Source organism: Lithobates pipiens, unplaced genomic scaffold (genome assembly GCF_037356315.1).
Source record: "Lithobates pipiens isolate NorthernLeopardFrog02 unplaced genomic scaffold, aLitPip1_a1.2 Scaffold_51, whole genome shotgun sequence".
Lineage (NCBI taxonomy): Eukaryota > Metazoa > Chordata > Amphibia > Anura > Ranidae > Lithobates > Lithobates pipiens.
Window position 1 is genome coordinate 3,244,724 of NW_027507874.1, and position 72,089 is coordinate 3,316,812.

The window sequence follows — 72,089 nt, forward strand, 5'->3', positions numbered from 1 at the left end:
GGGGTATAAATACTTTTTTCAAGGCATTGTAAATAAATATAGTATATTGATATCTGTGATGTTGTTTGGATATTTAATTTAGAAAGCCTAAAGGTTTAGCGCTGAGCAGTGCGGAGGGTGTACCAACATGGTTCATTGAGGGAACCATGAATGCCAACATGTACTGTGACATACTGAAGCAGAGCACGATCCCTTCCCTTCAGAGACTGGGCCGCAGGGCAGTATTCCAACATAACGACCCCAAACACACCTCGAAGAGCACCACTGCCTTGCTATAGAAGCTGAGGGTAAAGGTGATGGACTGGCCAAGAATGTTTCCAGACCTAAACCCTATTGAGCATCTGTGAGGCATCCTCAAATGGAAGGTGGAGGAGCACAAGGTCTCTAACATCCACCGGCTCGGTGATGTCGTCATGGAGGAGTGGAAGAGGACTCCAGTGGCAACCTGTGAAGCTCTGGTGAACTCCATGCCCAAGAGTGCCCTTCACTGGAACTAAGGGGCCAAGCCCAACCCCTGAAAAATAACCCCTCACCAAAATCTCCCTCAACCAAATGATTTGGACCAGTGCAGAAAGCAAGGTCCATAAAGACATGGATGAGCAAGTTTGGGGTGGAGGAACTTGACTGGCCTGCACAGAGTCCTGACCTTAACCCGATAGAACACCTTTGGGATGAATTAGAGTAGTGAATGCGACCAGTACGTCAATTTGGGCAGCTGAGCCACAGCCCATCTGCGGTGGGTGGTCGGCAAGTGGTTAAGTGTGTTTTCATGCGCTGGTACAAAGCAGCCGAGACATACAGCTGCCCCCCATAAATATGATAAGGCCACTTAAAATCCCTGGTCATCAAATTGCTGATATATCTTGTCAAATTATGTTTTTGGTATACATATCAACAATTTAATGGTCTAGGACAGTGATGGCGAACCTTGGCACCCCAGATGTTTTGGAACTACATTTCCCATGATGCTCAGCTACACTGCAGAGTGCATGAGCATCATGGGAAATGTAGTTCCAAAACATCTGGGGTGCCAAGGTTCGCCATCACTGGTCTAGGATATTAAAGGGCTTTACTATATTTGTCGGGGGAGGAGATGTACAGTATGTCTCTGCTGCTCTGCACATGTGCAGGACATATATTTTAATGTTGAACTATCATGTATGTAAATACATGCATTTTTTGTATCAATATATCATTATTTATTTTTATATCAATTGTAAAATTTGTGTGACACCTTTTAAAGTCCATCTTCAAAAGAACATTGCTAGCTATACGGAATGTGGTGCCATGCAGTGCCAGTGTCCCCGGCCTCCCGGCGTTAAACACAGATCATGTTCTGCTGCCATAGCGACAGGAAACGCTCCTGGCGAGACAGGAAAGAGCTCAGCGCCATTTTGGAGAAGGGCAATTTGGCCAAATGAAGAGATAAATATAGAAATAGATATAGTGCGTGTGTTGACTTTTAGGAAGTGAGCTTTTTATCTTTGACATAATGTTAATAGTAACAACAAAAATTATTATAATATTGTATTCTTTTTTTTTGGGTAAAATTTTTAATAAAAACATTGAAACACAAAAATTATTATAATATTTATCAACATAACAGCAATATAAAATCAAAAATAACAATAATACAAATAATACCATAATAATTATATTAATAATTAGTAATAGTAGTATATTTATTATTTTTATTATTGTAATTATTATTATTATTATTATTAATAATAATAATAATAATAATAATAGTAGTACATTATTTTGTTTAATATTATAATATGTTTAGTCTTTTATTATTATTAGTAGTAATAGTATATTTTTATTTATGTTATTTTCATTAGTAGTGGTATATGTATTACTATTATTATTTTTATTAATATTATTATCATCATTTTTATTATTGTTTAATTATTAGTTGTAGTAGTTAGAAGTAGTAGTACATTTGCTATTTTTTATTATTATTAGTAGTAGTAATAGGTAGAAGTAGTACATTTATTAGTAGTAGTAGTAGTAAGAGTATATTTGTTATTTTTATTATTAGTATTGTTATTTTTAGTATTATCATTAGTAGTATATTTATTATTTTTATTAATATTATTATTATCATTATTTGTATTATTTTATTAGTAGTAATAGTAGTAGTAGTATGTGTATTACTATTGTTATTTTTATTAATATTATTTTCATCTTTTTTTTATTATTATTATTAGTAGTAGTAGATAGAAGTAGTAGTACATTTATTATTTTTATTATTAGCTTTTTTTTATTATTTAATTATTCTTAGTATATTTATTATTTTTATTGTTATTTTTATTAGTAGTAGTATATTTAATATTTTTTGTATTATCGTTATTTTTATTATTAGTAGTATCTTTATTAGGATTATTTTTTATTAATATCATCATGTTTTTATTTTATTAGTACTAGTATATCTATTTTTATTAATTTTATTTTTTTTACAAATAACAAACATGTCACACTTACCTCCACTGTGCAGTTCGTTTTGCACAGAGTGACCCCAATCTACCTCTTCTGGTGTCCCTCAATGGCGCTGGTGGCTCCTCCCCTGCACTCTCCTTGGTGGACACCCGTGCAGGCACGCTCCAGAGTCCTTCATCCGTGTATCACACATAATGCAGGACTAGGCCCCGCCCCCCGATGCCGCATCATTGGATTGGATTGACAGCAGCGGGAGCCAATGGCTGCGCTGCTATCAATCTATCCAATCAGGACACAAGACACCAGCTACAGATGGTGTGCTCGTTCCCGGACGGAAGATGACAGCTTTCAGGTAAGTAATATGGGGGCTGCGGCACTACAGGTTTTTCACCTTAATGTATAGGATGCATGAGGGTTTACAGCCCCTTTAAGCATGAGGTATCTTGTGTGTAGCTTCATCTGTTGGATATGCCAACCTCCGTGACAGATGGATCAGAAGCCCAAAGCTCCACATCCAATTTTCCAGACTCGCTATACACCTCACACTCGATCCATTTTATGGATTAAAGGAAAAGGAAGGCTCATTGCTTAATTTGTAAAGTTTAGGCTCAGTATTGCTTCTCCAACAAAGTGAAACAATCAAGCAGTAGAGAGAGGATAATCTGATCGTGGTATCAACAGCAAACCCGGACAATAATCACGTCAAAGCTCCTTTCTCCTCCTCCTGACGCGTTTCCCCATAAAAGGCTACGTCTGGGATTGGAGGATGGATCTGGGATGTTTAGCTCTGATCTTTTAAAGCGGTCGAGACACCCGAAGTTTATTGTATAACCATGTTGACCGGAGTCACAGCAACACAAGGAAAAGTGATAGCAACTCCTTAGATGTTTTTATGGGACATTTAAATTCCAATACATGGGGTATTAATTTCACCTATGAGTGTCATTATACAGCCATCGATTTCCTAGATCTTTCAATATTCAGAGAAGGAAATCTACTTCTTCCTAAAACACATTTAAGAAATACTGATAGGAATGGCTTTATACCCCAGGACAGTTGCCATCATCCTACGTGATTGAAAGCCGTTCCTAAAGGGCAATTTTGTAGACTTTGGCGGAACTGTTCAAAACAAGAAGACTATGTGGTCCAAGCTAGTATGGTAAAAAAAAAAACAGGTTTCTCGTGAGGGTTTAGAATCGAAACCCTCACGAGAAACCTGTTTTTTTTTTTTACCATACTAGCTTGGACCACATAGTCTTCTTGTTTTGAACAGTTCCACCGAAGCCTACAAAATTGCCCTTTAGAAATGGCTTTCAATTTAGATCATGAGATGGAGATAGTGTCCGACTTGGACCAGCATACTCTTCTCTCAACTTGGGCTAGGCCAGATAGATCCAACAATTCCTATGAATGGGCTTTTTTAACCACTTTCTCTAGTCAATACCATTGGGTAAATAGACTTTTGAAAAAAAACACTGGAAAGTTTTGAAAGGGGAATAGAATATTAGGGTCTGTCCTTCCAGATCCACCTAAAGTGAATCTTTCATAAATTGCAGATTCTTAGGAATGTTCTGGCTCCCAATTTAGTTGACCTGCCTCCTAAACCTAAATTGTTTGTGAAACGTACCCGTTTTTTGTTTTGTTTTTCCATGTAGGAGGTGTAAGGTATGCAGGAGTTCTAAAACTCTGTGCACCACTTTGATGGCAACTGTCCTGGGGTATAAAGCCATTCCTATCAGTATTTTTTAATTGTGTTTTAGTAAGAAGTAGATTTAGTACAATGGATAGATCAACCAGAGATAGGTGGAACAAAGCACCACATCCCAAATAATAAGAAATGGAATTAAAAGTCCCCTCTCTCGCAATTCCATTTCCAAGAAGTAGATTTTCTTCTCTGAATATTGCAAGATCTAGGAAATTGATGGCTGTATAACGACACTGAAATTAATGCCCCATATATTGGAATTTAAACGGGCCATAAAAACATCTAAGGAGTTAATATCACCTTTCCTTGCGTTGCTATGACTCCGGTCAACGTGGTTATACAATAAACTTCCGATGTCTCGCAGATCCATCCTCCATCCCCAGACATAGCCTTTTACGGGGAAACCGCCTCATAATGCCGCGTACACACGGGCGGACTGTATGGCCTACTTAGTCCGCCGAAACACATTTCAGCAGACAGTCCGCTCGTGTGTGGGCTTCAGCGGACTTTTTCAGCGTGCAGTCCGGCGTACTAAGTATTTCGGATTTTTCGAAATACTGTCCGTCGTACTCGCATTTCGGCGTACAATCCGCCCGTGTGTATGCCAGTCCGCCGTACTTTTGAAATGAGCGGACTTTTCCCGCCCGGAGAAAAGTCCGCTAATTTCGAGCAGGTATCCAGGTAGGCGAGGCCCGCGAAGGAGACGTCGCTGGCCCCGCCGCCTGGTATGGACTTAAAGGGAAACCCCAATGCCGAAAAAAATCGGCGTGGGGGTCCCCCCCAAGTCCACAACAGACCCTTGTCCGAGCACGCTACCCAGCCGGCCAGGAAAGGGGGGCGAGCGAGCGCCCCCCCTCCTGAGCCGTACCAGGCCGCGTGCCCTCAACATGGGGGGGTGCCTTAAAAGAGCTATAAGAAGGCGCGGTGGCCCGGCAGAAGAACCGAAGAGGGGGACAAGACCCCCGAAGTCGGGAGAAGAGGCCGGCGGCGAGGAAGAAAGCCAGACTCCTCTGCTAGCAAAAGAGCTACAAGAAGATAGCGGAGGAGTCCGGCGAGAAGACCCCCGAAGACGGAAGACCCTCGGAGCTGTGCAATAAAGTATTTTATCTCGTGTGTTGTGTTTTTTTTTGTACTTTTATTTGACAGGTGAATGGGTAGGGGTACATTGTACCCCATACTCATTCACATAGGGTGGGGGGGCCGGTATCCGGGGGCCCCCTTATTAAAGGGGGCTCCCGGATTCCGATAAGCCCCCCGCCCGCAGACCCCGACAACCAACTGCCAGGGTTGTCGGGAAGAGGCCCTTGTCCTCATCAACATGGGGACAAGGTGCTTTGGGGTGGGGGGGCCGTGCACCCCCCCATGTTGAGGGCACGCCGCCTGGTACGGTTTAGGGGGGGGCGCTCGCTCGCCCCCCTTTCCTGGCCGGCCGGGTAGAGTGCTCGGACAAGGCTCTGTTGTGGACTTGGGGGGGACCCCCACGCCGATTTTTTTCGGCGTTGGGGTTCCCCTTTAAGTCCATACCAGGCGGCGGGGTCAGCGACGTCTCCTTCGCGGGCCCCGCCTACCTGGAGACGCGCTCGAAATGAGCGGACTTTCCTCCGCGTGTGTGGGCGAGTCCGTTCATTTCAAAAGTAGGGCGGATAGTATGGCGGACTTAGTACGCCGTATTATTCCGCTCAAAAAGTGGTGTTTGTGGTCAAGTCTGTTCATTCGAAAGTATGACGGACTGTCCGTCGGATTGTATGACGGACTAAGTAGGCCATACAGTCCGCCCGTGTGTACGCGGCTTAAGGAGAAAGGAGCTGTGACGTAATTATTGTCCGGGTTTGCTGTTGATTCCACGGTAAGATTGTCCTCTCTCTACTGCTTGATTGTTTTTACTTTGTTGGAGATGCAATACTGAGCTCCATAAATCCCAAAATTTTACACATTACGTGATGAGCCTTTTTTTTGCTTTAATCCATAAAGTATGAGGTGTATAGCGGGCCTGGAAAATTGGATGTGGAGCTAGGACGCCAGTCTTTGGGCTTCTGATCCATCTGTCACGCAGGTTGGCATATCCCAAGGACAGAGCTACACACAAGATACCTCAGGCTTACCTTTTTTTTAGCTCAGGCTTAACATGATCTCCTATAACGTAGAGATCATGTGGATCTGATAAGAGGCACATTTAATTATAACACTGGTAGAACACGGATTTATTCTCATCTATAATTGTCACTGGGAGCGGTGCACTATTATTTCCTGTTGGAATACGGCATAAATATGGACACCTTATTACTAAAAAAATATACTACTAAGCCGCGCTTAACTTATGCAGACAACTGATTGTGCACAAAAAAATTATAAATTGAAAACACAGTATAATAACCATATATAAATTAGTGAACATGTGTGCATAATGTAAAGCACATATAGAGAACTTTGAACATAAAAATTGACCCTTACACCATAAATTTCCGTTATGTGGGCCTCTATCGGCATAAAAGAAAAAACAAAAACATCCAGTATTTAAACAGTGAGTCCATATACATAAACCACAAAAACGATTATTATAAAGTGTGAAGATGAAGTCCTTCCAAAACGAAACCACCATATTCATGGAAAAACAGCCACTTAGTCCAATGAGAGGGTAAGTGTTCAATCCGCCACCAACATGTGATAAAAATTTGCCGATTACCAGAAAAACATGACCCCCCACTACAGAGGGTCACACGAGACTTGTAAGAATGACTTCCGGCCAAAGGGGGATCCTCACTTTCCTCCTGGTTCCACTACTCCAGTGGGGATTGGGAAGAAGGCCTGTTCCCAAGCGTATTCCTCAAAGACCCAAAGAAGGACTCAAAAGAAGGGACATCGGGACCATAAAGGGAAGATAAAGCTCCAAATAGTGTAAAACCCTTTATTTCTCAAAATAAAAAGTAAAAATGCACTTACAAATATATAGAAGAAAATAAGCCTTAAGTCCGTTGCGCCGGCCGGACGCACACAGACAGACCAGTTCTCCTGGAAACCGTCACAAACACGAGGTGAGGTATACGTCTGTGTGCGTCCGGCCGGCGCAACGGACTTAAGGCTTATTTTCTTCTATATATTTGTAAGTGCATTTTTACTTTTTTATTTTGAGAAATAAAGGGTTTTATACTATTTGGAGCTTTATCTTCCCTTTATGGTCCCGATGTCCCTTCTTTTGAGTCCTTCTTTGGGTCTTTGAGGAATACGCTTGGGAACAGGTCTTCTTCCCAATCCCCACTGGAGTAGTGGAACCAGGAGGAAAGTGAGGATCCCCCTTTGGCCGGAAGTCATTCTTACAAGTCTCGTGTGACCCTCTGTAGTGGGGGGTCATGTTTTTCTGGTAAGCGGCAAATTTTTATCACATGTTGGTGGCGGATTGAACACTTACCCTCTCATTGGACTAAGTGGCTGTTTTTCCATGAATATGGTGGTTTAGTTTTGGAAGGACTTCATCTTCACACTTTATAATAATCGTTTTTGTGGTTTATGTATATGGATTCACTGTTTAAATACTGGATGTTTTTGTTTTTTCTTTTATGCCGATAGAGGACCACATAACGGAAATTTATGGTGTAAGGGTCAATTTTTATGTTCAAAGTTCTCTATATGTGCTTTACATTATGCACACATGTTCACTAATTTATATATGGTTATTATACTGTGTTTTCAATTTATAATTTTTTTGTGCACAATCAGTTGTCTGCATAAGTTAAGCGCGGCTTAGTAGTTTATTTTTTAATTTTTTCTGTATTTATGTGACACAGCAAAGCCGCAGCTAAACGTTCATTCCCACAGGTATGACTTTAGAGTACATATAATTTACACTTTTTCTTTTACCTTAGCGCAGTTTTTCACATTCTTTCTTTACCTTAATACTAAAGATGTTTTATTTGTTGGAATTATATTAGGGCTGTTACTGATTAAAATTTTCGTGTTTGATTAATCGATTTTTTTTTTTTATCGATTAATCGCCTAATTTTTATTTATTATAAGACACATACAGAGCCAACTACTTTTAGCTGATCTCCTTGCATTGCAACTCTGCATTAATCAGTGGTAAATGTGGTATACACTATATACAATCACCCGACACTAGTTAGTTTCCACAATCCATGACTTAACTTCACAGCTCACACAAATACGTTTTAAATTCAAACTGTAGCACTGACGTAAGTAATTTTTTTCCCACAGTTGCGTGACAATCCCTTCACCTCCGGTCTAACTAATTGCTCACCTTATGGCATGGACCCCTGTGCAAACTGGTGGTCATGCAAGCGGGTATCAAAAGGGTTAACACGGACCATAAACTTCTCTCACGTCTCCTTAGATCTCAGCAAGGACGCCAGGTCATGGGTAGAAAGAAAAGATCTAAGTGCTCACCACTTAAGTATAAAATTTAATTTTTGTGTTCAAACACAAACTACTCACATAAAGATGATAAAAACACAGCATGTAAAGCCGACAATCGTGTTAGTTCCGTAGGGCAGCAGCGGGTGATGTCATGCGTAGCTCCTCCCTATACGCGTTATGTTCAATCAGAACTTCAACGTCACCGGACTCCTCCCCCCTTCCCTTCATTAGCAAACGGAGGCACTTGGGGAAGTGGGGAGGAGTCCAGGCACGTCGATGTCCGTGACGTCTCCCTGAAGACCCGGAAGCTGGCGGAGAGGTGAGTACCAATCAAAAAGATTTTGATCGATCAAAAAATGAAGAAATTAATCTTTAATTTCCACAGTCCTAAATTATATAGTGTTTGGTCACAATATATGTTGATTTATTTTGTGATTTAACACTTATCACACAGAGCACAATTTTTTATATTTTTGGCACATTTTTATTATTATTATTTTGATAGTTTTATTAGTATAATTAGTATTGTTATTCTATTTTTTTTATATTATTATTTAGTACTATTATTATTTTCTGTACTGTAAATAATATTAAAAGATCAGCTTCTAAAAATATATTACTGTTCAAAGGGAACCCATACGTTCTCAACCTTTAGTGCTTGTTCACACCAGGTGCAGTGTGGGAATGTGCGCAAATTTGTACGTTTTCCCACACCACACAAAATCTTTACTTCTTAATGGCACCCCCATGCATCTAGCAAACGCGCCTGCGTTTGTGCGCACCAAAACACACGGTACTTCAGTACCGTGTGTTTTGGTGCCCTGCAATTTGAAAAACTACACCTGGGTCTTTTTTTTTTTTGCGCATTTAACAGGCAAGGGGCAAACCAGTTGAAATTTATGGGCTGGATCAGCTGTGTCCAACCACAGCTCATTACTATGTAAACAGAGTTGACAGTTATCGACTCTCCTTTCCCTTACACGCAGTCATAGTGTGAGGAAAGGAGAGCCAGTAACCGGCAATCCTGACAGAGGACATGCATACAGGTAATCAGGGCACTGATCATCAGTGCAGCCCCATCAGTGCTGCATATCAGTGCTCATTAGTGCGGCTGCATATCAGTGGCCATCAGTGCCGCCTAATCAGTGCAGCAAGATAGGTCTGACGTTTTAAGATTAGATAATTTAATTTATTGAGTTTTCCATTTGTTTTTTTTATTTTAATTGTAATAAACTATTAAAGATCCAACTTAGACACATCAATAATAACAGTATCCATTTGTCTATTCTAGCAGCCTTTCCTAAAATCTCTGTTGGACTGTTCACAGAAATCCACCAAAGTAGAGCAATTTCTCACCATTTTTATAAAATTGCCATTGGGAGTATTTTGTTACCCTTTCAGATACAGGCTTAAATTTGTTGGAATATTTTATTCATAATCCAAGAAGTCTAATGGAAAAAGGAAAAGTCCTGGAAGTCGCACCTCTCCGCAAAACCCCGTAGGAATTTTTTTATTTTTTTTTGGAGGGGGGGCGGTTCTTTCAGCCAATCTGGGGATGGGTATCAAACCCGCTTCCCGATTGACCAGGAGGGGGATCAGTGTTGAAACACACCTGGGTAGGCTCCAGACACAATGCTCTGCGCTCTGAGCCCACCCTATTTTGAAGCCTATTAGTGCCTCTGTCTCTAATCAGGTGCTTCAAAAAACACACCCCCGCCCACCCAGCCATTGGAATTCATGTGCCTGAAAGGGTCCTAGCGCACGTATAGGGGGTGGTGGTGGCAGGGATAGAGGAGGCAGCGCCCATAATGTACGTGTCCCTGTGTCTAGAGCTGGGATGAGCTCAGACCTTGTCTACACTCCAAGCGGTTGCTACAGAAGAGGACCTGGTGGAGCCTTGAGCGGCACCTGCCAACTTAGTTTGGGTCACATAATCCTAGAAGAGTTTGATGTGAATATTCATTAGGCGGCTGTAGCTGTTCAAGACAGCAAAGATTTAAGGAACCGTCAGTGGCACAGGTGAGTATTTTTGGAATGCCAAACAAGGGGAGTATCATTTCTTGTGTGGTGCCACTCATTCTGAATGTATCTTCCCACCTCTCTTTCTTTGCAGTGTACATCTGCATGCATGATTTTGGTCCACTGTGGTGCAATAAAATTGTTGTAAACCTTTGAAATTAAAAGGAAATAAAACATATTCTCATAAAGTATGTACTTGCTTCAATCAATAGTCCCTAGTGTGTATCCTGGCTGCTCTCTCCTTTCTCTGCAATCTGCAGGTGCCAATTCTGACAGTTTGTTCCAACACTGGTTAAACCATGGTGATGGCCTCAGATGTGCAGGTTTCCCAGTGAGACTGTGTAGAGGGGGTGTGTCCATTACCTCCACTCAGGGCTCAGATTACACTCAGCGCTGTGATGGGTGTGACGTCAGATCCCCACCTCCTGAAAGCTGAGAAATACAATGTGATTTGTGAACTTTGGAGGACTCTGGGGGAGAGAGGACTGCAGATAAAGAGGTACAGCTTATGTAGGAGGATTTGTTTTATCATTGTTTTTCACCTACATCATTTTATGTGGCCTCATGTAAAGGGTTATTACCAATGGTTTGCCTTAATACAACACAAGTTAAAGCACCCACAATACCTATCTCCGCTTCAACGGTCTGGTGCCCATGAGGTCCATTGTCTGCATTTTCGCCCAGGTTCCTTCTTGGTGCTGACCTCAGACTTTCCGATTAGCTGGTGTGTGATGATGTAATTCCTGCACAGGAGTGCAGTCATCCCAGCACACAGGCAATGTGTAGGAACGCTGACTGAACTGCTCATGCGCAGGTCAGTATACATTCTACAGAAGACAGCGAGCAGGTATGTAGGGTTATTTTATTGCAGACTAGACATTACGTGTCTCTTCTACAATAAAGAGCCTGGCTGCTTACAGTGTTTTCTTCTTATTTTAGACTTAAAGGAGTTCCGCCCCCCACCAAAAAATTAAAAGTCAGCAGCTACAAATACTGTAACTGCTGACTTTTAATATATGGACACTTACCTGTCCAGGGATCCCATGATGTCGGCACCCCAGTCGATTTTCCGAACGGCTCTTGGGTGCTGCTGCCGCCATTCGTGGTAAGGGAAACTGGCAGTGAAGCCTTTCGGCCAGTGAAGCTGCGCTTTCTTTTTTTTAATATATATTCTTTATTTTTATTTTTCCTCTTTATACATACAAATTTATAAAAACATTTAGTACAATTTATTAAGAGGTCTTCTTTCACTTCCTCTTCTTACACCTTACATTCCTCTTAAGCACCCCTCCCATTATCCCCCCCCCCTCCCCTGGGGCAAAAAAAAGGGGGGGTATGCCCCTCTCTCTCCCCTCTCTCATCCCTCTCTGTCCCCCTTCTCCAAGAATGTCAGCCACTGTTGCCATATCCCTTGATATTTCCCTTTTGTGTCTTGTGTTTTATATATCGACTTTTCTATTAGCCTAATTTGTTCCACCCTCTTCACCCACTCCAGTATTGTTGGCACCTGTGTAGTCCTCCAGTGGCATGGGATCAACACTTTGGCTGCATTCAACAAGTGCGGGACTATCGTGCCCTTATATTGCAATACTCCTTTCTCTGTATCATGGAACAAACATACCCATGGGCATTTTCTAATCCTATTTCCTGTCACCAAAAATATAATTTCTATTATTTTATCCCAATAAGGGGCTATTTTAATACAATCCCACCATAGATGTTTGAGGGATCCCTGCTCTGAGCATTCCCTCCAGCAAGTTGATTGCTCTTCCCCTCTGAGCCTCCTCATTCTATGGGGCGTCATATACCACCTCGCTATTAATTTGTATGACATTTCAAGCGTTCGTGAATCTCGTGGGAGCGAGTGAGTCATTTTAAGTATTTTCACCCTGTGCTCTTCATTTCTTAGTGACCCTAATTCCCCTTCCCATTTTCCCAGATATGCCGGTAGTTCCAGATCTGCCTCCCGCCTTAATATTTTATATATTTTCGATACCCTTTTCACGAAACATTGTGAATCCTTGAGCAATTTCTCCAGTGGTCTTAAGAGTGTCTTTCCCCCGTAAGGGCTGTGGGAGCCCTTGTGTGAAGTGCAATAATTGAGTATGTCTCCATCTGTCCAGTGGTTTGTGTCCCCACTCTTGTGTAATTTCACTATATGTGTATAACCTGTTCCTTTTAATCACCTCCCCTAATGTTATTTCCTCTCTCTTTGCCCATCTGCTAAAATATAGGCGTTCCTCCTTCCCTGGAAAAAAAATAATTTGTGTCCAACAGTGACATTAATGGAGAATTGTGATTCCAGTTATGTGCCTTATTAATTTTATCCCAAATTTTTAGTGTATGTCTTGTTATAGAACTAGTGCTTACTCCTAAATTCCGCCAGTGAGGTGGTATCCATATCATTTTTGCTATTTCCGTCCCACACAGTCTAGTTTATAACTCCACCCAGCTCTTCTCTTTCTGATTATGTAACCAGTCTGCTACTCTGGATATTACTATCGCCTCATAATATTTTTTAAAATCTGGAAGTGCCACTCCTCCTCGGTCTTTTTCCTTTACAAGAACATTATGCGCAATACGCGGCCTTTTGGGGGCCCATATAAATGACACGACCAAGGACTTTAACTTCCTAAAAAAACTCCTCAGTAGCGGAACCGGTATCATTTGAAATGTGTAAATTACAATTGGCAATATGAACATTTTAATTGCATTTATTTTACCCATCCATGATAATGCTTTGTACTTCATACTATTCATATGCACCTTAATTTTATTTAACCACTTCAGCTCCGGACCAATAAACACCTTAAGGACCAGAGGTCTTTTTGCAATTTCGCACTGCGCTGCTTTAACTGGTAATTGCGCGGTCATGCAATATTGCACCCAAACGAAATTTGCGTCCTTTTCTTCCCACAAATAGAGCTTTCTTTTGATGGTATTTGATTGCCTCTGCGATTTTTTTTTTTTGCGATATAAATGGAAAAAGAGCGAAAATTTTGAAAAAAAAAGATATTTTCTTCTTTTTGTTATAAGAAAAATCGAATAAACTAAATTTTAGTCATACATTGAGGGCAAAATTTATTCAGCCACATGTCTTTAGTAAAAAAAATGTCAATAAGCGTATATTTTTTGGTTTGCGCAAAAGTTATAGCGTCTACAAACTAGAGTACATTTTCTGGAATTTACACAGCATTTAATTTATGACTGCCGATCTCATTTCTTGAGGTGCTAAAATGGCAGGGCAGTACAAACCCCCCCCCCCCCAAATGACCCCATTTTGGAAAGTAGACACCCCAAGGAAATTGCTGATGGGTATGTTGAGCCCATTGAATATTTATTTTTTTTGTCCTAAAGGATTGAATAATGACAAAAAAAAAAAATGTTTTACAAAAAGTTGTCACTAAATGATATATTGCTCACACATGCCATGGTTATATGTGGAATTGCACCCCAAAATATATTCCGCTACTTCTCCCGAGTATGGGGATACCACATGTGTGGGACTTTTTGGGAGTCTAGTCGCGCACGGCACCCCGAAACCAATCACCACCTTCAGGATTTCTAAGGGTGCAAATTTTTGATTTAACTCCTCACTACCTATCACAGTTTCGAAGGCCATAAAATGCCAAAATAGCACAAAACCCCCCAAAATGACCCCATTTTGGAAAGTAGACACCCCAAGCTATTTACTGAGAGGCATGTTGAGTCCATGGAATATTTTATATTTTGCCAAAAGTTGCGGGAATATTACAAACTTTTTTTTTTTTTTGCACAAAGTTGTCACTAAATGATATATTGCTCACACATGCTATGGGCATATGTGAAATGACACCCCAAAATACATTCTGCTGCTTCTCCTGAGTACGGGGATACCACATGTGTGGGACTTTTTGGGAGTCTAGTCGCGCACGGCACCCCGAAAACCAATCACCACCTTCAGGATTTCTAAGGGTGCAAATTTTTGATTTAACTCCTCACTACCTATCACAGTTTCGAAGGCCATAAAATGCCAAAATAGCACAAAACCCCCCCAAATGACCCCATTTTGGAAAGTAGACACCCCAAGCTATTTACTGAGAGGCATGTTGAGTCCATGGAATATTTTATATTTTGCCAAAAGTTGCGGGAATATTACAAACTTTTTTTTTTTTTGCACAAAGTTGTCACTAAATGATATATTGCTCACACATGCTATGGGCAGAAGTCAAATTACACCCCAAAATAAATTCTGCTGCTTCTCCCGAGTACGGGGATACCACATGTGGGGGACTTTTTGGGAGCCTAGCCACGTACGGAACCCCGAAAACCAAGCACTGCCTTCCGGATTTAAATATAAAATGCTACCAAAAAACCTGTTAGCGATGGCAGGGATCAGGCCTGACTCTGCGATCGCTGCAGTTATGTGTTTAGTGTTTTGTAAGTGACAGTGATCGATCGATACTGCACTTGGGTGGGCTGGGCAGAGGGGCAAAACGCAGGTGCTAGCAGGTATCTGGGCTGATCCCGCTAACAATGCGTTTTTTTGGAACCCTAAACTGCTGGGGACGCTAGTATAGATCTGATCAGATCAGATATTGATCTGTTCAGATTCTATAGCACTACGGGAGGTGTATGCTTTGCGTGTGGGTGTTAGCGGTACTGGCACTAACCTAGCGCTGCCTGGGGCGACGCAGACCCTGACCCTAAAACCTAATTGATATCACCCGCCGGGTGATCAGGGGGTTAAACCTTTATTGGGTAATAAATGGTGGGTGCCCTGATGCTATAAAAAACAAACTAACCAGAGTCACCTGTAACACTTACAGTGATCAGTGGTGAAAGGGTTAACTAGGGGCAATCGGGGTTCAAATTTTTATTAGGTAGTATATGGGGGTCCCTGGCGCTATATAAAAACCTGACGGGGAACCTAAATAACTAACTGGCTAACCAGCGTCACCAGTGACACTTATACTGTGATCGCTGGTGAAAGGGGGTGAAAGGGTTAACTAGCAGCAATCAGGGGGTTAAAACCATTATTGGGTAGTATATCGGGGTACCTAGCGCTATAAAAACCTGGCGGTGAACCTAAAAAAATAACTAGCTACCTAGCGACACATGCAGCGATCAGAAAAATGATCGCTTAGTGACACTGGCAAAAGGGGGTGAAAGGGTTAACTAGCGGCAATCAGGGGGTTAAAACCATTATTGGGTAGTATATCGGGGTACCTAGCGCTATAAAAACCTGGCGGTGAACCTAAAAAAATAACTAGCTACCTAGCGACACATGCAGCGATCAGAAAAATGATCGCTTAGTGACACTGGAAAAAGGGGGTGAAAGGGTTAACTAGCGGCAATCAGGGGGTTAAAACCATTATTGGGTAGTATATCGGGGTACCTAGCGCTATAAAAACCTGGCGGTGAACCTAAAAAAATAACTAGCTACCTAGCGACTGTAGCGACACTAATGCAGCGATCAGAAAAACGATCGCTTAGTGACACTGGCAAAAGGGGGTGAAAGGGTTAACTAGCGGCAATCAGGGGGTTAAAACCATTATTGGGTAGTATATCGGGGTACCTAGCGATATAAAAACCTGGCGGTGAACCTAAAAAAATAACTAGCTACCTAGCGACACATGCAGCGATCAGAAAAATGATCGCTTAGTGACACTGGCAAAAGGGGGTGAAAGGGTTAACTCTAGGGGCAATCAGGGGGTTAAATCTTTATTGGGGGGTGATAGGGGGCTACCCTGGACCTAACACTAACTGTCCTGACAGTTTTTACTGTCACAACTGACACTGAATGCATTGATCAGTAAAGAAATGATCAATGCAATCAGTGACACTGTGACTGGGGGGGGGGGGGGCGGGGGGGGGGTTTGTGTGCCTGTGTGTACCTACATGTCAGTGTAGTGTTGGTGCACACTTACTATTAGTCTTCTCCTCGTAGTCCGGTCAAAAAGACCGCCCCGAGGAGAATGACATCACTTCCTCCTTCCTGTGTAAACAATACACAGTGGGAGGAAGCTTCTCATTGGCCAGGAGCGATCCAGAGGGGGTGGCCGAAAACCAACGGCCATCCCCTCATCACGGAGCGCTCCTGGACCGAATCGGACCCCCCACCCGCTGGAAGGCAGGCACGTACATCTACGTGATTGTGCCTGCCTGTGCCATTGTGTTGACGTACATTGGCAATACGGCGGTCCTGAAGTGGTTAAGAGGGGAATATAATTAGCTTCATATAGATTAGACCCTTGTGCCGTTAATTTTATGCCCAAGTAACTTAACTCTCCTCTACACCATTTAAAGGGAAGGCTTGCGGAGAGAGCTTTCTGCTCTATGTCTGGTAAGTTCAAGTTTAGGATTTCAGACTTCGTCAGATTTATTTTGAAATTTGAAAGTCGACCATATTGTTCTAGTTCTTTCAGGACCGACGGGATCGATGTCCTAGGGTTTGCTATGTATAACAGTACATCATCTGCAAATGCAGATACCTTATATTCTCTCCCTCCCACCCAGATTCCCCTAAGATCCTGATTCCTTCGGATAGCTACTAAGAGGGGCTCCAGAATAACCACGAACAGAGTCGGCGATAGAGGGCATCCCTGTCTCGTCCCGTTGAACAATTCAAGGGGACGAGACAGGGACCCATTCACTCTGATCCTGGCAGTTGGCTGACTATATAACGCTTTAATCCAACTCCTCATTCTCACCCCCAGCCCCATGTATTTTAGGGTCTCCTCTATAAACTCCCAATCTACTCTATCAAAGGCCTTTTCGGCGTCTACAGATAAAAGCACTGTGGGAGTCTTCCTTCTAATTGCCTCCTGGGTCAGAATGATAGACTTCAAGGAGTTATCCCTCCCCTCCCGTCCCTGCACGAATCCCACCTGGTCAGTATGCACCCAACCCGGAAGGAATGTTTTCAATCTATCTGCCATTATTTTTGCGTAAATCTTTACGTCCGTATTTAATAATGATATCGGCCGATAGCTTTCCATGGCCGCAGGGTCTTTACCCTCCTTCAAGATCAAAGCTATATGGGCAAGGAGGGCCTCTTGGCGAAAAGGTTCCCCCTCGCCAACCGCATTAAAGTATTCACAGAGTTTTGGTGCTAAAAAATTCTGGAATTTTTTATAATATAGGATGGAGTATCCATCGGGACCAGGACTCCCTCCTGGGGCTATATCTTTGATTACTCTCTCTACTTCTCTTACTGAGATAGGGGCCTCTAGTGCCTCCATCTCCTCCCTCTCTCCTTTTGGGAAGTCCAAGTTCTTAAGGTATTCCCTTATAGCTCCTTTCCTTTTCCCCCCATCTCCCCCTCTTGCTCCTATATTATACAGAGCGCTATAATAAGTATGAAAATTCTCTGCAATATCTGGAGTGGCGAACTTCATCTCTCCTCTTTTATCCCTTATCTTAGGTATATAAGTCCTGTTTTTCTGTTCTTTTACTCTTCTTGCCAGCCACTTACCTGACCTATTCCCCCACTGGTATCTCTCCTTGTTTATTTTATAAAACGCTGTTCTCCTCTCTTGCTCCAGGAGCTCTTCCAACTCCCTTTTTTTTTTGTAGCTCCTGACTTTCCTGAAGCCCCCTGGGTCTATTTTTTTGCTCTAGTTCCTCAATCTCTCTATATAATTGAACTTTCTTTTTCTCCCTTTCCTTCTTTATCCCTGCCCCAATCCCAATCAAAATCCCTCTAATAACTACCTTGTGTGTCTCCCAGACAGTAGCTTCCGAGATTTCTGCCGTATCATTGAGCTCAAAAAAGTACCTCAGTTCCTGCGCTTTCTAACTGGCCTGGGGGTGGAGGAAGGAGAGGGGCCGAACTGCCTGCAGGAAGGTCTCCCAGAAGTGGGGACGGGTACCTGTCAAAAACAGGTACCCACTGGTTACCGGGGTGGGGGGGGGGAGTGAGTATCTTCAGCCTCTCCCCCATATTTTTTCAACATCCCTGCTTACCAGGTGGTGTTGCAGCCACAGTGCAGACACTCACCCAGCCACCAGATCTAGAACTGCCCTGCTGACATCCTTCTCTCAACAGACACCACATGGTCCTGTGCTGCCATCTTACTTGTAATGTCAAGAGGCCTGCTGGCTCTTATGGGTTCAGCCAGCAGGGACTCACGATAAAGCACTGCAAGACTTGTCCCTCTCCTACTTACTGAATGAGAGCCAAAAGGCCTCCTGGGATATGTGATGTGCATATCCCTGGAGGCCCAAGCGAGCACTTTACATGCCATTCTCTAACGTCAGCCTTTCTCAACCTTTTCAACACAGAGGAACACAGAGGAACCCTTGAAATAGTTCTCCAGTCTCAGGGAACCCCTGCTAAAAATGTGAAATCTACAACTCATGATACATTAGTGTGATGGTCAGTGGGAAGAATGGTCCTCACACTTGTGGCCATTGGGAAGAATTACCTCCTTACAGATAGTTAAAAAGATCAATGGTGTGAGTGGGAACTTATCTGAGAGGCAGAAATTGCCCGATGCCGAAGGAACCCCTAGCAACCTCTGGAGGAACCCTGGTTGAGAATCACTGTCCTACGTGAATGATGTGCACAGAGTGGCGGGCTGTGATTTAGTTTGAAGAAAAAAAAAAAGACGAAAAACAGCCCTATTCATGTAGAAGAGGGGAGGAAGGGTTGAGAGGGAGGAACTTCACATAAAAGGTGAAGATCTGCTTTAAAGTGGTGGTAAACCCAGGATTTTGATTTGTACCTACAGGTAAGTTTATAATAACGTTTATCCATGGGTTAAATGAATATCTCCTAAATGTGCAAGTTTAGGGGATAATCGCCTAGTTGGCAGCTGGTGATGTCACCAGCGCATGCACTCTGAAGGAATGGCATACCCGTACCATTCCTTCAGAGCTCTGTGCCAAGGCCATGACTCCCGCGTGCATGTGCAGGAGTGAAATTATCACGACTTGGCCATTTAGTTACCGCTTATGCACACCACAGGCTGCTGTAAATCCACCCATATGCCTCAAAAATACACTAGTTAGCAAAGTAAATCACGTGACTGCCCACTCCAGCATGAGGTCCCCAATTCATCCCAGAAGGTGAACTGTCCAATAGGTCAGAGCTGCTTAGGGTACAAATAACACATCACAGCATCTGTCTGACTTTTTTCTATTTATTAACTACAAATGAACTCTAAATAACAAAAAGTAAGGAAGCGAGTTTCAGAAACAAGAAACAAAACAGGGCTAAGCCATATATAGGAGTCATTCCACCTCCAGGAAGGGATTTCTCAATGACTCAAGTGCTCAAGATATTAGGCCATGTGTATATGGGCAATGACGTGACCCAAAGTGCAATTCAAGTGAACTCTTTTTTATTTTTTTTACGCACAGTTAAACATTTTGTACTGATCTATAAATTAGAACCCCCCCCCCCCGCCACACACACAAAATACAAAAATGTTTGCGGACTGCTCCCTTTTGGCACTCATGTACAATTCACACTGACATTCTTCCTCTCCAAATACTACGTCAGGACTGCTGCATTAAAGGCAAATTAACAAATGCTCTGATTATCACAAAAATATAAGTCCTGTGTACAAACGACAAAATGAGGGAGCGGGTTTCAGTCTTCTACCCGGTCTTTATTGCCATTTAGGACTCGGGGAAGTAAATATCCCCACCCCCAACATGTCACTGACAATTTACGGTTGGCTTTTCAAGGCTTTCAGGGAATTCTTCATATTTCCTTATGAATTCCTACTGAAGGCGCAGGACAAAAACATTCTGTATCATTTGCCCTGTAGGGCTGAATATATGAGGAAATCCTTGGGCCAGTAGTAACAGTAGCTCAACTTTTCCAAAGGTGGGATGTTTCCTTGCAACAGCTTTCTAAGTAGCATGGAGCGCTTGAAGGAGATCAAAGCTGTGCCCCGAAAACCATTATGGGTGGTATTGCCGTTTACTTAGCATGATGTACTTGGTACCTTAACCACTTGCTGCCCACACACAGTATATTTACTGTGTCTGGTTCTGGCTCGCCTCCTGGGGCTCGATCCTGTGGACACAGCGGATCACGGTGCACGGTACCTGGCCCCTGTGAGCAGTTGGGGTATCATTTAAATGCTGTGACCCTGGGGCTCGATCCTGTGGACACAGTGCAAGGCCCCTGGACCCTATGAGCAGTTGGGGTATAATTTGATTGCTATGACCCTGGAGCTCGATTCTGTGACCCCTGTGGACACAGCGGATCACAGTGCATGGTGCCTGGACCCTATGAGTGGTTGGGGTATCATTTGATCATTATGACCCTGGGGCTCGATCCTGTGACCCCTGTGGATAAAGCGGATCACGGTGCACAGTACCTGGCCCCTATGAGCGATTGGGGTATCATTTGATCGCTATGACCCATCATAGCGATTACATATAAGCAAAACTGTCATGAATAGCTTCCATTCATGACAGCTTGCCTACTATTGTGATGTTGAGATCGACCCACAGCTATCACATGGTACCTGGCCCAATCACAGCACCCTGTACCATGTGATTAGCAGTAGCCAATCACTATAGTAAGCACGCTGTCATGAATGAAAGCCAAACTGATCATCTCTGTTATAATCAAAACCAGTGTAACCCCCCCCCCCCCCCCCCCCGAGTAGTACAGTGTTACTATGGTGACACTGAACTACTCTGATGACAGGATGTAAATAAAAATTCTAATAAAAGAAAAAAATGTTGCAAAAGAAAGAAAAACAAATGTTTAAATAAAATGAATGAATTTTATGATTTTTTATTTTTTTTTACATACTGTCGCCAGTCAGTGTACCCGATCTTCGCCACACCAGTCAGATGATGATGCTATACTGTGCTGGTGACCGTATGTAAAAAATCATAGTGTGCAGAGATTTCCTCTTCCTGTCCCATAGCCAAAACAGCAAGTGAGAGGAAATCCCAGCTAATTACAGGTCACCAAATCTAGTGTCCCCATTGGAAGATTTTCCCTTTATTACTTTTACGGCAGCCCAAAATGTATGGTTTTCTCTTACTTTCACTTTCAATGATAATGATAAACAGGACAAATTGAAAGGATGAATATCCCTAACGGGGACACAGACAGCAATAAAAACTGACAGGAGTTCTGATCCATCTCCACACTGAAAAAAAGAGTTTTGCCTTTAGTTATATTTTAGGATTTTTTTCATAACTCAAAGCGGACCTCCAGACTCCCTCAGAAAAAAGTCAAAGTCAGCAGCTGCAAATACTGTAGCTGCTGACTTTTAACATTAGGACACTTATCTGTTCTGGAATCCAGCGATGTCCTCATCCGAGCCGATTTTTCAATTGGCTCTCGGGTGCTGCCGCCATCATTTCTTGAGGCTTCACAGCAGACTCCATACTGCACATGTGCAAAGCTCACTGCGCTGACGGCGGGGGAAGGAGGAGGGGGCCAAACTTCCAGGGTACTTCACCGCAGAAAAATCACCCAGAAGTGGGAGCAGGTACCTGTCAAAACCCCGAAAGGTGCTAATTGCGGCAGTGGATGGGGGGGAGGAAGCAAACAACCGGAATTTCAACTTTTTGGTGAAACTCAGCTTTAAGCTGCCTAATCTACTATTTATTCTGACAAATTGATTTTACTGAACATGATCTCTGTTTATATATATTTTTATCCAATTTTAAGGTAGTATGCACCGAATAAAACAGGGGGCTATTGTTGCTAACTCACTTGCCTTCTATTTATGGGGGGAGAGACTACAGGAGTAGCTTGTGATGTTGCAAATTACTACACGTTGGTAGTGACATCATTCACAAAAACACAAGCCCACAACAACACATGCCAGCTACAACTCCAGCCATTCTTCCCATAATAGAAGGTAGGTGTTCTGGGCTCAGTTGCCTGAGAGAGACTAGAGTACTAGCTGGCACCTGTTTGCTGTGGGCCTGTGTTGGTGTGAATGATGTCACTACCACCATGTAGTCATTTACAACAACACAGGCAGCAAGCTACTACTCTAGTCTCTCTCCCCATGATAGCAGGCAGGTGGGTCTTGGCTCTGTTGTCTGTTCTGTCCTTCAGAACAACACAAGCAACCAACTACTACTCTAGTCTCTCTCCAACTCACCAAGAAAGTAACCTGAGGGTCTATGCAGAACAACAGCGGACAAATTAATATTCCTCACCTCTGCTTCGGGATCCTGTCATTACAGCCCCATTGCTTCACTCTACTTACTGTACAAAAGGTCAGTATCCCCTCCAGACAGCTTTCAGAGGAGGAGTAAGACGTGGGTCTAGCTCAACAACTATTGCATAGATCTTAACAGGATTAAGTGCTACGTGGGGGATTCAACAAGAAATTTCAACTGTTTAAATACTTCTTTACATATATCTTTAATTGTCTAGATCAGTGGCCTCCAAACTGCGGACCCTTTGCTTGCTTTTACCGGCCTTTGAGACAATATTTCATCCACTGATACAAACAATGGGGCATAATTCCCTCCACTGACACCAATGATGAGACACCATTTCTCCCAATGACACCAAAGATGACACACAATTCCTCCCAATGATGGGGCATGATTTCTCCCAATGACACCAACGATGGGGCACTATTCCTCCCAATGGCACCAACGATGGGGCACTTTTTCTCCTAATGATACCAACAATGGGGCACAATTTCTCCCAATGACACCAATGATGGGGCACAATTTCTCCCACTGACACTAATGATGGGGCACAATTTCTCCCAATGACAGCAATGACGAGGCACAATTTCTCCCAGTGACACCAACAACAGGGCCAAATTACACCAATGATGGGACACAATTCCTCCCACTGACATCAAAGATGGGGCCTTGTTTTTTCCCCACTATTAGGACCTTTTCTACTCCCAATGACCACAGTCCAGCCCCCCTAAAGTCTAAAGGACAGTAAACTGGCCCTTTGTTTAGAAAGTATGGAGACCCCTGCTCTAGAACCAAAAACCTCCTTCTCACAAAAGTGCAATCAAAATATATGCTAATATAGCTCAGCCCACAAACTAAGGCTCGCTATTAAACATTTCTTCAGTCTTCTTCCTTCACTTTGATCACCAGGTCAGGATACACCAAGTTGGTGTAGTTGGCCTTGTGCAGTTTCTGATGCTCGACAAGCTGGCTTTCATGAAGGAAGGCGTTGCCACATTCAGTGCATACAAACAGTTGCATCTGCCCGTGGTCTACCATGTGCTTATCACAGTCCTCCTTGCAGCTAAAATATCGCCCGCACTGGGAGCAGACGTTATGACTGCCATGGATTCTCTCGTGGAGCCGAAGGCCAGATTTGTGTGCAAACTCCTTTCCGCAGACCAGACACACATTGTGGTTATTCATTTGGTGAAGCTTCTCGTGTTTGATGAGGCTTTGTTTCAGACTGAATTGCTTCCCGCATTCCAAACACTCATACTGCTTCTTCTTTGAATTTAACCCATAATGGTTGTTGAGACAAACCTGGGATGTGAAAGTCTTCCCGCAACCCATACAGATGAAGGGTCGCTCTCCCGTGTGCCTCATGAAATGGAGAAGGAGAGCTTTCATATTTGAGAATTTTTTGCCGCATTCAGAACAAGTGAGGTCATTCTCACTTTGGTGCACCCTTTGATAGTGACTGCTGAGATTGCCAAACCGCTTGAATGTTCGCTCACATTTGAAGCAACGGAAGGGCCTCTCGTTAATCACCGGTTTTTCCTTCAGGAAAGGCTTGAAAGGACACTGATCACCGGGGTCTCTAATCCTGTCCTCACCCTGGGCAGCCTGAGATGGCTCACAAGACGACGGGTCAGACATTATTCTGGTCACAGTCAGGCCGGCCATGGCAAGCCTGGTGGGAGTGGTGATCATTTTCAAGCGTTCATAGAAGCGTTGAATATTATAGCATTCACTGAAGATATTCTGGCTTGATGGATCATCTATCAGAAATGAGATTAAAGGTTACCAATAATGCAACGGTACATGACCAAAGACCAGAAACTAAACACTTTAGAGTTACTCATGGGAAGAGATGGTTTAGTAATACACAGACTGCAGCTCATTAACCTATAATAATAATATAATATGCATAAATGTGTTAGGGTGGAGAAGGAGCTTCAATCTGTGCTGCCACATACTGTATGCATCTGTTTTGTACTGAGAGCATGCTTTAAGCGGAACTAAATCTATAGACTTAATAGTTTCTAAAAACAGTTACATTACCGGCATGGTAGGATTGCGAACTATCACATTTGCTTGTGCTCTCAACCAAACTATCAAACCATCAAATGGCTGGTGTCATAACCGATCACATGTGCAGCACCATGGCAGTTGAAGATCAAACAAATGCCAAGATGGCAGCTTCCCTGGCTGAAAAGGATAGGAGGGTTTAGTTCTACTTTAAGCACTGTGACTGCGATGTCCCCGACAGCTCCCAATCATACAGTGACAGCTTGATGAGCTTGTGATCACTGCAACAGCCAATTACAACAGCCACACGATCAAGGAAGCTGAAGGCATTACAATTTTTTAAAGGGCCAGTTGAAAAAGGTTAATCTACCATGAAGAGATGGTTAGAGCAAAGGGATACTTGAGGTCCAAACCCGATTCACATCTGAGTAGTACCAAGCCTGGATTTGAGAAAAATGCTGCAACGGAATCTGCAGTTGCCCCCTGTCTAACAAATACTGTATCCTATCACTGCTGTGCGCTTCTATTTAAAAGAGAATTATGGGGTTTTGTTTTTTAAAATCATACTTACCTAGGTGGATGCAGCATCGTTCTGCATCTGTCCCCTGCTGGTTCTAAGACTGAGAACTGGCCGATCAAAGACAGCTGATCACTCGGTTCTCAGAGCTCCCTGAGCAAAAAGCTGGTGTTTGTCAGTCACTGGCTTTCTGCTCTGCCTCCTCACACTCACTGGAGCGCTGAGCTGTTGAGGCCGCCCCGGGTGTCAATCCAGGCATGTGGGCAGATCCCGACTCCATTGTTGCAATCTTTCCCCAGCCTAAACCAGCTCTGTGATGTCAGCTAACAGTGGGCTTCAGCCAACTGCCTGCTGAAAACGGGTCACAGGAGTGCATAACAAACTGAACTCTTGTGATCCACAGAAATACAGCCAAACGAGCTTTGGCTGTAGGTGAACATGAAAATTGGCCTGGGCAGGAAAGGGGTGAGTGTACCCAGTAGGCAAGTGGTTAAACCAAACAACAAAAATGTCCTATAGTGCATCTTACCAATCCTTAGATGTGGTGGCTTAGCCTATTATAGTTCAGGTTTTTTTGCCTTTATGTTCACCTGTTGATCCTGCCAGTAACATACTTCCTGTCCTAGGGTAACAATCCTCATTCATCATAAGGTATCTATAGAGGAGCAGCACTGTTACCCTAAGACAGCTCCTCCTTTCCTCACCTCCCAGACATATGTGAGAGATGTTCAGTAGTCTACAAAAAGAAATGAGAACAATGCTGACAAAAGTCAGCACAGGAAGTATTTAGCTGACAGGATTTCTGGCATGACCAACACGTACCTTTTGCACTTATCAGAGAGATAAGGTATTAAAAAGAATGTAGCACCTTTTTAAAGTGATATAGGCTAACAAACATATTTACCTACCTTTACGTCTTCCCCGCACTGTAAGGGTAAACGCTCATTTAGTCTAAGGCAGGGGTCTCCAAACTTTCTAAACAAAGGGCCAGTTTACTGTCTCTCAGACCTTAGGGGGACCTGATGTTGGTGCGAGTGGGAGAAATAGTGCCCCATCATTGTTGTCAGTGGGAAGAATGGTGCCCCATCATTGGTGTCAGTGGGGGGGGGGGGTATCCCTTCATTGGCGTCAGTAGGTAGAATAGTGCCCCATGGTTAGTGTCAATGGAAGCAATGATGTCCCATCATTGGTGTCAGTGTGAGGAATGATGCTCAGTCCTTGGTGTCAGTGGGAGGAATGATGCCCGATCCTTGGTGTCAGTGGGAGGAATGAGGCCCGATCCTTGGTGTCAGTGGGAGGAATGAGGCCCGATCCTTGGTGTCAGTGGGAGGAATGAGGCCCGATCCTTGGTGTCAGTGGGAGGAATGAGGCCCGATCCTTGGTGTCAGTGGGAGGAATGAGGCCCGATCCTTGGTGTCAGTGGGAGGAATGAGGCCCAATCCTTGGTGTCAGTGGGAGGAATGAGGCCCAATCCTTGGTGTCAGTGGGAGGAATGAGGCCCAATCCTTGGTGTCAGTGGGAGGAATGAGGCCCAATCCTTGGTGTCAGTGGGAGGAATGAGGCCCAATCCTTGGTGTCAGTGGGAGGAATGAGGCCCAATCCTTGGTGTCAGTGGGAGGAATGAGGCCCAATCCTTGGTGTCAGTGGGAGGAATGAGGCCCAATCCTTGGTGTCAGTGGGAGGAATGAGGCCCAATCCTTGGTGTCAGTGGGAGGAATGAGGCCCAATCCTTGGTGTCAGTGGGAGGAATGAGGCCCAATCCTTGGTGTCAGTGGGAGGAATGAGGCCCAATCCTTGGTGTCAGTGGGAGGAATGAGGCCCAATCCTTGGTGTCAGTGGGAGGAATGAGGCCCAATCCTTGGTGTCAGTGGGAGGAATGAGGCCCAATCCTTGGTGTCAGTGGGAGGAATGAGGCCCAATCCTTGGTGTCAGTGGGAGGAATGAGGCCCAATCCTTGGTGTCAGTGGGAGGAATGAGGCCCAATCCTTGGTGTCAGTGGGAGGAATGAGGCCCAATCCTTGGTGTCAGTGGGAGGAATGAGGCCCAATCCTTGGTGTCAGTGGGAGGAATGAGGCCCAATCCTTGGTGTCAGTGGGAGGAATGAGGCCCAATCCTTGGTGTCAGTGGGAGGAATGAGGCCCAATCCTTGGTGTCAGTGGGAGGAATGAGGCCCAATCCTTGGTGTCAGTGGGAGGAATGAGGCCCAATCCTTGGTGTCAGTGGGAAGAATGATGCCCAGTCCTTGGTGTCAGTGGGAGGAATGAGGCCCAATCCTTGGTGTCAGTGGGAGGAATAGTGCCAAATTGTTGTTGTCAGTGGGAGGAACAGGGCCCCAAGGGTGGAATAAAGGCAAGCAAAGGGCTGCATTCAGCCCCCGGGCCTCAGTTTGGGGATCATTGGTCTAGGGCAGGGGAAGGGAACATCGACTCTCCAGCTGTTTTGAAACTACAAGTCCCATGAGACATTGCAAGACCCTAACAATCACAGGCATGACTCCTAGAGGCAGAGGCATGATGGGACTTGTAGTTTCAAAACAGCTGGAGAGCTGAGGTTCCCTACCCCTGGTCTAGGGGATGGTAAGAGCACTTTACTTGATCCTCACCCCCCCTCCTCCGTGGCCTGCACCTCAGCCTCCTCATTTCCAATGCAGGGTAATGGGCCTGGAAGTCAGGGGAATCCGACCTCCACAGTACAGGAAAGAAGGAGCTGCAAAGTCTGGACTACCAGCACAGTGGAGCTAAATATCAGGTAGATAAAACGGCTTTACCTGGCCCCCCTACACATAAAGGAGTCAACCATTGCAATACAGGCACAACCCCACTGCAGGTCAGGACTGTTCGTTTTCCTGAAGTTCAGCTTTAGCCTCTTATAAGTAGCGGAGAATTCAAAATGATCCTTTATTTTGTTTGCATTGAATAGGGAAGGGTTAACATCTGCCGGTTTTCTTTTGCAGTCTCTGTTTGAGAACAAGTCCTGAAGACACAACAGAAAGTGAGGGGACGTCATAGCAAAATGAGAGGAACTCCCTGTTTACACATCGTTGTCACTGGGACACGTTCCGGGAGGAAGATCTCACTTCACTTCCTGTTCTGGTGACAAATGCATGTGGATTTCCCATCACTTTCTATCCTGATGACCAATAGCATGATACTGCCCAGGGTCAGCTGACAACTTTTTCTTCAAGTCCATTTGTTTAATAGAATGTGCAAGTTTTCATGGATCCAGTGATGGAGAAAAGGCTCCAAGGCACATTAGTGCAGCTAAAGGAGCCCACTTATAGTAACTGTTGCAGCTGCACCGTGTACAAGTAAAATATAACGTTAAAGAGTAACGCCTTTGTTGAGAAAAAAAAAAAAAACACATTCCTCCCTGGGTGATCTATGTACATTGCAGGGATTTTAACAAACTTTGTTGCAGATTCCTACCTTTTGTGAAAAAATAGCTGTTTGTCTGAGTCCATGTACAAAGTGAATGGGAGTGATTTTATAATTATCAATCAGCTGCTGCGCTTGCACGGCACTAAAGATGAAAGTGTCTGGGACTGCATCGCTTTAAATATCATTTCCCTTTGGGAGAAGCTCACCAAAAATAAAATTTTGTTGCAGGAGATGCCCAAAATTTGACTCGAGTGCAGACTTCTGGGAAAATTGGTGAGCCAATCAAACAAACCGGAAATTACATTTCTGTGTACTTAACTCCTCCAGGTGGCCATATTACATAGCATTTTAAAGAAAATGACAGCGCTGCAGATTAAAAATGAAAAGTAGTTTTTAATAACATTCAGTTATGATATGACTTGTGTAACAATCGTATATGCTATATATTTTTTATTTTTCATTTTCTATTTTTCCCATGAAAGTGGAGTTACCCTTTAAAACATTAGAGATTTGAATACCAGACAATGCCCAGAGCCCACTACTGACCTCTGCTGTCCGAGTGTGGAAACTGCTTGTGATCAGCCTGCCATAGGCTCCTTATGCAGATCTCTTCTCCTCTCTCAATCTTTGATATCAACGGGGGTGTTACACTTACCTTCCCTGTATATAAAACACAACAACATTCAATAAGCAACCATTCTCTCTTAGAGCAGGTAACGTAGACTGAAGGGGAACAACATGTGAAGTCTCACCCAAAGCCCAGCTGTTTAGGCCCAGAGGAAGGAAAGATAAACCCCCTATGACAATTGTAGCCTCAATCCCTTGGAGCCCCCTGGGCACACAGGGATTACACTTATGTCCACCTCAAGATTACCCTTCAGGTCTCCAAAGGCATAAAACTGTCAGCTTCCTGCCACAGAAGTTCCATTATACTCACCTCTGGGGGTCTGGTGCCAGGGATACAATTAACCAACACTCTAAGAAGTGTCAAATGCCAAGAGGCCTACAGAATGTGCAGCACTGGAATGGAGGGAAGGTAGGAGACATGGGCCACCAGAGAGGCAAGTACACGCTGTCTTCTACTGCAGGGACCAGACAGTTTTACATTTTGAGAGATCCGAAAGTTCACTCTATCCTATCCTAGTCCTGCTCCTGTCATTCAACTGCCAAATGCCGGGACTTCAGTAGGTAAAAGAAGCTCTGCCATTTGACAGATGAACAGAGAAGTAGCTCAGTACCAGGGGGAATAAGTCTTTATGGTTTTTAAACATCTATGTTTCTTTATTTGTTTTACCATTTGTATAACGTCTAATTAATCCATTTATAATTTAGTGTAAACCAAATACCAGCAAAAAAGTGTTACAGGTTTTCTAAGGATGGCAATGCAGAATCTGTTTGCCTTTAGACTCTCTCCCTCTATCTGGAAATCCAGTAGTGATGAACTTTCTTGATATGGGGGGCTCAAATGCGGCCCTCAACATATCCAAGAGATTATTAGAGATGGACATGACAGGAGATGGCGAGACTGTGGACATGACACAAGAGATGGTCAGAGACTGTGGAAAAGATACAAGAGATGGTCAGCGGCTGTGGACAAGAGATTGGCAGAGACTGTGGACAAGATATAAGAGATGGTCAGAGACTTTGAAAAACATGATACAAGAGATGGACAGAGACTGTGGACATGATACAGGAGACGGACAGAGACTGTGGACATGATACAGGAGACGGACAGAGACTGTGGACATGATACAGGAGACGGACAGAGACTGTGGACATGATACAGGAGATGGACAGAGACTGCGGACATGATACAGGAGATGGACAGAGACTGCGGACATGATACAGGAGATGGACAGAGACTGCGGACATGATACAGGAGATGGACAGAGACTGCGGACATGATACAGGAGATGGACAGAGACTGCGGACATGATACAGGAGATGGACAGAGACTGCGGACATGATACAGGAGATGGACAGAGACTGTGGACATGATACAGGAGATGGACAGAGACTGTGGACATGATACAGGAGATGGACAGAGACTGTAGACATGATACAGGAGATGGACAGAGACTGTGGACATGATAAAAGAGATGGTCAGAGACTTTGAACAAGAAATGGTCAGAGAGTGTGGACATAAAACAGGAGGTGATCAGAGATTTCTGACATGATACAAAAGATGGTCAGAGACTGTGAACATGCTATAGGAGTTGCTGGAGACTGGAGACATGCTTGGGGAGACAGTCACAGACTGGAAACACATTACATGAGATTGCTAGAAATAACTGCTATAACAGGGCAATAGAGAAACACAAATTAGTGTCTACAGGGACCCAGAGGGCCACACAAAGTGTTCCAAAGGGCTGAAGTTTGGGAACCAGGGGTCCAAACAGAGTGGGAGGAGTCACTGTTCTGAATTTCCCCCCTGTGTGTGTACATTTTATCCGTGCAACATTTCTCAACACAGCTGTAAAGAATACACAGGTCAACATTTTAGCCCCCAAAACATAAAATATATAAAAGAGAGAGTAGCATTGTCACTTTGTAAATGCAGTAAGTGACAAGCGGAGAGCCAGTTTTGGCAGTGAAAGGGTGCTTGGGCAATCAGAACGCACAGCTCAAGAATGGATTCCAGTTACAGGCAGAGGAGGTTTTTGCTTACAAATGGGAAAAGCCTGCAGTCATTTAGAGACCTGTAGAGACCGCTGCTGCTGGTGTGCGAGTCCAGGCCTGTCTGGTCCTACTGGTACCCTAACCAGGATGACATGTGACCAAAATGCCATTAGGACCCCATCTAGGAAATGAGGCCGGGCTTGAACAGGCAGAAAGCCAGCCTAGACCAGCCTACAGCCAGGTGCCAGTGACCTTACTTTTCTCTTATCCAGTTAAAGGATAAGTTCACCTTTGTAAAAATAAATAATAAGTACCCATCTTTTTGCAGGTATGAAAATTAAGCATTTATTTAATTTTTTTTACTAGGAGCCTGCAAAGCATTGTATGTGCCATGCAGGGCTCTTGCAGACAGTCAGTGTAGCTGTCTGCCAGTACCTTGTACAGACTGGCAGATTTGTGGTACAATGTCGTCTGGAGTTCAGCTTTGGTAAACATCGAATAGATTGTGAAGATTTGGATGGACTTCATCACCTAAAACATGAACACAACTACGTTACCTACAGCCACGAGGTTCCAGTAATTGTCCATCATCACCTTCTTATACAGCTTTCTCTCTTTATCGCTTAAACACGCCCACTCCTCTTCTGTGAAATAAACTGCTATGTCATCAAAGTGTGGGTGTTCCTAAGGAGAGACCAGATTACGGGGAGACTCGTCACCGTATTCCTAAAATTGGCCAAAAAGGAAAAAAAAAAAAAATCTATTTCACGTTTATGAACTAGGTCTTATTTATTCTAAAGGGCATGACTTAATTTTCCCGAGCCAATAAATATTACTATGTGTAGTCACTGCTTCGCCCGTTTGCCACCTATAAGACCCCCTCAGTTACCAAGACCATGGCTTGGTGGTCTATGAATTTTGCAGGGAGGATGGAGAAAACTAAGCCTCACTCAGAGAGTTACACCACCACCAAGTGCAAAGCAACCTTCTTCGTTTCCCATATGTGACGTCATGGCGGAACGCATCAGTGTGAGATCATTGCGCCACCAGGAGGCACCTGTGGAATTACACAAGTGGTTATGCCATTTCCATGGATTTAAAGGGGTCATGTTCCTTATTACTATTTGAAAATCTTTTAGGCCCCCCTTTCACACGGCCAGTTTGTTGAAGATTTTTGCTGCAGGAATGGGGTTAGACAATTAGCATCGGCGACTCAGCCCATTTAAACTAATGGCAAGCTAACAGCTGCTGTTGCTTATTGCACATAGCCACACACAGAGCGATTAGCTGTGGTTCTGGGACAGATGTCAGAGCCTGGATGCAGCTATAGTTAGTAGGGTTGCACCGATAAGACCGAGTACAAGTACTGATATGTTTTTCACGGATACCGATTACCGATACTTTTTTAATGTAGTGACAGTTTTCAAACCACAATTTTGTAAATAAGTAATTTTTCTCCTTCACTGATGTGCGTGAGGAGGAGGCACTAATATGCAGCACTGATAGGTGGCACTGACTGGGAACGCACTGATGGGCAATTGCTGGCATAATAAATGATGAGATGAAAGTGAGACAATAACAATTCAAACAACTTGGAAAGGAAGGAATTTGCAATGCTAGTAGTAGTAGTACTCTGCCTCAGTAAGCCTACAGTCAGAAGGCAGCCACGGACATCTTGTTACACCCAGCCCATATAGTTAGTGAACTATATGGACTGGGTGTAACAAGATGTCTGCTGCAGGCTTACTGCGGCCGAGTGCAGGATGGACCAAGATGGGCGTTGCTGCATTTAGTCTCTGATGGAGACACGGGCCACCACTTCCGTTAGCGAATGCAACGGCAATTCTGACGGAACACGCGGCTGCGCCCCGCACCCCTGCCCTGGCCAGCTTACTGTCTGCTGTCAGTCTGATGAGGACTCGCTCTCCGCCTACCGACTTCCGGGAGCGCCTCTTCACTCCCAGGTATCGAATCAAGCATCGGGAGCATTTGCACGAATACAAGTACTTGTGCAAATGCTCAGTATCGGCACCGATCTTAGTATCGGCAACCCTAATAGTTAGCTTTTTTTGTTTCTGAATGGACTGGTTTCTGGATTTGCCTTTGTCCAAGTACATTTCATTGCTCCTACAATAAGTCACAGTGGGACACAGAGGAGTCCACCCTTCAAGGAAGCCCACTGTGACCCCTTAAAGGGGAAGCGCAATATTCCCCTTGCACATGTACAAGAAAGCTGGCTGTTCAGTAGTGCTAGGTGCTGTAATGACCTTAGGCTGGAAACCATGGATGATCAAATGAGGAAATGTCATCAGCACACCAAGGACTTCTCGAAACGGTCCACAGCTTTATTACCGTGGTCACATGATAAACATACAGCAACAATTCGTAGCCACGCAGGGCCCCTTCATCAGGCAAGTGATGAAAATGTTGCTGTATATTTATCATGTGACCATGATAATAATGCTTTGGACCCTTTCGAGGAATCCTTGGTGTGCTTAAAGCGGAAAGTGCATAAGGACCTATAAATTCTAAATGGTGAAAGTATTAAGGCGAGAGTGTTTGGTGGAGGATCTCACTGGATATTTTTTCACTTTATTAGACGTGCAATGGCACGTGTGTCAAACACAAGGCCATGCCATTTCTTGTGGCCCTCACATCAAGGGGGAGAGGTCAAAGGGAGATGTGGACAGCCTGTAAAAGAGAGCAGAATCCTGCATAATGTGCATAGCCAACTCCTAAGTTCTGCACTCTCGATGTAGCACACCCCTGAACTCTACGCTCTGTACGTAGTGCACCCCTGAACTCTACGCTCTGTACGTAGCGCACCCCTGAACTCTACGCTCTGTACGTAGCGCACCCCTGAACTCTACGCTCTGTACGTAGCGCACCCCTGAACTCTACGCTCTGTACGTAGCGCACCCCTGAACTCTACGCTCTGTACGTAGCGCACCCCTGAACTCTACGCTCTGTACGTAGCGCACCCCTGAACTCTACGCTCTGTACGTAGCGCACCCCTGAACTCTACGCTCTGTACGTAGCGCACCCCTGAACTCTACGCTCTGTACGTAGCGCACCCCTGAACTCTACGCTCTGTACGTAGCGCACCCCTGAACTCTACGCTCTGTACGTAGCGCACCCCTGAACTCTACGATCTGTACGTAGCGCACCCCTGAACTCTACGCTCTGTACGTAGCGCACCCCTGAACTCTACGCTCTGTACGTAGCGCACCCCTGAACTCTACGCTCTGTACGTAGCGCACCCCTGAACTCTACGCTCTGTACGTAGCGCACCCCTGAACTCTACGCTCTGTACGTAGCGCACCCCTGAACTCTACGCTCTGTACGTAGCGCACCCCTGAACTCTACGCTCTGTACGTAGCGCACCCCTGAACTCTACGCTCTGTACGTAGCGCACCCCTGAACTCTACGCTCTGTACGTAGCGCACCCCTGAACTCTACGCTCTGTACGTAGCGCACCCCTGAACTCTACGCTCTGTACGTAGCGCACCCCTGAACTCTACGCTCTGTACGTAGCGCACCCCTGAACTCTACGCTCTGTACGTAGCGCACCCCTGAACTCTACGCTCTGTACGTAGCGCACCCCTGAACTCTACGCTCTGTACGTAGCGCACCCCTGAACTCTACGATCTGTACGTAGCGCACCCCTGAACTCTACGCTCTGTACGTAGCGCACCCCTGAACTCTACGCTCTGTACGTAGCGCACCCCTGAACTCTACGCTCTGTACGTAGCTGCTGATATTGTATGTTTGCCCACTGACAAAGAAATGATCAGTCTATAATTTTAATGGTAGGTTTATTTTTACAGTGAGGGACAGAACAACAACAAAAATATTCAGAAAAATAAATTTCAAAAAAGTTATAAATTGATTTGCATTTTAATGAGTGAAATAAGTATTTGATCCCGTATCAGCAAGATTTCTGGCTCCCTGGCGTCTGCTTTACAGGTAACGAGCTGAGATTAGGAGCACTCTCTTAGGCTCGATTCACACTAGCGTGTTTTTTGATGCATTTTTCAGAAATGCAAGGAAATTTTTTAACATGGGTTCCAATGGAACATGTTCACATCAATGCATTTTTGTGCCTCTGCGTTTTTGGAAAGGGTCGGGGACTTTTTTTCATGAAAAATGCAGCGTTTTGCTTGTAAAAGAAGTCAATGGACCTGCATCAAAAACGCAAGTACCCCTTTTGTACCGCGTTTTGTGTTTTTTTTTTCACTGTATATATCTGGTTGCTAAGCAACCACAGTGTAAAAAAAACAAAAACGCAAAATCGCGGTAAAAACGCGTGACCAAAAACGCGACAAGCACCGCAAAAAGGCTCAAAAGCAACATGCATAGATGTGAATTGAGCGTTAAAGGAGTTGTAAACCCTCACGGTTTTTCACCTTAATGCATATGCATTAAGGTGAAAAACCTTTTTGTTGCAGCAACCCCTCAGAACCCCACCGTTCCAGCGACGGGGACAAGCACAGCAGCTCCAGCGGCTTTCTCAGGGGCTCATTGGATATTGATGGCTCCCGCTGCTGTCAATAAAATCCAGTGACACGGGACCCGGGGTCAAGTACTGCTGTCTGTGTCAATGGACGCAGCAGCAGGACTCGGGAGCGCACCTGCATGAGTGTCCCCATGGAAAGCGGCTCTACGTAGCGGCACTTGAGAAGAGGATGAGCCAGGAGCACCACAGGGGGACCCCAGAAAAGGAGGATCAGGGCCGCTCTGTGCAAAACTCTTGCACAGAGCAGGTAAGTATGACAGGTTTGTTATTTAACCACCTCAATACAGGGCACTTACGCCCCCTTCCTGCCAAAGCCAATTTTCAGCTTTCAGATCTATCACTTATTAAATGACAATTGCGCGGTCATGCTACATTGTACCCAAACTAAATTTTTATCATTTTGTTCCCACAAATAGAGCTTTCTTTTGGTGTTATTTGATCACCTCTGCGTTTATTTTTTGCTAAACGAATAAAAAAAAAGACAGAAAATTTTGAAGAAAAAGATTTTCCTTGTTATAAAATTTTGTAAATAAGTAAGTTCCCTCCTTCACTTATGGGCATTGATAAGGCGGCACCAATGAGATGGCACTGGTGGGTGACACTGATATGCAGCACTGATGGGCACTCAGACTGCACTGATAGGCATCGCTGGTGGCACTGGCAGGCATTTTAATTGCCACTGATTGGCATATCCCTGGTGGTTTAGTGTGGTGGCCATCCCTGGTGGTCCTGGTAGCATCCTGGTGGTCCTGGGTGGGCATCCCAAGTGGGGGCTGCGCTGATAAACAATCATCTCAGACCCCCCTGTCAGGAGAGCAGCCGATCGGCTCTCCTCTACTCGCATCTGCCAGACGTGAGTGAGGAAAAGCCAATCAACGGCTCTTCAGGTTTACATCATGATCAGCCATGATTGGACACGGCTGATCATGTGGTAAAGAGATTGGTGTAGCGGTGTGCCAGGCTGACACACCACACCCCCGATCACCACGATGCGCGCCCCGGCTGCTGTTATCCTGCTGGACGTCATATGACACCCAGTCAGGATAACTAAACCACTGCCCGGCTCTTGGTTGAGAACCTCCTTCTCGCAGCCATGGCATTGAAAATGGGTTGTAGATGGGTATTTCAGCGGCACAATGACCCAAAACACACTGCCAAGGCAACAAAAGAGTGGCTCAAAAAGAAGCACATTAAGGTCCAGGAGTGGCCTAGCCAGTCTCCAGACCTTAATCCCATAGAAATCATGTGGAGGGAGCTGAAGGTTCGCGTTACCAAACGTCAGCCGCAAAACCTTAATGACTGGGAGAGGATCTGCAAAGAGGAGTGGGACAAAATCCCTCCTGAGATGTGTGCAAACGTCTGACCTCTGCGATTGCCAACAAGGGTTTTGCCACCAAGTCATGTTTTACAAAGGGGTCAAATACTTATTTTACTCATTAAAATGCAAATCAATTTAGAACTTTTTTGAAATGCGGTTTTCTGGATATTTTTGTTATTATTCTGTCTCTCACTGTTAATTATAGACTGATCATTTCTTTGCAAGTGGGCAAACGTACACAATCAGCAGGGGATCCAATACTTTTTTCCCCTCACTGTAGGGCACCTCTGAACTCTGCCTGTAGCACATCCCTGAACTTTGCACATAACACATTCTTGGTATTTATTGCCCCTTTAAGATCCTCCCACTGTTAGTGCAATTTGGCCACATCCACCATTCAATGCAGTTCATCGGGCCATGTATAAATTGATATAGTCTAATGGTAAAGGCCGGCCCTTTGAAGACACCCATAATGTTGAAACTTAGTTTGACAACCCTGACATAGGGGAAGTGAAGAAGGTTGCTATAAACTTTATTTACACATCACAGCAACTTATTAGAGATGTTCCCATTTGCCTGCAATTCTTACTTTAGTTTTTGGAAGCCATACTTACAGCCTCATAAGATTTGTGTATCAACTTCTCTGCTCCTTCCATGTTCCACGCTTCATCACTGTCCCTGAGAGAAGCCCCAGAATAAAATATGCTGACGTTCCCCGGTTCTGGATCTCGTACGATTTCAACTTTGCAGGGGTCTGGCCTGGAACCAACTTCTCCAGGCCAGAAGAATTCCTCAGACTGTGTAGAACATTCCTGGTAGGTCGGCACTTTAGGTTCCCCCAAACTGTTCTCAGGAAACTGAATGGCTTGACTTTTACTCTTTAATGCAATTTTCGCTTGCGTCCCAATGCTTTTGTTCATCTTGGTTGTGTTAGTGCAAGCGTGCTTCATTTTTATCAGATTGTAGGCTGAACACGCAGCGTCAATGTATTTTGGGGTGTCTTGCTGACATTTGGATACTTTCTTTGTTAAGGAATGTTTGTTCTTTTTGGTTAAAGCAGAAATATTAGCATTTTCTTGAGGATCCAAAGTGTGGAGTCTACCAGCATGCCCCAACGATGGTTGGAATACGCTTGACTGAATTGTTGGGGTACTAAAATGAATGACATTGGCAGTTTCTGCATAATGCCCGCTAGCTTGGATTGTTAGCATCTTATTTGGCTCTTCAAGTCCAGGTTCTGTCTTAAATGTGGCAAGGGCCTGGGAAAATTCAGTCTGTATTGGAACGGCACTTGTAACTTGGGCCGAGGAAGACTGAAGCCCAACAAACTGGGCAATCCTGGGCTGAAATCTTCCAGTCTGACTTGAGGGTGGCATTGTTCCACTGTTCTGAACTAGAGCAGGATGAAATGTTTTTTCTGTCATAGTCTGAATCTTGATTTTGCTGGTTTTAGCAAAAGGAGGAGTGGTAGAACCCACCTGGACTGAAGAAGACACATGGCCACCGGTCTGGGTTATAACTGACTGAACTCTGTCCTCAACTAAAGACTTACTCGTAAATTTGGGAGCAGGAATTTGCAAAGTTGCCAATCGAGGTGGAACTGTATGTCCACTTTGAACCAATGAAGACCGCAGCCCACCAACCTGAACTCTAGTGTCAAGTGGACTGATGGACTGAGATGGTTTAAACCTTAGCTCATTGGCTTGGATGGTTTGTGGCTGAACACCAGGGCCAAGCTGTATAGTAGCAGGCTGAGGACCACGCATCTGAACAAGGTTGGGCTGAACGCTTCCAGTTTGGTTAAAGAGAGGTTTGCTTCCACCAATCTGACTGATAGCTGGTTGAACACACCTTACTTGAAGCTGTTCCTGGAGGCCACTGGTCTGTAATAAGGATGCATCAGGTCCACCAACTGGTACCAAATTAAGTCCAAGACCCTGCAGTGGAGACGATGGTTGCCCTGAGGTCAATATCAGAAAAGACTGACCACCGACTTGCAAGATGGAAGCTTGCTGCCCTAAATCTAGAGGCAACGATGGATTGTTTATGGTTGATGAATGGTTAGTGCTCTGTGACTGAGATGCATTATTTCCACTATGCCGATCCATCGTTCAGTTAATCTGTTGGCAATAAAATGTCACACTATTTAGTATTTGCTAACCAGACCTTTTCAATGAATGCCTAGTACACACGATCAGAAAACTGGACCGAAAATACCGCTTCCGAAGCAATCTTGCGATAATCTGCTCATTAGTACACAGCTTTCGAGGGCCGATCATGACAGTTTATCCGAAATAATGCGAAGGGACAAACATTTAAATTTTGCTCGTACAATACCAGAATGTATGATTTTCGTTTATTCGGTACAGTGTTCGTCCAAAAAAATTAAAATAAAATCAGAAGACCAAGACCATACATGCTCGGAAACTAAAGAATACATTACAATACAACACATTACATCACTTTCGAAGTTGTATTATGTCATACAAGAATTTTCGTTACTTTAGTTACCTCTTCAGTTTCGATATGAGACTAGCATGCAAAAAAAAAAAAAAAAACATAAAAATGGACAATCATTCGCCCACTCTCCTCATTGTGTGTACGAGGCTTAACTCACAGCAGGTCCAGACTTAATATCCCCCACGCATGCGTTCCTTAAAATGGCTGTAGTAATGCTGGGTGCTGTAATGACCATCGGCTGGAAACTGTAGGCAATCCAAAGGGTAGAAATGTCATGAGCATACCAAGAATTCCTAAGACCGATCCAAAGCTTTATTCACACGGTACACATACGGCATAGTTTCAGAGCCACACAGAGCCCCTTCATCCGACAAGTGACACCACTTCCCGGACAAAGGAACCCTATGTGGCTCCGAAATGTTGCCGTATGTGTACCGTATGACCATGTAACTAAAGCTTTGGATCCTTCTGAGGAATTCTTGGTGTGCTGATGACATTTCTACCCTTTTAACTCACAGCAGATCTCATTTACAAAACGCAAAGCAACTAGATCAAAGAGCATTTGCCCACAGAAAGGGACAGCAGCCCTGACTCCGGAAGGATCACTTCATGACCAGGGTATTTTTTTTTGCTATTCAGCACTGTGCTACTTTAACCACTTGCTTACTGGGCACTTAAACCCCCCTCAGTCCCAGACCAATTTTCAGCTTACAGCGCTGATGCACTTTGAATGACAATTGCGCGGGCATACAACACTGTACCCAAATGAAATTTTTATAATTTTTTTCCCACAAATAGAGCTTTCTTTTGGTGGTATTTAGTTACAGCTGGGAGTTTTATTTTTTGCTAAACAAACAAAAAAAGATGCAAAAAAAAAAAAAAATAAATCATGTTTTAATAGTTTGTTATAAAATTTTGCAAACGGGTCATTTTTCTCCTTCATTGAAGTGCGCTGATTAGGCGGCACTGATAGGCTGCATTGGTGGGCACTGATGGGCTGCATTGGTGGGCACTGATGGGCTGCATTGGTGGGCACTGATGGGCTGCATTGGTGGGCACTGATGGGCTGCACTGGTGGGCACTGATAGGCATAGTTAAGGCGGCACTAATAGGCACAGATAAAGCGGCACCAATGGGCACAGATAAGGCGGCACTGATGGGCACAGATAAGATGGCACGGATGGGTGGCACGGATAAGTGGCACGGATGGGTGGCACGGATGGGCACTGATGGGTGGCACGGATGGGCACTGATGGGTACCACTGATAGATGGGACTGATGGGCACTGATAGGTGGCTCTGATAGGTGGCACTGATGGGCGGCACTGCTGGGCACTGATGGGCGGCACTGGGGTGCAGCACCTTTGAGGCAGATTGTGGGCACTGTGGGCACTATGGGCACTGCTGGGTGGCACTTACTTTTATTCAGGATGGCACTGCAGGGGGCAGGTGGGCACTGGCAGGGGGCAGGTGGTCGCTTGTATTGCTGGCCGTGATCGGGACTGATGTCCCGATCACGGCCGCCGGTGATCGGCTTTTTTTTTTTCTCCTCGCGCTGTCAGCGCGAGGAGGAATAATAGCCGATTACCGGTTCCGTTCCATCACATGATCAGCTGTCATTGGCTGACAGCTGATCACGTGATAAGGGGTCGGGATCGACCCCTTTCACGGATCGGTGATCAGGCGAGTCTCATGGACTCGCCGATCACAGAGCGCGCCCCTCAGGGGGCGCGCAGGCCGCTCGTGCACGGGGCGACGTCAATAGACGTAGTCCCGGAGAAGTAGGTCCGCGCTAATGCCGTCATTTGGCAATAGCGCGGATCCCAAGTGGTTAACTAACAATTGCGCGGTCATGCAAAACACTGTAAACAAATTAAATTTTATATTTATTTTTCACACAAATAGAGCTTTCTTTTGGTGGTATTTGATCACCACTGGGGTTTTCTATTTTTTATTACATAAAAAAGAAAATACAGACAATTTTGAAAAAAAAAAAACAATACTTTCTACTTTGTTATAAAACATATCCAATAAAATTCATAAATTTAGGCCAAAGTGTATTCTGCTACATGTTTTTGGTTAAAAAAACTCCAATCAGTGTATATTGATTCTGTGTGAACGTTATAGAGTCCACAAACTATGGTATACAGTATCTCACAAAAGTGAGTACACCCCTCACATTTTTGTAAATATTTTATTCTATCTTTTCATGTGACAACACTGAAGAAATGACACTTTGCTACAATGTAAAGTAGTGAGTGTACAGCTTGTATAACAGTGTAAGACCCCTTTCACACGGACGATCCATTCAAGTCTGCCTGTCAGGTTTTCAGGCGGACCTGAACGGACGCTCCATAGACCTCTATGGAGCGACAGATGTCAGCGTTGACATGTCCGCTGACATCCGACCCGATCTGATCCGAAAAAGTGTGGCGGAGGACAAAAAAGATTTTTCCATCCATCATCGGGTGACAAAGGAGTCTACGGTCCGTCTTCTTCCAATCCCCCATAAGGGAGAGCGGCGCACTGACAGGTCTGTCCCTGCACAGTGTGCAGAGACAGTCCTGTCATCTGCCTGCTCAGCGGGGATCGACGGAGCGATCCCCCCACTGAGCAGAGCGGGCTCCCTACACAGAGATGTCTGTGTGAAGGAGCCCTAAACATGCTTCCCCTTCAAAACAACACACAGCCATTAATGTCTAAACTACTGGCAACAAAAGTGAGTACACCCCTAAGTGAAAATGTCCAAATTGGGCCCAATTAGCCATTTTCCCTCTCCCGGTGTCAGGTAACTCATTATGTTTTCATGTAACAACACAGAAGAAATGACACTTTGCTGCAATGTAAAGTAGTGAGTGTAGAGCTTGTATAACAGTGTAAATTTGCTGTCCCTTCAAAAAAACTTAATACACAACCAATAATGTCTGAACTGCTGGCAACAAAAGTGAGTACACCACTAAGTGAAAATGTCCAAATTGGGCACAATTAGCCATTTTCCCTCCCCGGTATCATGTGACTTGTTAGCCCTTGTACACACGGTCGGAGAATCTGTCGAAATGAGTCTTATCGGACCGTGTCGTCAGATAATCCGACTGTGTGTGGTATGCATCGGACTGATTCCGTCCGGACCTCCGTCTGACCCGATTTTCCAACATGTTGGAAATATTTCCCGACCAACTGGGCCGGACGGACCTAATCCGATCATAAGTAGAGCATTTTCATCGGACCAAGTGCCACGCATGCTTAGATCAAATTCCTACATCAAAGCTATTGGCTACTAGCCTGAATGTAGTCCCATCGTAACGAAATTACGTCATCACGTTCTGAAAGATCGGATTTTTCGCCAACTTGGCCCGACCGTATGTATGCAACAGTTTCAGACACAATCCGTCAGACTAAATCCGACGGGCAAGATCCGACGGATTTGGTTGGCAAAATCCCCGACCGTGTGTAGGTGGGCTTAGTGTTACAAGGTCTCAGGTGTGAATGGGGAGCAGATGTGTTAAGTTTGGTGTTATCGCTCTCACTCTCTCATACTGATCACTGGAACATGGCACCTCATGGGAAAGAACTCTCTGAGGATCTGAAAAAAAGAATTGTTGCTCTACATAAAGATGGCCTAGGCTATAAGAAGATTGCTAAGACCCTGAAACTGAGCTGCAACACTGTGGCCAAGACCATACAGCAGTTTAACAGGACAGGTTCCACTCAGAACAGGCCTTGCCATGGTCGACCAAAGAGTTGAGTGCACGTGCTCAGCGTCATATCCAGAGGATGTTTTTGGGAAATAGACATATGAGTGCTGCCAGCATTGCTATAGAGGTTGAAGGGGGTGGGGGGTCAGCCTGTCAGTGTTCAGACCATATGCTGCACACCGCATCAAATTGGTCTGCATGGCTGTCATCCCAGAAGGAAACCTCTTCTAAAGATGATGCACAAGAAAGCCCGCAAACAGTTTGCTGAAGACAAGCAGACTAAGGTCATGGATTGTGCAAAAATCCTACCAAGCAGTGTAGAATGAGCGGCGCTAAATACTCTGTGTATATATGCGAATAATACACAATCTCAACTCAAATGTATGCAATAAAGTATACACATAACATAAATAATATTGATTGTTACCACTTTAAACTATAATAGCAACACCCTTTGAAGTGAATAGTTGCAATAGATGCTATGATTAAGTAAATAAAGTGTCCAGTTTTAAAACACAAAGAGTCCAACGTTCATTAGATAGTGACCAGCGAATCAATTATAATTCATAAAGACTTCCAGAAAAACTCCTCCACCACACTGCCGTGACTTCATTCCCCCTATGTGCACACACTCACCGGCTGCCGTGTTTGGCTATAGACGCTTAAACCCTCTTTTCACAGGGATGAAGAGTGACAGATCTTCAGGTGTCAGTCAGAGGCAAATGCACAGCTCCCAATTAATCCTCTTTACACACCCCACATGTAAATGAAAAAGACACAGCCTCCGATAGTGTAAAACCTTCACACACTTTAATCTCATAAAATTTCACTGCATTGCACTCGCATGTGGAATATCAAAGGCACACCATAAACAAATTGCACAGCACTCCAAAACCAAAGTAGCTGGATAATGGATGGCCACAGCAGACCCAGGGCTTGCAAGATAGCAATTGTAAGGCTCACCACTCCTCGTCCCAGCCCCCGTCAGTAGCCACGCTCCTGACATGTTTCGTCATAGAATTGACTAGATTAGCCATGATTAGACATTAATGGTTGTGTGTTGAGTTATTTTGAGGGGACAGCAAATTTACACTGTTATACAAGCTGTACACTCACTACTTTACATTGTAGCAAAGTGTCATTTCTTCAGTGTTGTCACATGAAAAGATAGAAGAAAATATTTACAAAAATGTGAGGGGTGTACTCACTTTTGTCAGATACTGTATATTTGAAAACTGATCAATTCTGATGTACTGATCTCATTTCTTAAGGGCCTTAAAATGCCAGGATAGTACAAATATCCCCCAAATGACCCCTTTTTGGAAAGTAGACAGTCTGAGGTATTTGGTAAGAGCCATGGCGAGTTTAACGTTGTAATTTTTCTATTAATAGAAACCAAGGTATGTAGCAATATATTGTTTAAGCCCTGGTTCACGCTAGGGCATCGATGGCGAACCTTGGCACCCCAGATGTTTTGGAACTACAATTCCCATGATGCTCCTGCAGTGTAGTTGAGTATCATGGGAAACGTAGTTCCAAAACATCTGGGGTGCCAAGGTTCACCATCACTGCACTAGGGCGACTTTGAGGCCGACATCCCGGGACGAATTCATTGTGGCTTGTATACGACTTCTTTAACAGAAGTCAAGTTGAAGTCGCCCCAAAGTAGTGCAGGAACCTTTTTTTAATTTGGAGCGACTTGAGTGTCACTGATTAGAATGGTTTCCTTGCCGTGAATGGGGCGCAACGTGTAATGCGACTTTGAACTCTCAAGTTGCGGCAGTGTGAGCCAGGGCTTAGAAGGACCTACACCGATCAGCCATAACATTTTGGCCATCCAACACAACCCATAGAAGCATGGACTCCACTAGACCTGTGAAGGTCCGCTGTGGTATCTGGCACCAAGATGTCAGTAGCAGATCATTTAACCACTTCCCGACTGGTGCACGCCAATGTACGTCGGCAGAATTGCATGGACAGGCAAACGGGCATACCTGTACGTCCCTTTAAATTTGCCGCCATGCCATCGTGTGAGCGCCGGCCGGGACCCCCGTGAGTCGGGTCACGGGTCCCACGGACTCGATCGCCACGGGGATACCTGTGATCGCCTCACGGAGAGGAAGAATGGGGAGATGCTAATATAAGCAAGCATCTCCCCTTCCTGCCTAGTGACAGTGTCACTGATCTGCTCCCTGTCTTCGGAAGCAGAGATCAGTGGCGTGTCACACACAGCCCCCCCCCACAGTTATAAACACTCCCCAGGTTCAACTCCATGAAATGGAGGCATTTGTGAAGATGCCTTGAGGGGTATGGTTTTAAAGATAGGTTCATTAAATGGGTCAGGCTCCCTTTATCAAGACCCCTCAGCAAGAGTAGTGGTCAACGTTTGGCCTTCGGAGAGGTTTGGCCTCTCTTGAGGCACGCGTCAAGGATGTCCGCTATCCCCCTTACTTTACGTGCTCGCTGCGGAACCGCTAGCTATCTCCATATGCGGCAACAATGAGATCGGAGACCTAAATAGGGGAACATTAGAGGAGAAAATTAGCATGTATGCCGACGATACCCTATTGTACCTGGCGGATTCGGGCCCTTCCCTTAAACTTGCACTAGATACGATTAAACTATTTGGATCATTCTCGGGCCTTAAGATAAATTAGGGCAAGTCCCAAGTCCTTCCAAATGACTACTTCCCACCCTCTAAGGAACAAGGCCGACTCCCCCTTCTTAGAGCGAGTACCATGAAGTATCTTGGGATCCTTATCTCCAGAACACCGGCTGACTACATTGCTCTAAACATTGAACCGCTGTACATCTTAATTAAATCTAAAATACAAATATAAAGGAAAAAAACCGCGCTCGACAACGGTGGGAAGTAAGAGAGAATAGTAATAACAGTAGCTACAACTAAATACTAGTTATATCATTAGGTTGCTGCCCCCCACAAAAGAAAGAAACTCCAAAAGGAGTTTCCTCCAAGAAATAATAACAATATGATAACCAGGGTAATTGGCGCTACCTACAAGTAAAACTCCTTATATGTATGTATATCAATATATAATTCCGAATATATCATGTATTCATCTAGAAGAATATATATATAATAGAAGGAGGCATAACCCCAAAAGACTACCAGTCTGTGATTTAAAATTTACAAGCTACTCAGAAGTCCCAAAAAACAACAAAGTTCCTATTAGAGATTAGTTCCTGGGATTAACAAATAGTTCCAATAAGCAAAAGAAAAGGAAAAAACGAAAACCAAACAACAAACTAGAAACCAAAAGAATTTTTTGTATCTGTATCGCTAAGAGACAGTATTCCCTAAAGTCGCATTAATGCCAAAGTGTGGTTTGAGTAGGCAAATTCCCAGTAAGAGGCGTATGTAAATGTGCTAGTGAACTTATAATCCCAAATATGCAAACTGTAAGTGTAAAACGCTAATGTAGATACATATGAAATTTTTTTCCTAAAGTCGCATTATCGCCAAGATGTGCAAAAAACCAAGTAGAAGGTGTATATAAATGTGCTTAATGAGATTAAAATACACACTACAAAATTCAAATTATACAACCTATACATGCAATGTGCTAATATAAGCATATATATATGAAAAAACAAAAATTATTAATAATATATAGAAATTATATCAAAAATATATATCAAAAAAGTGCAGGTGAAAAAACAAAGGATAAAAAAATGTGTACAAAAAAGAAGAAAGAATATATATATATATGGAAAAAAAAAAATATATATATATATATAAAAAAGCAAAGGGTCTCTTAAATAAACAATAAATCACAAAAAATACAAAAATAGTGTCCAAATTTCCAAAAAATCTCTTCAACAGTGCAATTACAGAAAGTTCAAAAGATGTGACTAAAGTGCTTCTCGTGCAATCTCCAACGTGACTTCTGTGTTCCCCCACAAGGTCCCCCACTCACCAGAAGAATACACCCCTGCAGGGGTAATTCGCCTTGGAATCAAAGTCTACCGATAACCAGCTCTTCATTCGCATCCAGAGAGAGTTTTTTCAGTCCCTGCTGATGTCCAGCTCCTCAACCGCAGCCAAGGGGGAGATTTCCTCATAGGAAAAAAATTGTAGTCTCCATAGTGTGATTTGTATAAAAAATCAATTTATTGCCACAAAAATATAAACAAATAAAAACATAAAAAATGATAAAACGGGAAAAAACAATTCTCATATGTTGAGACAAGATGTGGAACCACAGTCCATTAAAAAAACCTTTCAGCCTCCATATATAAATGATAACGTTCCAGGAAAAAAATATAAATAAAAAATCCTAGAACAGGGCTGAGAGAAAAGGTAATAACCATACGCTAATGGCACTTTATCCCAGATAACACAAAGGACTAGACACCAAAAAATATTAGTAATGTCCCAGGATATAACCTGTTGTTTAGAGTCACTCCAGTGTTTGTAAGTCCCTCAGGGATAGAGCCCTTCTAGCGCGAAAAAATAATCCGAACGTGGAAGCCGCCCGGTGGACACGCAGCTACGGCTTGCACTCCAACTGCGCTCCAACGAACGGAACTGACGTAATAGGCGTAACTCCGTCGAATGCGTTTCGTCATTGACGTCTTCAGCGGCGGTTGAAGACGTCAATGACGAAACGCGTTCGACGGAGTTACGCCTATTACGTCAGTTCCGTTCGTTGGAGCGCAGTTGGAGTGCAAGCCGTAGCTGCGTGTCCACCGGGCGGCTTCCACGTTCGGATTATTTTTTCGCGCTAGAAGGGCTCTATCCCTGAGGGACTTACAAACACTGGAGTGACTCTAAACAACAGGTTATATCCTGGGACATTACTAATATTTTTTGGTGTCTAGTCCTTTGTGTTATAGGGGATAAAGTGCCATTAGCGTATGGTTATTACCTTTTCTCTCAGCCCTGTTCTAGGATTTTTTATTTATATTTTTTTCCTGGAACGTTATCATTTATATATGGAGGCTGAAAGGTTTTTTTAATGGACTGTGGTTCCACATCTTGTCTCAACATATGAGAATTGTTTTTTCCCGTTTTATCATTTTTTATGTTTTTATTTGTTTATATTTTTGTGGCAATAAATTGATTTTTTATACAAATCACACTATGGAGACTACAATTTTTTTCCTATGAGGAAATCTCCCCCTTGGCTGCGGTTGAGGAGCTGGACATCAGCAGGGACTGAAAAAACTCTCTCTGGATGCGAATGAAGAGCTGGTTATCGGTAGACTTTGATTCCAAGGCGAATTACCCCTGCAGGGGTGTATTCTTCTGGTGAGTGGGGGACCTTGTGGGGGAACACAGAAGTCACGTTGGAGATTGCACGAGAAGCACTTTAGTCACATCTTTTGAACTTTCTGTAATTGCACTGTTGAAGAGATTTTTTGGAAATTTGGACACTATTTTTGTATTTTTTGTGATTTATTGTTTATTTAAGAGACCCTTTGCTTTTTTATATATATATATATATATATATATATATATATATATATATATATATATATATTTTTTTTTTTCCATATATATATATATATTCTTTCTTCTTTTTTGTACACATTTTTTTATCCTTTGTTTTTTCACCTGCACTTTTTTGATATATATTTTTGATATAATTTCTATATATTATTAATAATTTTTGTTTTTTCATATATATATGCTTATATTAGCACATTGCATGTATAGGTTGTATAATTTGAATTTTGTAGCGTGTATTTTAATCTCATTAAGCACATTTATATACACCTTCTACTTGGTTTTTTGCACATCTTGGCGATAATGCGACTTTAGGAAAAAAATTTCATATGTATCTACATTAGCGTTTTACACTTACAGTTTGCATATTTGGGATTATAAGTTCACTAGCACATTTACATACGCCTCTTACTGGGAATTTTCCTACTCAAACCACACTTTGGCATTAATGCGACTTTAGGGAATACTGTCTCTTAGCGACACAGATACAAAAAATTATTTTGGTTTCTAGTTTGTTGTTTGGTTTTCGTTTTTTCCTTTTCTTTTGCTTATTGGAACTATTTGTTAATCCCAGGAACTAATCTCTAATAGGAACTTTGTTGTTTTTTGGGACTTCTGAGTAGCTTGTAAATTTTAAATCGCAGACTGGTAGTCTTTTGTGGTTATGCCTCCTTCTATTATATATATATTCTTCTAGATGAATACATGATATATTCGGAATTATATATTGATATACATACATATAAGGAGTTTTACTTGTAGGTAGCGCCAATTACCCTGGTTATCATATTGTTAAAATACAAATATGGTCCCGACTACCGCTAGGTGTATGGGGACGGATTAACGTGATAAAAATGGTTCTGCTCCCCAAAATACTATATATTCTATGGCACTCTCCAGTATACATTCCTCTCAAATACTTTCGAAGCTTTGAAGCCCTTCTTAAACCCTTTATTTGGGGTAGCAACAGGCATAAACTAGCTTGGCGCACGCTTGTCAATCCCACGGACCTAGGGGAAACAGCCATGCCAGAAACACTCCCCAGGGCACACTTAACCCCTACACTGCCCCCTAGTGGTTAACCCCCTCACTGCCAGTGACATTTACACAGGAATCAGTGCATTTGTATAGCACTGATTGCTGTATAAATGACAGTGGTCCCAAAAATGTCTGATCTGTCCGCCATAATGTCGCAGTCACGATAGAAATCGCTGATCACCGCCATTACTAGTAAAAATAAAAAAATAAATATGAATAAAAATGCCATAAACTATTACCATTTTGTAAACACTATAACTTTTGTGCAAACCAATCAATAAATGCTTATTGTGATTTTTTTTTTTACCAAAAATATGTAGAATACGTATCGGCCTAAAATGAGGAAGACATTTTTTTTATACGTTTTTGGGGGATATTTATTATAGCAAAATGTAAAAAAGAATGTGTTTTTTTTTCAAAATTGTCTCTCTCTAAAAACCGCAGAGGAGATCAAATACCACCAATAGAAAGCTCTATTTGTGGGAAAAAAAGGACGTCAATTTTGTTTGGGAGCCACGTCGCACGACCGCGCAATTGTCAGTGAAAGCGACGCAGTGCCGAATTGCAAAAAGTGCTCTGGTCGTTGGCCAGCAAAATGGTTCGGGACTTAAGTGGTTAAAGAATTTTTTAATCCAATACATTAAGGTGAAAAAACACCTGGCAGTGACTGGCCCCCAGTGAGTCCCCAGTTTTTCTTACCTGAGCCCTGGAACTTGACCCGGCGGGGACTGCTCGGGGGTGCTTGGCTCTTGACTGGCTAGATAGCAGCACAGCCATTAGTTTCCGCTGCTGTCAATCAAATCCAAGGACACGGGCGCCGGGGCTGGGTCATACATCCGGTGGCTATGGACACTGAATGCTGGACTCAGTAGTGCGCCCGCAAGAGGTAACCCCCTCGGGGGTCCTATGCATTAAGGTGAAAAAACAACCCCTTTAAAGGGGTGTTCCAGTGGGGGAAATTATTTTTTTTTTAAAGTCAGCAGCTAAAAAAAAAAAAGTAGCTGCTGACTTTTAATAAGGACACTAACCTCTCCAGGGCACCCGCGATGTCAGCCCTCCTGAGGCCGACCCGTCCCTCGGCGCCACCATCCTCACTAAGGGAAACAAGCAGTGGAGCCTTGAGGTTTCACTGCCCCATTTCCTGCTGCACATGCGCGAGTCGAGCGGCGCTTTGTGAATGGGACGCGCTGTGTTAGCAAACACACAGTTCCCAGAACACAGCGCGCCCCATTACCCAGAAGACTGAAGATCACCGCGGAGTAGGAAGAGGCAGATTAGGAAGACTGCCTAGCAACAGGGGTTTCTGGTAAGGTAAAATTATTATTATTTTTTTCAACAGTTTTTTTTTTTTTTTTACGAATATTAATGCTATTTTTATTTTCTATTTTTAGGGTGGCCCTCCACTTTAAATAATTAATATATAACCTGCTTTTTATTGTTTTCTATTATTATAAGCCGACAAAAAAAAAGAAGCAAAAACATCTTTTTTATTTTTTTTGAGTAATCTTTGGGTAGTTGGGGCGCAGTCCATCAAGTACTGTAAAATACAGAGGGGGGGTCGGAGCCTTTCCCTCAATCCTCTAGTGGGGGGCGTAGCTGGGAACCCTCTACATGACCCGTTGCCATTGCGATCTTCCACCGTCGTGACAGCCTCCTCTGCCCTGGGGGGAAGACACAATGTCCAGCAGTACTTATCTTTGCAGGCAGAGACCAGTCACATGACCGCCGATCTGATCACATGATCGGCCCTGAAAAGAGATCGTCAATGAGTTCCAATCCTCAAGGTGCCCCAACAGGTCATGTTTTCAGGATTTCCCTCCGTTGGTAAACACCAAGGCAGTGAAACTGGGCAAAATAATGTAGAGCCTGAAAACATGAGCTGTTGCGGTGCCTTGAGGTCTGGAGTTTAGAAACACAGATGTATCTGAATGTTTGTCATGTGACCGGCAGCCTAGGCACGCCATGACGTCACCGACCGCCCCGGATCCCTTTCTAAGCAGGACTTCCGTTAAGAATTCATGGCTCTCCAAGAACGGGGCTTTTCGGGGTCTTCAGTTGATACCCCAATCCGGAGGTCACCCCCCCCCCCCCCCCCCCAATGAGACCTGTGTGAGAACTGACCACCCAAAGCACGTTGGTCTACCTCATGTCCCCGGAACAGAACACCCCTCACCACCACTGACTATGAAGTTCACCATCAGTATTGGTGTTAGTGGGGGTTAATTGGAACCCAGGACGCAGAGGACTACAACTCCCAGCATTCCCTGCCTCTCTCCAGCTCAGTGGGGCATTCTGGGACATGCAGTCCTTCCACGGCTTAGGTGTCTGACGGTTCACACGTTTTACCTGGACAATAGAGAGGAAAGACCGGGCCGAGGCATTTGCAGCACGCTGACGGCGGAAATTTCCGGCTTTTCTGGGCTCCTGCCAATGCCTCACACCTGCAACCTTCCGCACCGGAAGTGCCTCTGCTGCCATTCAGGAGAGGCGGGGAGGGGGGGGGGGGTGTAGAGCCGCCTCGTGACGTCGCGGCAAGGAAGCGGCTGAGCCGCCATCTTGCTTGTGGGCGAAGCTGCCCACGCTGAGTGGCTTATAAAAGGGCAAAGTATATTACATGGAATAGCAATATAATAATAATAAAACATGTTATATTGACTGATATATTACGAGTATTAAGCAAGCATGTCCTGAATCCCACAGGACTTTCCCAGCATTTAAAGGACTAGTTCACAAAAACTGCCTGTCCAGATAACCTCTGTAAGACCCCTTTCACATTGGGGCCACGCTAGCGCTAAAATGCCACTCGTTGTAAGTGGCACTTTTGGCATTGTTTAACCACTTCAATACAGGGCACTTTCGCCCCCTTCCTTCCCAGCCCAATTTTCAGCTTTCAGCGCTCTAGCGCTTTCAGTGACAATTGCGCGGTCGTGCTACACTGTACCCAAATGAAATTTTTATCATTTTGTTCGCACAAATAGAGCTTTATTTTGGTGGTATTTATTCACGACTCCGTTTTTTATTTTTTGCGATATAAGCGCAAAAACGCGGAAATTTGGAAAAAAAACAATATTTTCTTTTTTCTATTTTAAAAGAAATCCAATAAAATCAAATTTTGTCATAAATTTAAGCCAAAATGTATTCTGCTACATGTTTTTGGTAAAAAAAAATTCCGTTAAGTGTATAATAATTGGTTTGTGTGATCACGGACATATGTACGCAAATGATCATGTACATATGTGTGCAGATAATCATTGGAACATGTGATTTTAGTGGGACATATGTGGGGGACATGTTTTTATTTTTAGGGACATGTGTTTTTATTATTTGGGGACATGTATGTTTTGGGGACATGTGTGGGGACTGTGTTTACACTGTGTGGTGTGTTGTGTATTACACTAGACTGGTGATCAGTGAGTAAAAAGCTGTAAAAAACAGCTCATACTCACTGATCATCAGCCGGCTGCAGCGATCTGCTCTCCTCTCCTCAGCGATGACTTCTGTTTGAGGAGAGGAGGAGCCGATTGCCTAGCAACCGGCTGTTTGTTTACATCACATGACGGCCGTGATTGGACACGGCTGTCATGTGATCAGGAGGGCCAATCAGAGAGCCCTCCTGCCGATCTGAGATGCGCTGTGTCCGGGTGACACGGGCGCATCGGGATCGCGCCGCTGCGCGGGCACGCGCGTGTGCGATCCCGCTCCTTCTGATGGACGTTCCTGAACGTCCTATCAGAAGTAGATGGCTCCCACCCGGCCGTATATGTGCATTGGCCGGGTGGGAAGTGGTTAAGCTGTGCTTTTTGGCTGCTAGCAGGCCGCTTTTAACCCCAAAGAAGGGGTTAAAAGTGCCCATGTTGTGGCACTTCAGAAGCGCTTTTCAGGTCCTTTGGAAGCGCTGCCCATTCATTCCAATTGGCAGAGCATTTTGGGAGAGCTAAATACAGCGCTCCCCAAAACGCCCCAAAGATGCTGCTTGCAGGACTTTTCCTTACATCCCGCCAGCGCACCGCCCCAGTGTGAAAAGTCACAGTAAAATGAATGGGAGGCGTTTTTCAGGCACTAATTCTATTTCTAGCACTAAAATGCCTGAAAACTGCCTCAGTGTGAAAGGGGTCTAAATTAAAACAAGCTGCGCGACTCTGACTAAAGTTGAATAAGGCCAGTGTCCAACACATTAGCCGACCTGTCAGACCTGCTAACAAAAGTTACCAGCAAAAAATAGCTTAGTACGCAATGCACAGTAAGGCCGCTATGCGTTCCAATATGTTCCCTAATGTGACAGAACACAAAGACAGCAGTGGACATCTTGTTACACCCAGGCAAGTCTGGAACTTCACACTTGTTTTAGCAGTAAAGTTAGCTCTTATAGTGGAATACAGTATTTTTAAATCTGTTATAGTGTTTGCATGTTAAATTTGAAAACCAGCGGAAAGGCTGCAGTCAGAAAGTGGCGATGGCCATCTTGGTACACCCCGCTCTGCTCACCGCCAAACTGATAATCATAAGGGGCTGGGGACATTTTAGGACACCCTAAGGCGGTCGCATTGATATAGTGTATTTGAGTATACGTAAGCTCAATTTACTGCTAAAATAAGTGTTACATTCAAGACTCGACTGGGTGTGCCAAGATGTCCACTACCATCTCCGTGTTCTGTCAGATTAGGAAACCTATAGGAATGCATAGCGGCTACGCTGGAACGCATTGCGCATTCAGGCAAAAATTCGGACCTGAATCACACCTGAACCAGTGAACAGACACGCACAGGTCCCCAGGCTGGAAACTGTGACTGCACATACCTGTATATAAACCCGGCCTAATGCCCTTGCTATAAGTGCAGGCCATTTATGTACCTTATGAATCCTGCCTGGAAAACTCCAAGGACATTGCTGAGAAAGGCCCAGATGTTATTGCTCACCTCCACCATTACAGAAGTGAGCTTTCATACCCTGAGCTCAGAGCTACTGCATTAGGCTTGATTCACACCTTATACATTTTTAGTGCTTTTTGCAGATTTGCACTACAGGACGTGTTCCATAGGAAACCATGTTAAATGGACTGTAGTGCAAATCTGCAAAATGCAAAAAGCACCAAAACTGCATATGTATGAATCCAGCCTTAACCACTTGCTTACTGGGCACTTAAACCCCCCTCAGTCCCAGACCAATTTTCAGCTTTCAGCGCTGATGCACTTTGAATGACAATTGCGCGGGCATACAACACTGTACCCAAATGAAATTTTTATCATTTTTTTCCCACAAATAGAGCTTTCTTTTGGTGGTATTTAGTTACAGCTCGAAGTTTTATTTTTTGCTAAACAAACAAAAAAAGATGCAAAAAAAAAAAAAAATCATGTTTTAATAGTTTGTTATAAAATTTTGCAAACGGGTCATTTTTCTCCTTCATTGAAGTGCGCTGATAAGGCGGCACTGATAGGCTGCATTGGTGGGCACTGATGGGCTGCATTGGTGGGCACTGATAGGCTGCATTGGTGGGCACTGATAGGCTGCACTGGTGGGCACTGATAGGCATAGTTAAGGCGGCACTAATAGGCACAGATAAGGCGGCACCGATGGGCACAGATAAGGCGGCACTGATGGGCAAAGATGGGCACAGATAAGATGGCACGGATGGGTGGCACGGATAAGTGGCACGGATGGGTGGCACGGATGGGCACTGATAGGTACCACAGATAGATGGGACTGATGGGCACTGATAGGTGGCACTGATAGGTGCTCTGATAGGTGGCACTGCTGGGCACTGATGGGCGGCACTGCTGGGCACTGATGGGCGGCACTGCTGGGCACTGATGGGCGGCACTGGGGTGCAGCACCTTTGAGGCAGATTGGGTGGCACTGTGGGTGGCACTGTGGGTGGCACTGTGGGCACTATGGGCACAGACGGGGGGCACTTACTTTTACTTTTAGTTATACTTCAGGATGGCACTGCGGGAGGCAGGTGGGCACTGGCAGGTGGCATGTGGTGCCTTGCATTGCTGGCCGTGATCGGCTTTTTTTTTTTTCTCCTCGCGCTGTCAGCGCGAGGAGGAATAATAGCCGATTACCGGCTCCGTTCTATCACATGATCAGCTGTCATTGGCTGACAGCTGATCACGTGATAAGGGGTCGGGATCGACCCCTTGCACGGATCGGTGATCAGGCGAGTCTCATAGACTCGCCGATCACAGAGCGCGCCGCGCGCGCCCCTCAGGGGGCGCGCAGGCCGCTCGTAACCGGGACGACGTCAATAGACGTAGTCCCGGAAATCTAGGTCCGCGCTAATGCCGTCATTCGGCAATAGCGCGGTACCCAAGTGGTTAAAGAGGAGCTGCACCTTTCAAAAAAATTAAAAGTCAGCAGCTACAAATACTGCAGCTGCTGACTTTTATTAAATGGACACTTACCTGTCCCAGGGTCCAGTGATGTCGGCAGCAGATGACGAGCGATCGCTCGTCTCTCGGCTGCCCCCGCCGCCATCCTCTGTCAGGGAATCGGGAAGTGAAGCATTGCGGCTTCACTGCCCGGTTCCCTACTGCGCATGCCCGAGTCGTGCTGCGCGTCTCCACTGGTCCCTGCTGGCTTGTCCCGGAAGTGGGTGCAGATACCTGGATTATACAGGTATCTGCACCCCCTCCCCCCTGAAAAGTGCCAATTGTTGCACCGGAGGGGGGGAGGGTTCCAATGAGCGGACCTTCCACTTTAGGGTGGAGGCCCGCTTTAAGGGGAGAGAAAGAGCGCGTGAGGGATTGAATCAGAGAAAGAGTTTCCTCCTGTGATGGTGGAGGTGAGCGGTAACGAATAGGACTCACTTAGCACGTCCTGGAAGTTTTGCAGTCAGGCTTCATGAGGTAAGTACAAGGACTACACTTATGCATAATTCAACTTTGGTAAAAGCCGCACAGGTTGTTTTTTTATCATCCAGGAGGAGTGTATGTAATTTCTGGAAATGGATGGATACTGCGGCAGGGTAGCGCCGCTGTACTAAATAACGTACATGTGCGTGATGAGGAATCTCCGGGTAAGGGCATACGTGTACGTGCCCGCTGCACCATCTGTGCTGTGATTCGTTACAGCACAAGTCGGTTAGCAGATCATGGCCAATGATTTATGGGTGTGACCTGCTGATTGGCTTAGCGAATAACAGCACAGTGTCCTGTGTTTACTGACAGCACAGGGCTCTGTACACGGGGCAGAGATGTGGCTGTTTTTTCTTTTCTTCAAATTAGCCACATTGATTAGTAAAATCTGCACATATTGCACATTGTAGGTACACAGTTAACCCTTTGATCGCCCCTAAATGTTAACCTCTTCCCAGCCAGTACCATTAGTACAGTGACAGTGTTTAGTATTAGCACTGATCACTGTATCAGGCCGGGTTCACATTGGAATCGGCTGCGGATCGCACAGGAGCGCTATGTGTCCCCGTTTCCCATTTCAGGGATGAATCAGGGCCGAATCGATGCCTGAATTCGTCCCTGAAACTGAGCCAAAGACGCACAGTATTTCTGTGCAGTGTGCTCCGCAGCCACAATGGAGATATGTGAACCGGCTTCATTGGGAGCCAGTCATATTCTCCTGCTATGCAAATTGGAACACGGGGAAATCCGCATCTAATTGGCATAGGTGTGAACCCGGCCTTAGTGTCACTGGTGATGTCAGTGTCAGTTCCCACTCAGTACCAGTTAGTGTCAGATTGTCCACTGCACAATCACAGTCCCATTATAAGTTGCTGATCACCATCATTACAAGTGTGAAAAAAAAATTATACAAATTCCAGTATATATATATCACATATAGAGATGGGAGAACGGTATGCTCGGGCCGAACTTTCGCTGTTTGGACGTTCCAGCAAACATCCAAAAAAACGAATCCTTCAACCGCTTGCCCCCTGAACCGACCACAATGCATTGCGGCACTGAACAGTACATTACAAGCCCTGATTGGCTGAAGCAGTGAAATAATTTTTTTTACTGAATTTTCAGTCTTTTTCGATTTATAGCACGAAAAAAAAACAAAAAAAAAAAAATTGGTCTGGTTAGGAAAGGGGTTTAAATGCCCAGTGGTCAAGTGTTTAATGAACACGGCATTTTTTGCGATACGGCACTGCGTCATTTTAACTGACAATTGCGCGGTTGTGCGACGCTGTACCGAAAAAAAATTGAAGTTTCCCACAAACAGAGCTTTCTTTTGGTGGTATTTGATCACCTCTGCAGTTTTTATGTTTTGCGCTATAAACAAAAAAAGACTGACAATTCTGAACAAAAAAAAAACAACAACAATATTTTTTACTTTTGGCTATAAAACATATCTAATAAAAAAAAATAAAAAAAAAATGTATTCATCAGTTTGGCCCCTTTCACACTGGGGCAGTTTTGAGGCGCTACAGTTTTCACACTGGAGCGGTGCGCTAGCAGGAGGGTGAAAAAAGCCCTGCTAGCCACATCTTTGGAGCGGCGTATTCACCGCTCCTACCCATTGAAATCAATGGGGCAGCGCGGCTATACCACCGGCAGCGGCGCTTTGTGGGTGGTTTTAACCCTTTTTCGTTCGCTAGCGGGGGGTTAAAACTGCCACCAAAACAACTGTAAAGTGGCGCTAAGAATAGCGGCGCATTACCGCCGACGCCCACACCGCCCCAGTGTGAAAAGGGCCTTAAGGTCCATATGTATTCTGCTACATATTTTTGGTAAGAAAAAAACAAAACACAAAAAAGTAAAAATAAAATTGCAATGAACGTATATTGATTGGTCTGTGCAAAAGTTATAGCGTCTACAAACTATAGGAAAGATTTGTGGACTTTTATATATTTTTTAAATGTTTTTACTGGTAATGGCGGCGATCTGTGATTTTTAGCAGGACTGAGACATTGTGACAGACAAATCTGACTCTAATGCCCCATACACACGAGCAGAAATTCCGCCAGCAAAAGTCCAATGAGAGCTTTTGGTCCTAAAATGCGATTGTGTGTATGCTTCATCTGACTTTTGCTGGCGAAATTCCAGCCAGCAAAAGATTGAAAGCATGTTCTCAATTTTTCGGTCGGAAAAAGTTCCAATCGGAAATTCCGATCATCTGTACCAATTCGGACACGCAAAATTATTACTATGCTCGGAAACAATTCGACGCACGCTCGAAAGCATTGAACTTAATTTTTTTGGCTCGTCGTAGTGTTGTACATCACTGCGTCCTTGACGGTCAAAAGTTCAGCGAACTTTTGTGTGACTGTGTGTATGCAAGTCAAGCTTGAGCAGAATTCCGTTGGAAAAGCCATCCAAGATTTTTCAGATGGAAACTCCGCTCGTGTGTATGCGGTAATAGTGACACTTTTTGGGGACGAGGGACATTATTACATTGATCAGTTACACAGAGGCAGATCGGGGATCCCCCTTATTTAGATAGATGCCTGTTCTGCCTCTGTGTACCGCGCTCGCGGGCCACCAGCGGGCATTGAGTTAGAGGCACCCACAGCATCACATGCACGGAATGCCATATGGGTACGGCAGTTTGCCCAATAGAGCCAACCTGCCACCGTATATAAACAGTGGCTGGTCGGCAAGCATTTAAAGAGGAGCTTCAGTTTGGGCAAAAACTGTAGCTGCTGACTTTTAATAGAAGGACACTTACCTGTTCAGGGATCCCCTGGATTACTGCACATGCTTGAAGCATATTAACTGCTTCCCGTCCGGGCTATTGTCACATGATGGCTAAGTGGGAGCTTTCCTATCCTGGGTGGACATCATATGACGTCCTCCCAGAATCACAATTTGCTGCAGCGTGAGCTGTCCACCAGACACAATGGATGACAAATCATTGTGGTGGGCCGGTACCATGTGATCGCTGTGACTAATCACAGCAAATCACATGGCAGTTGAACACAATGAATGGCTTTCATTCATAGCCATTCACTGTGTAATCTTGTGTTGATCTCTGTGATTGGTCACAGTGATCACATGGTACAGACATGGCCAATCACAGTGAATCTGTACCATGTAAAAGCTGTGGCCAATCACACCTTCGCAATTAGGGATGAGCCGAACACCCTCTGGTTCGGTTCGCACCAGAACATGCGAACAGACAAAAAATTTGTGCGAACACCGTTAATGTCTATGGGACACGACTGTGAAAAATCAAAAGTGCTACTTTAAAGGTTTCAATGCAAGTTATTGCCATAAAAATTATATAGGGACCGGGTACTGCCCCAGGGGACATGTATTAATGCAAAAAAAAGTTTTTAAAAACAGCTGTTTTTTCAGGAGCAGTGATTTTAATAAGTGAAATAATAAAAAAATAATAAAAATTGAAGGTGGACATTGCAGGACACTTTTTTTTGTTTTGTTTTTAACCACCTCAATACAGTGCAGTTACACCCCCTTCCTGACCAGACCAATTTTCAGCTTTCAGCGCTCTCACAGTTTGAATGACAATTACTCAGTCATCCTACACTGTATCCATATGAAACTTGCGTCCTTTTTTCCACACAAATAGAGCTTTCTTTTAGTGGTATTTAATCACTAGTGGGTTTTTTATTTTTTGTGCTATAAATAAAATAAAACGTAAATTTTGTGAAAAAAATGCCTTTTTCTTCGTTTCTGTCATAAAGTTTTGCTAATTAGTAATTTTTCTTCATAAATTTTGGCCAAAATTTATACTGCTACATATCTTTGGTAAAAATAACCCACATTAGTATATATTATTTGGTCTTTGTGAAAGTTATAGAGTCTACAAACTATGGTGCCAATCACTGAAAATTGATCACTTCTGATCAGGCCTTCAGTACATCAGGTGTACCTCATTTCTTGAGACACTAACAAGTCAGGAAAGTACAAATACCCCCCAAATGACCCCTTTTTACAAAGTAGACATCCCAAGGTATAAAGTAAGTAGCATGGTGAGTTTTTTTAAGTTGTCATTTTTTCCCACAATTCTTTGCAAAATGAAGATTTTTTTTTTTTTTTTTTACTAAATTGTCATATTATCAGGTTATTTCTCACACACAGCATATGCATACAACAAATTACACCCCAAAATACATTCTGCTACTCTTCCCGAGTACGGCGATACCACATGTGTAGGACTTTTACACAGCCTGGCCACATACAGAGCACTAACATTGAAGTAGTACCTTCAGACGTTCTACGAGCAAAAATTACGCATCTCATTTCACAGCCACCTATTACACTTTTGAAGGCCCTGGAGTACCAGGACAATGGAATTTCCCATAAAATGACCCCATTTTGGAAAGCAAACACCGCAACGTATAATCTGTGAGGCATAATGAGTCTTTTGAACGGTTCATTTTTTTCCAGAAGTTTTTGGAATATGTGGAAAAAAATTAAAACGCATTTTTTTTTTACACAAAATTGTCAATTTATAAGATATTTCTAACACATAGCATGTATATAGCAAAAATTACACCCCAAAATACATTCTGCTACTCCTCCCGAGTGTGGCGATACCACATATGTAGGACTTTTACACAGCCTGGCCACATAGAGAGGCCGAACATTGAAGTAGTACGTTCAGGCGTTCTAGGAGCATAAATGACACATCTCATTTCATTCCTACCCATCACACTTTTGAAGGTCCTGGACCACCAGGACAGTGAAATTACCCACAAAATGACCCCATTTTGGAAAGCAAACACCCCAACGTATATTCTATGAGACATGGGCTGGAGATAGGTACTCGGGTACTCTGATGGTCTGGTGACAGGTACTCGGGTACTCTGATGGTCTGGTGACAGGTACTCGGGTACTCTGATGGTCTGGTGACAGGTACTCGGGTACTCTGATGGTCTGGTGGCAGGTACTCGGGTACTCTGATGGCCTGGTGGCAGGTACTCGGGTACTCTGATGGCCTGGTGACAGGTACTCGGGTACTCTGATGGCCTGGTGACAGGTACTCGGGTACTCTGATGGCCTGGTGACAGGTACTCTGATGGCCTGGTGACAGGTACTCTGATGGTTTGGTGACTGGTATTTGGGTACTCTGAAGGGCGGTGACAGGTACTCATATGGACTGTGACAGGTACTCGGGTACTCAGATGGACTGTGACAGGTACTCTGGTACACAGATGGACTGGAACAGGTACTCGGGTACTCAGATGGGCTGTGACAGGTACCCGGGTACTCTGATGGTCTGGTGACAGGTACTCGGGTACTCTGATGGTCTGGTGACAGGTACTCGGGTACTCTGATGGTCTGGTGGCAGGTACTCGGGTACTCTGATGGCCTGGTGGCAGGTACTCGGGTACTCTGATGGCCTGGTGACAGGTACTCGGGTACTCTGATGGCCTGGTGACAGGTACTCTGATGGTTTGGTGACTGGTATTTGGGTACTCTGAAGGGCGGTGACAGGTACTCATATGGACTGTGACAGGTACTCGGGTACTCAGATGGACTGTGACAGGTACTCTGGTACACAGATGGACTGGAACAGGTACTCGGGTACTCAGATGGGCTGTGACAGGTACTCGGGTACCCTGATGGACTGTGACAGGTACTCGGTACTCTAATGGACTGTGACAGGTACTCGGTACTCTAATGGACTGTGACAGGTACTCGGTACTCTAATGGACTTTGACAGGTACTCGGTACTCTAATGGACTGTGACAGGTACTCGGTACTCTAATGGACTGTGACAGGTACAGAAGGATATATATATGACAAGGCTCAGGTTCATGTTAATCTGAATAGTGAAAAAAGTGCCACATCCCTGTTAAGAATCAATAAAGAAGAAAGGGGACAAATTGTGAACAAAGGGACTGGAGGGTAACCAACCCCCGGGACTTTATCAACGGCACTAAATATAATCAATTAATATTTAAAATCAATTGTAAATTTTATTCAATGTACAAAAAAACATTATTTGAGACAAGTGACTTTCGTCTATTTTACATATATGATATAAAATGCGGATATACAGAAATAGGTATATGAGCCTTCAAGACTACATAGGTTACCACATTAATGTATAATTCAAACTGCATTGTTTCTTTCTACATGTTTCGCTCAGATAGAGCTTCCTCAGGACAATTGCAGCGTATAATATTCTACAAAAGAACAAAATTGTATAAACAAATTAATGGATTTTGAAAAAAGATGAGGTAAAATATGCATAAATAAGTTTTGTTATGTACATAACCAAATCACAAAGGGTACAGAAAGCATTAAACAATATGGGTCAACACATTCTGATCCAATAAATTTCGTGGCAGAGCTCCCCTCAAGACATCTTTGATGGCCAGAAAGGAGCATACCCACCACCCTCTACATAAAACATAAGGACATAAATTTGTAAGTCAGTATAGAATACCATGTTTGTCATTCAAGCCGGGGGACACATTAACCCTTTATCTGGGTGGCGTCCCACATATTCATAATCATAATATATGAGCAAATATCATTCTCCTCTAGAGAGAATGATAACAGGATTGAACTATGAACCCAAAAAAAAAAAAAAAAAAAAAAAAAAAAAAATATATAAGGATAACATTCTGAACATACAAATATTGTGCATGGAAACAGTTGTGCAAAAAAAGGGAAGTATCCAAAAGCATTATATATAGGAATATAAACTAGGAAAGCAAGGCAGAACACAGCCTCTTACCTCATAAGTCTGATAAATTAAAATGCTTTGGAGCCGTGGCAGTTTGTCTGATTATTAAAATACAGACCAGTTATCTCATTATATTCTGTCATCAAATGAGCGGATCACGGTGAGGGCATCATTAGGGATCTCCCAATCAACCCCTCTAGGGATCTGCAGAAGCACAAGACATAAATATGTAATGGGCCAGTTTGAATAAACTATCAAATTGGCCCAATCATTACTCCGAACATACCTGGTAGAAACCTGATGGTATTTATCAATAGAGTAGAACCAGTTCAACAAGCCCAATCTCAGCAATCAGCCTGTATTGTCAGACATAGATTAAATAGAGTGTAGTTCAGGCACAGAAGTTTTCACAGTGCTGATCTCTAAAGAAACAGTAGAAAGAGAGAGAACACACATGTTCCCATTACTGTTGTAAGATTATCCCCAAGCGATCATCAAAAGTGATCTCCTCAAAGCCTTTCCTTTCTTACCTAATTAAATTGGGTAGTGTGTAGTCCAAGAGGTAAAAGTACTTCTCCACTCGTTCAGCGGCTCCCCACGTCAGCTCCCATCGCTAGTTCAGATGGGAGTGACAGGGACCCGCATAAATACCTCGTGCTTCCAGCCCGGCGGCGTCTGACGTCACCGCCGGGCTGCGGGCACACCTATTGAGAGGATCGCCGTCCCGCGCATAGCGGTGTCAATTGCGCATGCGCGAGGGACGTAGGTCACGTCCATATCGCGCTAGCGGCCATTATGGATTCTGGCAATAAAACGATTTTGCCAGGAAGTGATGCATCAGCCCCTGTACTCTGACGATGACCTATTATAAAGTCAGAGACATGCAGCCATGATGGCTGAAGGCCAAATGCCAGGATCTTATAATGGGATACATCAAGAATAGCGAGTATCCAGGAGTAACGGTGAATCGACATTGTAGGTCAATCACCATATAGTCCTGATTTCAACAAGATGGAACAATGAAGGATACTCGCAGCCCAACGGCCGAAAATAAGGAGGGGGAAAGAACTCCCAATTAAAAATGGGGCGGGCTGACTATACCCCTAACCAGTTAGGAAGGGTGAAGGGTCAAAGCCCGCCCCGGGGTGCCCGTACAGACCCCCCAAGGGAAGTCCCCTGGGAGAAATCCCTTTCGAATATGACGTCCACCACCGTGATAAAAAAAAAAAAAAAAAAAAAAAAAAAAAAACCCCTACTAATCTTTATTTTAAAAAAGGTTTGAAACTATAAGCATCATTGAGTCCCGGAGATCGAGTAGCTTTTAAATTAAATATCCATCTAGTTTCTCGTTGTAGGAGAGTTTGATTGTAATCACCCCCTCTTTCTCCTGGGGGGATATGTTCTAAAGGAAAGAAATGCATGAAATTATCATTGAATTGATGATATAAGCCAAAATGTCGGCTGATTGGAGTCTCCATTTTCTTCCCACGCACCAGGGACACATGGTCCCTGATGCGGTGGAAGAAGGGGCGTTTTGTCTTTCCAACATAGAAAGCATTGCACTGGCAGATCATAATGTACACAACCCCTACTGACTGGCAGGTCACAGCAAATTTGGGCTTAAACAAATGGCCGTTGGGCAGACGTATGGATTTAGATGCATGTAAGTATCTACAGAAGCCACATTTATGGCAGGGGGTACAACCTGATTGTCTGGAACCCAACCTTACAGAGGAAGAAGAAAAATGGCTTTGTACTAAAGAGTCCCTCAGAGATCGCGACCTTCTATATGTGATACCCGGATATTCCGGGAGATGTTTGGCTAGAAGGGGGTCACCCTTCAGAAGGTACCAATATCTCTGAAGAACTCCCTTGATTTGCATATGTTGTTCATTATATGTAGTAATGAATCTGACCTCTAGATTAGTTTTTAGTGGTCTATGATTGTGTATTAAAGAGGCCCTATTCTGTTTCTTGGCTTGTGCATAGGCCCTTTTGAGGCATTTGTTACTGTAGCCTCTTTGACGGAGGCGCAACCTCAACTGTCTTGCCTCTAGAGCAAAATCCTCCTGACTGCTGCAATTTCGTCTTAGACGAAGATATTGTCCGTATGGGATACTCGCCACCAGAGGGGACGGGTGTGAGCTAGATGCATGTAAGAGTGAGTTTGCCGCAGTTATTTTTCGGTGGAGAGTGGATTGAACAGCCCCATCTCCGTCCGTAAAGATTTGCACGTCCAGGAAAGTTATCCTGGACAGACTCATTTCCATAGTGAAATTGAGGTTAAAGGAGTTTGTTCCCAATAAGTCCACAAACATCCTCAATTCATCCTCACTCCCTGTCCACACAAAAAAGATGTCATCTATGAATCTTCGCCACATCGGTCTTTCAGAAATCAAGGCCATAGAGGACCTTATGGAATTATGGGAGGAGGGAGGCATTGACTCCACTGATCTGGAGGAAGCATCTGTATTGCTCGCTGATCAGGATACTGATACGGAGCGTCCGGCTGCAACCTCAAAATCGCATCTCTCGCATGCATTAAAAGAATACAAACCACGATCCAATAGGTTCCCTACCTTACAAAACAATCCCAACATATGGGCATTTGTACAACAAGTGACCCAAGAAATAATTAAGACCAAGTGGGAAAGTACACAACAACCCAATCTTACAGAGGAACAAAGAGAGGCCCTCTTAACGTTAAAATCCAACACGGACATTGTAATAAAACCAGCCGACAAAGGGGGAAACCTTGTAATAATGAATTTGATTCAATACGAGAACATGGTGTTGGACCTTTTGCGAAACAAACATTGGTATCGCAAGGTTCCAGCAAGCCATGTTGGTTACATTAATACCCAATTTGGTAAATTAATTGCCAAAGCTTACAAAGAAGGTACCATTACGAAGAAAACGTGGGAATATCTGAATGTCCCCAATCCTAAAACTCCGACGATGTATGCCCTCCCCAAGGTGCATAAGGATCCTTTGAAACCTCCTGGCCGCCCCATTGTATCAGGCAGAGGCTGTTTGACTGAGCGTGCTAGCGCTATGGTCGATGATTTTTTGCGTCCCTTTGTGGAGGACCTAACATCATACCTACGAGACACCTCGGACCTGCTGCGAGCTCTGGATGGGATCTCGCTATCAGAGGGGACCTGGCTAGTGACCCTAGATGTAGAGGCCCTGTATAATTCAATCCCCCATGAACAGGGGGTACGGACAGTGGAAAGTTTTATAGTGGAGGATATACGCATTCCTCCCAACTATAGAAACTTCATCCTCGATCTTCTACACTTCATCCTCACCAATAACATATTCATGTTCGGGCGCTCCCACTACCTCCAGGTGCAGGGGGTTGCTATGGGGACGAAATGTGCTCCCTCATACGCCAACCTGTACCTGGGGGGCTGGGAGCGCCAGATCTTTCGCCAGGAGAATTTACAACGATTCTTCGATTTTATACCGATGTGGCGAAGATTCATAGATGACATCTTTTTTGTGTGGACAGGGAGTGAGGATGAATTGAGGATGTTTGTGGACTTATTGGGAACAAACTCCTTTAACCTCAATTTCACTATGGAAATGAGTCTGTCCAGGATAACTTTCCTGGACGTGCAAATCTTTACGGACGGAGATGGGGCTGTTCAATCCACTCTCCACCGAAAAATAACTGCGGCAAACTCACTCTTACATGCATCTAGCTCACACCCGTCCCCTCTGGTGGCGAGTATCCCATACGGACAATATCTTCGTCTAAGACGAAATTGCAGCAGTCAGGAGGATTTTGCTCTAGAGGCAAGACAGTTGAGGTTGCGCCTCCGTCAAAGAGGCTACAGTAACAAATGCCTCAAAAGGGCCTATGCACAAGCCAAGAAACAGAATAGGGCCTCTTTAATACACAATCATAGACCACTAAAAACTAATCTAGAGGTCAGATTCATTACTACATATAATGAACAACATATGCAAATCAAGGGAGTTCTTCAGAGATATTGGTACCTTCTGAAGGGTGACCCCCTTCTAGCCAAACATCTCCCGGAATATCCGGGTATCACATATAGAAGGTCGCGATCTCTGAGGGACTCTTTAGTACAAAGCCATTTTTCTTCTTCCTCTGTAAGGTTGGGTTCCAGACAATCAGGTTGTACCCCCTGCCACAAATGTGGCTTCTGTAGATACTTACATGCATCTAAATCCATACGTCTGCCCAACGGCCATTTGTTTAAGCCCAAATTTGCTGTGACCTGCCAGTCAGTAGGGGTTGTGTACATTATGATCTGCCAGTGCAATGCTTTCTATGTTGGAAAGACAAAACGCCCCTTCTTCCACCGCATCAGGGACCATGTGTCCCTGGTGCGTGGGAAGAAAATGGAGACTCCAATCAGCCGACATTTTGGCTTATATCATCAATTCAATGATAATTTCATGCATTTCTTTCCTTTAGAACATATCCCCCCAGGAGAAAGAGGGGGTGATTACAATCAAACTCTCCTACAACGAGAAACTAGATGGATATTTAATTTAAAAGCTACTCGATCTCCGGGACTCAATGATGCTTATAGTTTCAAACCTTTTTTATAATAAAGATTAGTAGGGGTTTTTTTTTTTTTTTTTCTTTTTTTTTTTTTTTATCACGGTGGTGGACGTCATATTCGAAAGGGATTTCTCCCAGGGGACTTCCCTTGGGGGGTCTGTACGGGCACCCCGGGGCGGGCTTTGACCCTTCACCCTTCCTAACTGGTTAGGGGTATAGTCAGCCCGCCCCATTTTTAATTGGGAGTTCTTTCCCCCTCCTTATTTTCGGCCGTTGGGCTGCGAGTATCCTTCATTGTTCCATCTTGTTGAAATCAGGACTATATGGTGATTGACCTACAATGTCGATTCACCGTTACTCCTGGATACTCGCTATTCTTGATGTATCCCATTATAAGATCCTGGCATTTGGCCTTCAGCCATCATGGCTGCATGTCTCTGACTTTATAATAGGTCATCGTCAGAGTACAGGGGCTGATGCATCACTTCCTGGCAAAATCGTTTTATTGCCAGAATCCATAATGGCCGCTAGCGCGATATGGACGTGACCTACGTCCCTCGCGCATGCGCAATTGACACCGCTATGCGCGGGACGGCGATCCTCTCAATAGGTGTGCCCGCAGCCCGGCGGTGACGTCAGACGCCGCCGGGCTGGAAGCACGAGGTATTTATGCGGGTCCCTGTCACTCCCATCTGAACTAGCGATGGGAGCTGACGTGGGGAGCCGCTGAACGAGTGGAGAAGTACTTTTACCTCTTGGAATACACTCTACCCAATTTAATTAGGTAAGAAAGGAAAGGCTTTGAGGAGTTCACTTTTGATGATCGCTTGGTTATAATCTTACAACAGTAATGGGAACATGTGTGTTCTCTCTCTTTCTACTGTTTCTTTAGAGATCAGCACTGTGAAAACTTCTGTGCCTGAACTACACTCTATTTAATCTATGTCTGACAATACAGGCTGATTGCTGAGATTGGGCTTGTTGAACTGGTTCTACTCTATTGATAAATACCATCAGGTTTCTACCAGGTATGTTCGGAGTAATGATTGGGCCAATTTGATAGTTTATTCAAACTGGCCCATTACATATTTATGTCTTGTGCTTCTGCAGATCCCTAGAGGGGTTGATTGGGAGATCCCTAATGATGCCCTCACCGTGATCCGCTCATTTGATGACAGAATATAATGAGATAACTGGTCTGTATTTTAATAATCAGACAAACTGCCACGGCTCCAAAGCATTTTAATTTATCAGACTTATGAGGTAAGAGGCTGTGTTCTGCCTTGCTTTCCTAGTTTATATTCCTATATATAATGCTTTTGGATACTTCCCTTTTTTTGCACAACTGTTTCCATGCACAATATTTGTATGTTCAGAATGTTATCCTTATATTTTTTTTTTTTTTTTTTTTTTTTTTTTTTGGGTTCATAGTTCAATCCTGTTATCATTCTCTCTAGAGGAGAATGATATTTGCTCATATATTATGATTATGAATATGTGGGACGCCACCCAGATAAAGGGTTAATGTGTCCCCCGGCTTGAATGACAAACATGGTATTCTATACTGACTTACAAATTTATGTCCTTATGTTTTATGTAGAGGGTGGTGGGTATGCTCCTTTCTGGCCATCAAAGATGTCTTGAGGGGAGCTCTGCCACGAAATTTATTGGATCAGAATGTGTTGACCCATATTGTTTAATGCTTTCTGTACCCTTTGTGATTTGGTTATGTACATAACAAAACTTATTTATGCATATTTTACCTCATCTTTTTTCAAAATCCATTAATTTGTTTATACAATTTTGTTCTTTTGTAGAATATTATACGCTGCAATTGTCCTGAGGAAGCTCTATCTGAGCGAAACATGTAGAAAGAAACAATGCAGTTTGAATTATACATTAATGTGGTAACCTATGTAGTCTTGAAGGCTCATATACCTATTTCTGTATATCCGCATTTTATATCATATATGTAAAATAGACGAAAGTCACTTGTCTCAAATAATGTTTTTTTGTACATTGAATAAAATTTACAATTGATTTTAAATATTAATTGATTATATTTAGTGCCGTTGATAAAGTCCCGGGGGTTGGTTACCCTCCAGTCCCTTTGTTCACAATTTGTCCCCTTTCTTCTTTATTGATTCTTAACAGGGATGTGGCACTTTTTTCACTATTCAGATTAACATGAACCTGAGCCTTGTCATATATATATCCTTCTGTATATGTTAACCAGGGTGGTATCCGCCTAGTCACCAATTATAGATAAGGCTAACTTTGAAAGGTTTCAATTCTTTATTACAACAAACGTATTCTAATTTAAGAATACCTATTGTTGATACTTTAATTGACAGGCTTGAAACTTTAGATCCCAGTTTTTTTTTTTTTTTTTTTTTTCCCTCCGTTCTCTTTTTTAAAAAAAAAATGGCTAAATTTTGTGGCACTGAATTTGATGGTCTCATGAACACTTTTCATCATTCCCAAGGGCAGGCAACGGGGGGACTAAGCATGGATCGTTTCTTTTTAAGACTCCAGCGAATGCTTGAGAAAAAATCACGAATATTTTGGAATAAACAGTATTTCTTAAAATATATTGAAGATGAGATGTCCCCTTGGGGCCTAAGAATACAGATTTTTCCCACCATCTACAAAATAGAATCCTCCTTCAAACATCAATGGGAGGCTAATCTTCAGCAATGCTCTACCACCATGATGCAGATACTTTGTTCTCATTATACTAATGAGTTGAACATTGCTGACAATGAAATCCAGAAACTATATGACGAGAATACATCAGTAATCTCGCATGAATCTTTTTTGGACCGGGAACACAATTTGAAATCCAACTTAGAACAATATGTGGCTACACTGATTTCCAACAAGAAAAAAAAGTACATGCGAGACAAACTGGCCTATGACAATAATCAGGCCTATAACTGGACTTCCAACCGAAACTATAAAACAAAATTTTTGCCCAAACAAGGCAAAATACGAAGTCATAATGTAGAACAAACAGATTCAGATATATCTTCTAACTCTTCTGTTTCCTCCTCCTCTCTTTCTTCCTCACAGGTCACAGCAAATATTACATCGAGTAAGAAAACACGTCATGCCAAACGTACTAATGAGAAGGAAGGTATTTCTCAAACTAAACCGATTTCTCACATATCAAACACCTCTATTCACACAAGAGCCTCAGCAGCCAAAGTGGCCTCTGCGACTAAAACAAACAGTTCACCCCTTCCACACCCGAGCCTGATGCCCGACCCACAGGCACCCATGGCCTCGCCCCTAATTGATGGGGGGCGGACCATGGGTGCCTCTGATTCGGGTTTTCGCACAGCCCCAATTTTCAATCAACCTGTTCCCAAAGCACTAGACCAAATTCACTTGAGACACAACAAAATCCCTTTGAAATAATTAATCTTTCCTCGAGTTCACTTACAGAAGCCCAAATTTCTCTGTTGAAATTGGGTCTTTCTTTCTGCCCTACACAACCTATTGACACTTTCGAATTGGTCAAGGACACATATCTTTTTGCACGGAAACTTTTTTATAAGGCAATTTTTGATAAATCATCAAATCCAAAACAGGACTCACCATTTTCTAGCACATCACTTGATGCCCTTAGTCTTTCAGAAATCAAGGCCATAGAGGACCTTATGGAATTATGGGAGGAGGGAGGCATTGACTCCACTGATCTGGAGGAAGCATCTGTATTGCTCGCTGATCAGGATACTGATACGGAGCGTCCGGCTGCAACCTCAAAATCGCATCTCTCGCATGCATTAAAAGAATACAAACCACGATCCAATAGGTTCCCTACCTTACAAAACAATCCCAACATATGGGCATTTGTACAACAAGTGACCCAAGAAATAATTAAGACCAAGTGGGAAAGTACACAACAACCCAATCTTACAGAGGAACAAAGAGAGGCCCTCTTAACGTTAAAATCCAACACGGACATTGTAATAAAACCAGCCGACAAAGGGGGAAACCTTGTAATAATGAATTTGATTCAATACGAGAACATGGTGTTGGACCTTTTGCGAAACAAACATTGGTATCGCAAGGTTCCAGCAAGCCATGTTGGTTACATTAATACCCAATTTGGTAAATTAATTGCCAAAGCTTACAAAGAAGGTACCATTACGAAGAAAACGTGGGAATATCTGAATGTCCCCAATCCTAAAACTCCGACGATGTATGCCCTCCCCAAGGTGCATAAGGATCCTTTGAAACCTCCTGGCCGCCCCATTGTATCAGGCAGAGGCTGTTTGACTGAGCGTGCTAGCGCTATGGTCGAT

At 43.9% G+C, this 72,089-nt stretch overlaps 1 protein-coding gene across 1 annotated transcript; it reads right to left on the reverse strand.

Moving 5' to 3' along the window:
- Nucleotides 1-21,260: 21,260 nt before the first annotated feature.
- Nucleotides 21,261-52,172, reverse strand: LOC143957107 (uncharacterized). The gene is made up of 5 exons (XM_077467253.1): nt 52,032-52,172; nt 37,638-39,143; nt 31,747-31,873; nt 29,117-29,230; nt 21,261-24,426 (listed from the first exon to the last, which is right to left on the reverse strand). Exons 2-5 carry the CDS (start codon nt 39,129-39,131, stop codon nt 23,546-23,548), a joined length of 2,616 nt encoding a protein of 871 aa, XP_077323379.1. The 5' UTR covers nt 39,132-39,143; nt 52,032-52,172; the 3' UTR covers nt 21,261-23,545.
- Nucleotides 52,173-72,089: the final 19,917 nt, after the last annotated feature.

Excerpts from the sequence above, each read along its gene's own strand:
- LOC143957107 (XM_077467253.1), bottom strand. The coding sequence starts at position 39,131 with ATGGATCGGCATAGTGGAAATAATGCATCTCAGTCACAGAGCACTAAC. Across the intron at positions 29,231-31,746 it reads CTGGAACCTCGTGGCTGTAG|GGAAGGTAAGTGTAACACCC; the intron begins GTAACGTAGTTG and ends TTTTATATACAG. Across the intron at positions 24,427-29,116 it reads TCCACACTCGGACAGCAGAG|ATGATCCATCAAGCCAGAAT; the intron begins GTCAGTAGTGGG and ends CATTTCTGATAG.